Genomic DNA, 66,676 nt, shown 5'->3' with positions numbered 1-66,676 from the left:
GAATTCGAGTTTTACGTATCTGTTTGGGCGGAAGTTTTCGCCGGAGTGCTTGTCGCCGTTGATGGATATGGCGGATAAAGTCATTTTCCGTGGGTGAGGCGGTGGCGGACAACAAGGTATGGCTAGTTCATTCTAATCCAAAAAGCAGTAGATAATAATATTTTATTTATTATCTTAACATAAAATATGCATTTAAAAAAAATAAGCATGCTTTTACGTTTGTTTTTGAAATGCTTTAAAATCACTCCCGTGATCATTTACTATTCATTTTTATTTTTCCTTTTAAAACAACTTTGATTTAATTTTTAAAAATATTACAGGGTCAGGGATTGTTTTGATCAGGGTGTTTTTGTTGCTAGCAATCTTTTTTGTTAATATTTTCTGATCGTTAAAAAAAAATCTCTTTATAAATGTTCTCTTTTTCATGTTTATGATATCTTAAATACAAGAGTAAATTGCGGTATTCGTCAATGTGGTTTGTCCAAATATGTGGTTCTAGTCAAATAGTTTCAAATTTGTGATTTTCGTCTATGTGGTTTTATTTCGCTTGCAATTAAACTCAAATTCATTAACCGTTAAGTCTGGCGTTAAATCCCTTTTCACCTCAAATAAATCTTAGTCTTAATTCACAAACTGCCACTCACGTGAGAGGCTGGGGTGTATTTTAGGGAAAAAAGGATAAAACTGCCACTCACGTGAGGGCACGTTGATGGGTCTAACGACCAGACTTAAGGGGTTTAATTGCAAGTGAAATGAAACCACATAAATAAAAATCACAAATTTAAAACTATTGAACTAAATCCGTAGATTTTGACAAACCACATGGCCGAAAACGGCTGTTCATTATAAATATAAAGCTAAAATAAATTATATTATTTTTGAATTAAAAGTAGATAATTACTTTTATAATTTTTGTTCTCTTTTCATGTTTATGATATCTTAAATTAAATACAAAGCTAAAGTTATATTTGTAATTTGTAATATATGTTAAATTAAAAGTAGATAATTACTTTTATAATTTTCACACGGAATGGACGGGGAGAATAAAAATAATAAGAAACAAAATGGTAGTCGGTAGAGATGATGTAGCGGTCACATGATCATATCCAAAGTCAAAATTGTTGGTCCACAGTCAAACATAATCTGAAAAGACAAATTAACATCAACATCAAGAAAGGTACTACTAATGTCGACATAATCTTTTAGATACATTCCCCTAATATCATCGTCATCATATTTTATCTGGATCAAACAAGTGGTCTTGTTTTGATTTTATATTTTTATTGGGTGTAACATAATTTAATCTAGTAAATATTGTAGGGGTGTGGCTTACAGCGGAGTGTACTGGTGGAAGAAAATGATATCAAAAAGCCTAAAGGGGTGTGATGCCTTTCTTCATTTCCGACTTCTCCCGTTTGCTTTTGTGTTTGTAAATATTCTGTTCATGGTGGGTCGCTTTTAATTATATCTTGTTAATGAGTATCAAGGTGATATAATATAATATGATATGATGTAACAAAAGAGTTGCATCTTGCATATTGTCAACGACATAAAGCCTAAAGGGGTGTTATGCGTTTCTTTTGTTTTTGTTTCTCCTGTTTGCTTTTGCTTTTGTAAATACTCCTTTCGATGTTTGTTTTTATTTTATTAAGTGCGTTAATGTGATGTTATATGATGTAATAAATTCATTACATCTTGCATAATATTTTGAGACAGTAATTACGCATGTTGGTAACGAGTAAATTCAAGGTTATAGACTATGCAACAAAATGTGTTGCAATTTCATTTTACCGAAGAATATGTTATATGTTACTATAATTCTGTTAGGAGGTATACAAAAGGTTTCGCATAAACTACCTAAAGGCTAAAGCAATACCAATCACTTAATCTTTGGTTCAAAAGTAGGTGATGTGGATAGCAAGGAAATATTCTTTGCCAAAATTAATTTGAATGTATATGGGCTTGTTTTATGCCGAATGGGTTTCAACTTTGAAGTCAAGATTTGTTATGAAGCTTATACATTATGCTTCAAATGTGTTTTACTAATTAAACGAAAAGGTAAAACAGAAAAGTGTTGCTTCTCCACTTCTCTTTTCTCTTTGATTTTCCTTTTGAAAAAATGTAACATGCGCACATACATATGTGAACATAGATAAAAGACACTGCAAAAATGTGAATGTATATAGAAGACTAATTACAAAAGGTAAATATCATATTCAAATGTATGCACATGTGAATGTTGATAAAAGAGCAATTGAAATAAATCCTAACTAATTGATATGCATATATAAATGTAGAAAAAATAATAACAAAAAATCTCAAATATATCGATGGTATTGCTTATTCAAATGTACATGTCGTGTACATTTAGTTTATTAGCATGCAAATTCTAAGATAAGAAAGTTATATACATAAATATGCATGTGTATATAAAACACTTGCAAGTACACCGTATTAAAAGTAAATACATATTCATATGCATGGAAACTAAAACTATTTTGTCTATATTGGACTATTGATAAGTTTTCATAGAATTGCACATAGAGAATTGCTCGTTGGGACCGGCAAAATGGACAATGAATGTTAGGGTCTGTTTAGTATGACGTAATGGAATGAACAAGAGAATGGAATGGACAATGGAATGGAATGGATAAAGAAATAAAATGAATCATTACCATTTCATTATCTTGTTTGGTTACCACGTAATAATGAAATGAAGAATCACTTTATTATTATTTTTTTATTAACTAGTAAACTATACACACATATATTTTGTCGGTTAATGGAACGATAATAACATAATATGATATAATAATAAAATATAATAATGATTATAAATAAATAATAGTTATACTACAACAAAATAATAATAATAATTGTTAATTTTTCATTCAATTCCTTGAAGGAATAAAAGAAAAACAACCTTTTACTAAGAAATGAAAAATGTTATATATGGAAGGGATTCTATTACTTAGAAATGATTCATTCCATTGATTAATGCCAACCAAACATGATTTATTTCATTCTTTTGGAATAATCCATTTCATTCCATCTATCATTACTTCATACCAAATACTACCTTAAACAATGAGGAGGGTGGATTGGAGAGTGAAAGGGTGACACGTCTAGTAAGTGGTAATAAATAGTAACTACAGAGATCAATCGTGTTCAAGGTTTGGTTAGGCAATACCCCACTAACAAGAAACTTCGATCAGGCTTTATATCGAATTAGATGTTTAACATTTCTTCAATGTAATTCAGAAAGATCTGTTGGTTATTTTTGAGTTATTGGATTAACTTGTCGATCGAGGAATAACTTCATTTAAACGAGTTAGGTGGCGTGAGAATGTATGCTCGATTTAAACCTAAAGGTTATTTGGGATTTATAATTACAATGGGTTTATTATTTATTCATTTTGACTTAAGTGGTATGTGAAGTGAGCTTAATTAATGTTTGGGCTCATGTAATAATTGATCAAATAAATTGATTGATATTTTCCTTGTGAAGAAATCTTGATCGGACACATAAAGAAGAGAAACACGATTACTGGGTATGGATTGTATACCTACTTTGTTGAACTCCTACCTCCATAGGCTATCAGGAGTGGTGGTGTGGTTCATGGAGTGTGGAGCATACCATGCAGACACCACCTCATTTCCACACCACTTCCGTGTGGAGCCAAAAAATGGGGTGTGGTTTCACTTTCTGTATGTGTTACGTCATTTATTTTTTAATTAAATTTTAATACTTAAATTTAAAAATTACATAATACTAAATTAAAAATATTACATAATATTAATTTAGAACACACTTTAAAGGTAAGATTATAAAAACTACAATGTGAGCTTTCGGAGAATCTTTGCTTTCAATGTTATGGCTAATACTTTTAAATTCTCCCGGTCTTCGGTAACTTCTTTGAATTCGAGGTTTTTTTTGGATGCTCTTATATGTGTCGTGGAATTTTTCATTTCTCAAGCTTTATTGACACTCAAGCTAATCTTTATTCTTGTGACGAAGATTCTTCAGCTCATTTTCCTTTTGTCTTTTCTCTTGCGATTGGCCGTTGTAGTTTGTTTGGTGCTTTGTCGGCTTTTTCATTGAGATCCACAAACGACATGCATCCAACCGCCAGTCGTGCGTCCATGTGTCTCAAACGATCTTCTTTTTGAACCACTGTTTTCTTAAAGTATTTCAGACGCCAACACTCTCAATGGTGGAAGTGATGGTCGGTGGTGATGGCCACATCAATAGCAGTGGGGGTGGATAGTGAGGGTGGTGGCTGATGTTAGGTTACATACCTACATATCCTTTTGTTAAATTCTTTCATAATTTGGAAGGAATGTTGGATTTCCTTACGTTTGGTACGCAAGAATTACAGACGAAATGGAATGGACTATTTGTGAGGGTACATATAAATAGGGTGTTTAATTGGTTAATGAAATGGAATAATCAATTAACTCAATAAATCTCATTAGATCTAAACATTTCAGAATCATTTTTATTTTAGTAAATTTCCTTTATTTTGAGGCATGGATATTTTTGTCATTTGTATTATGATTCATTTATTTCCAACAAATTAACCAGCCTAGACAATTTAATGATAGTGATTTATTTTATTCTCTTGTCCCTTCACTCTTTGTCCATTCCATTATCTCATACCATACAAACCCTAAATGAAATAAGTATTCTAATTCTATCCGATACTAAAATCTAAACACATTAAGAAACTTATTGCATATTCTAATTCCATATTGTTTTCAAACGGAACACATCCTATCTCTCTTTGGAACACTCAACACTTTAGCATAGAATATAAAGCCCAAATTTCATGCTTTTAACATAACACGAGGTTCAATTTATGCTCAAATTCAAGCTCAAACACTTTTAAACTGAAAAAATTCTTTAAATAGACCGTTTGAAAAGAGAGAAAATGAAAAATTGCCCATTAATCTTCAATATTTTCAAAATGGACCAAGAAATTTGGACGGAGGCGACGGGATTCAAAAAGATTTGAATCTCGTCTGCTTCATCCAAATTTAAAGTGAATCCCGTCTTTCCCGTTCAAATTTTAAGTGAATTGCGTCTTTCCAGTTTAAAATTTTGAGAAAAAAATTTTGTCCTATTCTCTAACACTTTCTCTCTCATTCAGCCTCTTTTTTTTTCTTCCTCGTTTTCATCATCATCATCATCTCATTCGAACCGGAATACCTCCAGCCACAAGTAGGCGCATTAGGAGCGTTACCCACCTCCACCGGTTTGCCGGCTGTCACCGGTGGCTCAACCATATTTTGCAACAAAACATCCAATGATAACTCACCATGTTTTCACCCAAAAATTGCTCTGGTTCGAAGAAGAAGAAGACGACAACGATGATGAAAAAGAAGAGAGTGGTTGAATGAGAGCGAAAAAGTGTTAGAGAAGAGGACATAATTTTTTTCTCAAAATTTAAACTGAAAAGACGAAATTCACTTAAAATTTAGATGGAAAAGATGAGATTCACTTTAAATTTGAACGGAGCAGACGGGATTCAAAATGTGACCCCAGTCTAAATTTCTTGGTGAATTTTAGGAATATTGAATATTAAAGGCCTATTTCCAATTTTCTATATCTTCAATTGGTCCATTTGATTTTTCCTTTTAAACTTGACTCAAATAAAACTTTTAACAAAACAATCTCTAATAGTCCAAAGCACACTTACACTTCCAAAAATAGTTTTATCAGCTTTAAAATCTTAACCAAACTCATAGATTTGTAATAGTAACGGTTTAAAAGAAGGGTACCAGTAACCATTTTTGGCCAATCTCAATAGACCCACACAAATTAATATACAAACACACCCTGTCAACCAATAATTGTCAACTAACCTTCAATTCAACAACGATTCCCTTGTAAAACCTCATCATCATCATCATCATCATCATCAATCAATTACTTGTTCACAAGCAAAAGCATGGGGGTTCAAGTTCAAATTCGCACAGCAGCAGCAACGGATACTCTGAGCGAGAAAGCCGCGAAGATGCGAGAGTCACTGCAGCAGAGTCAATCCATCACCGATAACATGGTCTCCATTTTAGGTTCCTTTGACCACCGTCTCTCTGCACTTGAAACCGCCATGCGTCCCACTCAGGTTGAAGATCTATCTCACCTTCTTATTGTTAATTAATCAATTCAAGTTATTTTTCTTCCAATTTAATTAGGGCACCGATCTAATTGATTGTTAATTGAGTTATAGTAGATCAATCTATGCTTAATTTCATAGATATATGTTTAGAACGGTGGATTTTGTATTGCAGTAATTTAGGGCTTTTTTGATTTTTTTTTTGGTAATTTTCTATTTTTAGATATGCCTCTAAATGTAGCACTAATCATTTGGTCCTTAAGGTTCCTTGATTTGTTATAGTGAAGGGTATTTTTGTCATTTTACTCACGATTCGATGCTTCAATTGTATGAGTTTTGGGCCAAAAAATGCAATTATAATGTCATTTGAGTGTATTATAGGCATGGATTAGGTTGCACCTGCGATAATTACATAGTGAAGGGTATTTTAGTCATTTTACTAACGATTCCATGCTTCAGTTGTACGAATTTGGGACAAATAATGCAAGTATAATGTTGTTTGAGTATATTATAGGCATAGATTAAGATGCGTGTGATAATTACGTAGTGAAGGGTATTTTAGTCATTTTACTAACGAATCGATGTTTCAATTGTACGAGTTTTGGGCCAAAAAATGCAATTATAATGTCGTTTGAGTATATTATAGGCATGGATTAGGACGCATGCATAATTACATAGTGAAGGGTACATTATTGTTTGGCTAATGATTTGGTTCTCAAGGTTACTTGATTTTTCACGGTGAAGGGTATTTAGTCATTCGACTAATGATTCGATGCTTTGATTGTACAAATTTTGGACCAGAAAATGCAATTATAATGTAATTTGACTATGTTATGTTGTCTTTTAGATTAGGACACATGCGATACGTAGAGCTCACGAGAACATCGATAGGACGTTGAAGGCTGCTGATGTCATATTGGACCGGTTTGATCTTTCTCGTGAGGTTGGTTCTTATTTCTGTTTGTTCTTAATGTTATGTGTTGTATTATTGTTAGTTGATTGAGTATTTATGTTTTGAAATATTTAGGCGGAGGCTAAATTCTCAAAGGGCCACATGAGGATCTTGAGAGTTATCTTGAAGCTATTGAACAATTAAGAAGCAATATTGTGTTTTTTACAAATAATAAAAGCTTTAGAAGTAGTGATGGAGTTATCAGTCATGCAAGTAACTTACTTTCTAAGGCTATATCAAAGCTTGAACAAGAATTTAAACAACTCCTATCATCATACAGGTTCTTTAAATCAATTTAACCCTTTCTAATATTTGTTTCAACTAACTCATTTACTTATATATGGCCTTTCACATTCAGCAAAGCGGTTGAACCTGATCGGTTATATGAATGCTTACCGAGTTCGCTGAGACCGTCTTCTGGATCACCTGATTCAAAGAATCCTTCTAATAATCACGCGGGCCATATTACTGCTGAAAATGCTGTTTTTGCTCCATTAATTCTGATACCACCGCGGGTCCTACCGTTGCTTCATGATCTAGCCCAGCATATGGTCCAAGCTGGTCATATACAGCAGTGCCTTGTGATTTACAGGTAAATAACTACTTTTTTTCTCTATAGTTTGTGAAAAGTTACTACTAGAGTTTACTTATGATTGGGTCTGTTTGGGCTGTGTTTGTATCTCAGATACTAGTAAACCTAAATAACTGGCCCAAACCACTAATCGATGGTAACCGGAAATTATGTTTTAGTTTCGGTTATACCTTGTTCCAAACTGAACCGCACCGAAACTAACCACAGCCCGGTTTATTATATGAAGTCAAAAGAGGAGACGGGTGTGGGCGGTCGGGCCCAAGCCCGGCCCGGTTTAGATTTCTTGCATAATAATTTACTAACCCTAGTTCAGTCTCTATATAAACAACATTATGTACTTGTAATATTGGTCACTCAATAAAGACATACCTAGCTGCCACCCGTGGACGTAGGTCAGTTTAGACCGAACCACGTTAAATTCTCGTGTTCGTTTATTGCTTTCGTGTCGTGTTCGGTTTCGTGTGTGCGTTTAATCCTAACAAGTGGTATCTAGAGCTTAGGTTCGGATCACACGAAGAACACGGTGAACCAGTTCCGCGTGTCGCCGCCGCACCAGTGATCGGGGCTAGGGTTCCGCCGCGTTACCGCTAACTGCTGCTAGGGTTTCGCTGCCACCAGTTGCCACAGGTCAGATTCAGGTTGTCGATCTAGGTTTTCGGTGTTGGCAGCTAGCCGACGTATCCAGCGATCGACCGGAAGGTTGAAAAGAAGGCAGAAGTTTTGCGAGTCGAGATCCTACTTTGCAAAGTACGAGTCAATAACAGCGAATCAAGATCCTATTTTCGTTGAAGAACAGTTTCAAGTCAGAAGAAATTTAAAGAAACTTAGAACCAGTGCCATTGCGTGTTTGTCAGGTTTTATCGTTTCAGTTTAAAGTTTCAGTTTCTGATTTTCAGTTCGATATTCCGCTGCGTATAAATAGGTTGATTTTTTAACAGAGTTCAGTAGAACAATCGTTAAGTTCAGGCTCGTGTTGCTGTGTTTGTCTCTGTTTTATCCAGTTTTTCGTTTTAGTCATTGTTATGGCAGAAGACGGAAAGTTTTCGATACAGAAGTTTGACGGACAGAAGTTCGGTTGGTGGAAGATGCAGATTGAGGCACTACTTTGTCAGAAAGACTTGGATGTAGTGTTTGAGGATGAAAAACCAGAAAAGTTGTCAGAAGCAGATTGGAAGAAGTTACACAAGAAAGCTAGGGCTTGTATTACATTGTCGTTGTCGGAAGATGTGGCGTTTAACGTCATGAAAGAAACCACAGCCCGTGGTATGATGGACGCACTATCCAACATGTATGAGAAGCCTTCGGCAGCGAATAAGGTCTATCTTATCCGAGAGCTAGTGACAACAAGAATGAAAGAGGGTGGGTCAGTTACAACTCATATCAATAATCTTAATTCGATCTTGTCCCGCTTAGTGTCAGTTGACATTAAGTTTGATGATGAAGTTCAAGGCCTCTTGTTATTATCCTCTTTGCCCGACAGTTGGTCGCAAACAGTGACTGCAGTTTGTAGTTCGTCTACAAATATTACTTTCGATGGGATTCGAGATCTGATTCTGGGAGAAGATTCAAGACGCAGAAGTTCAGGTGAATCATCAGGCAATATGCTAGTCACGGAAGGTAGAGGCAGGAGAAAACAGCGAGGCAGTGGGAGCAGGAAGAGGAGGCAGTCTAAGACTCGTAAGGATATTGAATGTTGGGGTTGTAAAGAGAAAGGACACTTCAGGAATCAGTGTCCGAATGGTAAGAAAGAGGTGAACGTTACAGAAGACGACACAGATGACGGGGTCAGTAGTGATGAGGCTTTGGTTTGTAGTGTTGAGAGTAGCGTTGATGCTTGGGTGATGGATTCTGGTGCATCGTTTCATGCCACTCACTGTAGTGAAACGATGAAGAATCTTAAATTTGGGGATTTTGGAAAGGTTCGACTAGCGAATGATGATATTTTAGAGGTTACGGGTATGGGAGACGTTGATTTGATAACTTCAGCCGGTACTTCTTGGACTTTGAAAGACGTGAGGGTTATTCCAAGTTTGAAGAAACGTTTGATATCAGTTGGGCAGTTGGATGACCAAGGGCACGATGTTAAGTTCGGGAATGGGCAGTGGAAGGTAGTCAAAGGGAATCTCGTGGTTGCTCGTGGCAAGAAAATGGGTTCGTTGTATATGGTCGATATGTCACCGAAAGGAGTGGATCCAGTTTTGGTGAAAGACAAAGTCCGGTTCACAGAATCTCGTGGGCAGAAGAAGGTTCGTTTTGCAAGTAACAAACCCAGAGCCAAAGTGAAGATTCAGGATGAACGAGCTAGGAAGGTTAAATCAGTTGGGGGACATCGTGACAGTGGGAGCACAGATCGTGTTTCAGTTACAGTTCCAGGTCGACAGTGGATTAAGAAAACCAGTATTCCAGCTGTAAAAGTCTCTCCAATGAATTACTTGCTGAATATGGAGAGTGTTTGTTCTCAGGTTATCTCAGGATCCGGTAGTTCGTTACAGTGGGAGCCGGTAGGGACAGAGAATGGGTCAGGGGCAGTTTCAGCCGTGACTGACGTGTTGGAGCTCCGGGGAGCTTCAACGGGCCTTCAGGTTAATTGATGAGAAGGCGGTGGCAACTAGAAGAAGTTTAATGTTCAGATTACAGAAGTACAATCAGGAGTGCAGACGAGAGTACTCAAGGCCTCCGAGTGGGAGATTGTTGGGTTCGTAGGCCTTGTTGGCCCGGTTTATTATATGAAGTCAAAAGAGGAGACGGGTGTGGGCGGTCGGGCCCAAGCCCGGCCCGGTTTAGATTTCTTGCATAATAATTTACTAACCCTAGTTCAGTCTCTATATAAACAACATTATGTACTTGTAATATTGGTCACTCAATAAAGATATACCTAGTTGCCACCCGTGGACGTAGGTCAGTTTAGACCGAACCACGTTAAATCCTCGTGTTCGTTTATTGCTTTCGTGTCGTGTTCGGTTTCGTGTGTGCGTTTAATCCTAACAGTTACTACTAGAGTTTACTTATGATTGGGTCTGTTTGGGCTGTGTTTGTATCTCAGATACTAGTAAACCTAAATAACTGGCCCAAACCACTAATCGATGGTAACCGGAAATTATGTTTTAGTTTCGGTTATACCTTGTTCCAAACTGAACCGCACCGAAACTAACCACACCAAACCCGCACTGAGCATGGGAACTGAACCACACCAAAACCAAACAGAACAAAAATGAACCGAACCTGGGAAGCGCGAACCACACTAAACTTGTTTGAATGGTTATTGGATTTATGGTCCAAATTCATTATATTGGGCCAAAATCTTTAGACCCAAATTCATGAATAAGTGTGAAACAAATTTTTAGGCCAATAGTTTAAGGCACAAATTCATTATTTTGGACCAACTTTTTTCAGGTCGACAGATTTCAAGCACAAATGTAAAACCAAAAACTGACCCATGACCGAACCCGTACATAAAACCGGAAACCAAAAAACCAAACTTTTGATTTTGGTTCGGTTTGAACCCTAAATTGACCCAAACGGCCAAACAGAACATAGGTTTTGAGTATTAGAATTGCAGTAGATAGATCGTTTCAACCTGCAAAGTGTGCAAGGGTACATGTTTATTATTAAGTACATGTAACTGATTCAAATAATTAAGCAAACGTATATAAACAAATGAAGTATAAGTGGTCTTTTCATTTTTGATTAGGGATACGCGTTCTGTAGTCTTAGAAGAAACCCTTCAGAAACTGGGAGTTGAAAAACTTAGCAAAGATGATGTCCAAAAGATGCAGTGGGAGGTTTTGGAACTCAAAACCGGGACGTGGATTCATTTCATGCGTATTGCTGCAAGTTTATTAATTAGAAAGTTACAAAATATAAATAAATAAATATTGCAACATGCACTTGGTTATATCTAATCTTATGTTAAAAACAGGTGAAATTAATATTTACCGCAGAAAGAAAAGTTTGTGATCAAATGTTTGATGGCACTGAATCACTTAAAGATCAGTGTTTTGCTGAAGTGACAGCTGGCAGTGTCGCCATGCTTCTTAGTTTAGGGATGCAATTGCCAAAAGCAAGAGATCACCAGAGAAATTATTTGTGCTTTTGGACATGTATGAGATCATGCGTGAGCTTCACACCGAGGTATGATTATATTCTTACCATCGTTTAGTTAAATGGGTTCGGCCAGTTTTGGGTCGGATCCGTTTAGCTAAATGGGTCATGTACGTATCAACCCAAATTTATCTTTGTTTTATTTTTTTTAAATGTGTTTTATGTCGTAAGTTATATTAATTGGGTAATATACGCCAAAATTTTAAACTTAAAAGAGAAATATGATGCAAGATTTATAATTATAATATTATTGGTTATATACATTTGTACTTTTTGTTATATAATTGTAATTGTAATTTTAAAGTATTAGTATGCGGAAAAATGAAAATTCAAACATATTCGGGTTAAACGTGACATTTTGGTGTCAACGCACAAATATTCATGTTGTGTTGGGGTACAAATGTCTGAGTGTCTGACTTATGTCGGGTTGGACCTGCAAACACGCCCCGTTTGGCACACAAGCTGTGATTGACCTGATTCCATTAGTTGGTAGGGTATATCAGTGGGGTCCCATGAGTTTACGAAGTAAGAGGCTCTCACGGTTGCAAAGATAACTGTATAATTAATGGTCTGGTTAGTGCTTACACGTTGAATGGTTGCAGATTGAATCACTTTTTAGAGGCAAAGCATGCAAAGAAATTAGAGAATCAGCTCTAGGTTTGACCAAAAGACTTGCTCAAACAGCTCAAGACACATTTGGGGACTTTGAGGAAGCTGTTGAAAAAGATGCAACAAAAACAGCCGTCTCAGATGGAACCGTTCATCCTCTCACAAGCTATGTCATCAACTATGTCAAATTTCTGTTCGAGTACGTGTCATCAAACTATGTATTGAATATTAATGTATTATGAGTTTGTAATGTCACTTATTGTTTTGACATAATCTATTTGTTGACTCAGTTACCAGACAACTCTAAAACAACTATTTCAAGAGTTTGAAAACGGGGAAGACTCGAATTCACAGCTAGCATCCGTAACAATGCGGATTATGCAGGCGCTTCAAATCAATTTAGAAGGAAAGTCAAAACAGTATAAAGGTCCCGCTTTGACCAACTTGTTTCTCATGAATAATATTCACTATATGGTCAGATCCGTATGCAGGTTCGATATTTTCAATATAATGGTTATTTTACTTTTTATTTATTTCTATTTATTTATTATTATTTTTTTAAAAAAATTGGTGTAGGTCGGAAGCAAAGGATTTGTTGGGGGACGACTGGGTGCAATGACACCGAAGGGTTGTTCAACAACATGCTAATCAATACAAGAGGATAGCTTGGGCAAAGGTAGATTATTTCAAACAATAAAATTAGGCCTGTAAACATACCTCACATTTAGTGAACAATTTGTGAACCGTTTGGTGGGAAGTTTGTTTATGTTCGTTTATTTAATAAACGAACGATCACAAACAAAAACTTTTGTTCATTTAGTTAAACGAACGGACATGAACACATGCCCCATTTGTTCATTTATGTTTGTTAGTTTACATATGTTTAAGTTCGTTCATTTACATTCGTTTCTAATTAAAATTTTTGGCCCATTACAACTTAGTATAGTTTTAATAACTTTTTAGGCCCAATACATTGTTTTTCACATTACTTTTACTAGTTTTAGCAAAGTTATATATGTTCGTTCGTTCATGTTCAGTTATGTTAGTTTGTGAACCATCCGTTTATACTGTTAACGAATGAACATCTTCTTTTTCTTAACGAATGAACACGAACCAGAAAACCCTGTTCGCTTAATTGTTCATGCCATCATGTTTGATCGTGTGTTTCATTAAAGTTAAACAAACAAACACGAACATGCTCCGTTCGTGTCCATTCGGTTTATTTACAAGCCTAAATAAAATACTTTTTAATAACTATGTTATAAAGTTATATTAAAATTTTGTGTTGACTTTTCAACAGATCCTGCAATGTCTCACAATTCAAGGGTTGACTTCATCCGGAGGCAGTGGTTCGGTTGGAGGCGGTGATGGAGGAAACAGTAGCAGAGCCTCACGAGCACTTGTAAAAGATCGTGTGTAATTTCAAATAAATTATTTGTTTGAAAATGTTTAAATAACGTTTTCATGAATTTATGTTAATTAAAATATATTGAAATGTGGCGGTTTTAGGTTGAAAATCTTCAATAGTCAGTTTGAGGAGCTTCATCAAAGACAATCTCAGTGGACCGTTCCTGACACCGAGCTAAGAGAGTCTTTAAGGCTTGCGGTTGCTGAAGTCTTGTTGCCTGCTTACAGATCCTTTATCAAACGTTTTGGGTAATACTATATAAAAAAATTTATAACCATATTTCATAGGGCTGCTATACGAGTCTGTGTTTGCAGGTTGTCAGGTCAAACCCAAACACAATTCCCCACATATGAACCCAAACACAACATATTTGCTAGGGTTTACACGAATACAACCTGTTTAACCCAAAAAAGAATTTAATTATTTTTCTTTTTCTTTTTGCAAACTAATACTTTAAAATTCTAAATATACATATTATTTTTTGTTTTCTAAATCAATTGTGTTTGAGATATGCCAATTTATTTTTAAAATTTTGGCATAAGAACGCCAAACAGTTTAACACAAACGCATTTTGGAGAAAATAAAATATAAATGAATGGGCTAATAGGCCAACCCGTGATCCTATTGGGTTCGACACGAACACAACCTGTTTAGCTAAACATGTTCGCGGGTTCAACGTGAAACTGACCCTACCCTGTTTAGACTAAATCCATTCCTGTGAATTTCATGTCGTGTTAGAAATTCACACCCTTAATATTTCACGCATTTGCTAATTTTATAAAATTATATACATTTTTTTTTACTTTTGCAGGGCACTTGTTGAGAATGGGAAGAATCCTCATAAATACATCAGGTATACAGCGGAGGATCTTGACCGCATGCTTGGTGAGTTTTTTGAGGGTAAAATTTCGAATGAAGCGAGACGGTGAAGTTGAATTACTCTTTTGCCCTTTGTGGTAGTGAATGATAGGCCTGTAAACGAACCAAACGTTCGGTGAACTATCGTGAACCGTTCGGCGGGAAGTTCGTTTATGTTCGTTTATTTAATAAACGAACGAACATGAACAAAAAATTTGTGTTCGTTTAATTAAACGAACGAACATGAACACATGTTCCGTTCGTTCATTTATGTTCATGAACGTTCGTTTATGTTCGTTTATTTATGTCCGTTTATGTATGTTTATTTATGTTCGTTTATGTATTAATAGAAAATAATTAAATATTATCAAGATATGTCATCTGCTTAAATTTTTTATATTTGTTAATTTGTGTTCATTTAAGTTTTTTCATTTAAGTTCGTTTGTGTTCCTTTACATTTGTTCATGTATGTTCGTTTATCTTTGTTCAGTTATGTTCGTTTATATTTTAAACAAACACAAATGACCCTTTATAAATAAACGAACATGAACATAAATATTTGTTCGATTAAGTGTCCGTGTTCTTTTAAAGTTAAATGAACGAACACGAACATTCCCTTGTTCGTGTTCATTCGATTCGTTTACAGCCATTCATTATTCACATGATGAATACATCGGTCTCAATCTCTAGGCTCTGCCAATTTTATTTGTGTTCGTTTGTGTTCGTGAACCGTTCGTGATTACATTAATTTCCTTGATGAACGAACACGAACATAAAATCTTGTTCGGTAAGTGTTCGTGAACCGTTCGTGAACACATTATTTTCTTAACGAACAAACATGAACAAGGCCTTGTTCGTGTTCGTTCGGTTCGTTTACAGCCCTAGTGAATGATACGAGAGCATATATTTGGGTATGGATTAATTTTTTTTAGTTGATGTTATTACTGTTGTTGAACTATTCTTTTGTAATTGTGTCTAGATTTAAGGGGACAAGTTACATTCCTAGTGTTTTAATATTTTTCATTGTAATATTTAGATCTGTTTTGTTTTGTTTTTTCCTTCTTCCTTGGTTCAATTTTAGCTTCATCAATTTTTAATCGTCACTCGCTGGTGCACTAAATTAGGTTTGATAGCTTCCATTTGGTTTTTTCACTAATCATGCTTAATTAACTTACAAAATTAACATTTTAGGTCAGCCAAAATCGTCATTTCGGGTTAAAATCTGATTTAATAACTATGTATAATTAATCATTTTTCAAAACAGGGGTTGCAAAATGCAAAGTGCAATCGTCCGTTTATCATAAGGGCGCAAAAAGTAATTAATTTTTTTTGTCTTGATGAATTAAATCAAAATTCATGTTTATGTGGTTCCTTTATTACAATTTCTTTTTTCTAAGGTGACGTCTAAGGGTTCCAATCTTACTATGAACAAATGATATACTATCTTGGTATGTCGTTAAAAAAGAAAAGAAGAAAAAAAAGAAAGAAACAAATTAGCTAAGCATTGTATCTCATAAATAGCAAACTAAAAATGTATATATATGACTATGCATATGAAGTGAAAGTGAAGTATATTTATTTAATTTTATTCTATTAAGAAAAAGGAAAACATGTAATTATACTAATTAATTTTCTCGAACCTAAGACCTCATGTTTCAAATTAAAGATATATTGTGTTGAATGATTTTTAACACAACATGTAAAATGACTGGAAGCTTATTAACTTCACTTAAATGGTAATTGTGTTGAATTTCTTGACTTATAAATGATATATTGTTAATTCACTTATAATCAATACCAGCAAATCATTAAATATTTAAGTCAATATCCAATGTTGTATTCAAAGAAGTTATTATAGATTTATGAATTGTAAAATTTTGTTTATCATTATTTATATCTTATGAATCCATAATATATGTTATCATGTATGTTATTAAATTTAATTTTTTTTGTTGTTTTTAACCACCCGTATATCATACGTGCTCTATCCTAGTACATAGTATATCATAACAAGTGTGAGTTATATACAATATATTATGCTCGTTTTACATGCATTTTATGTATATAAAAGTAAAAGACAAAATGGCAAAAGACGTCCTTTACGTTTGATCCGATTTTCATTATACGTCATTTAATGAAAGAAATAGCAAAAGGCATACATTATGTTTCAAATTCCTTTCACGTTACGTCCTTTGGCACTAACCCAGTTAATTTTTTTCGTTAAATATAGTCATGTGCAAGGCACACGAGGGTAAATTTGTCTTTCTACCCCTTAAGAGACTGTTTGTGTAGATTCCTTAAAGTTTGAGCCAAAAAAAAATAAAAATATTTAATATATATATATATATATATATCATACACACACGCACACACTCTGTCTCTCTCACCAACAACCGATCGGTCGTCCTTCACCGCCACGGTTCTCCACCCATCTCTCTCTCACGCACACCTCTACCCCACATCTGCCATCCACCATCACCATCCCCTCCCAACTATCTTCATCATCACTATCCAACCAATCACTATCAAAACCGGTTTTCTAGCGAGCATCGCACCGACGACAACCACCGCACCGACAACGGAAGTTCCCAAACCGGTAACACAGATCCCAAACGGTTTTCAGCGGTTGATGAAGAGGTTGAGGGGTAGTGGCGTGCTGGCGGCGGGGTCGACGCCGACGGAGATGGAAACGACGAGATCCACATATCAGCGGCGTGGTTGAGGAGATTGGTGGGTGTGGCGTTTAACGGCGACGGAGATTGCCAGATTTGATTTTGTGACATTCGTCAATTTCGGGTTTTGTTTGTATTCGTTTTTGTATATGTTTATTATGTAAACCGACCCGATTTATAAACCGAAGCTTATGTTATAATCAAAATGATGGATTTATGTTACAATATTGTTTCACACTTGTTTGTTGGGTCTTGAAAACATCCTACCTTTATTTTTATTTTTATTTATTTATTTATTTTATTATTATTTTTGTTGTTTTGTGTTTTTGTCTTAATCCATTTTGCATGAAAACTCTTGTGTCTCACACCCATATTTGACCACCAACATTACCCTATATATACACCACCTTTCCTCTTCATTTTCCCTTGCTACAACTCCAAAAAAAAAAAAAATACTCTCTCAAACATCAAAGATTCAAGGTTATCTTCTTAAGTGTTCTTGAAGGATTTTGGTCTTTCATCTTAATTAGTTTATGTAGCCTTATTAATACTTGTTTATGGTTGTGCAACATATATATAATATACACTCCTTGTTTACCTTTGGTAGTTACTTTTCCGATTCCGGTCGGTGAGGTTTCGGACCCCATAAGGCAAGGCTTCATGGAGGACTTCGTGTCCTTGATATATATACATATATATAACTTGTTCATACATATTAATCTTGCTTATTTTAGTTTGTTGGTCATGTTTACAAGTTCCATGGTTATGGGTTTTTAAGAGTCTATGCTTCGGTTTAACCGTAAATAGCTCTAAACCGTAAACCGAATTTTGTTACTAGTTTTGTTTGTTTAAACATACTTAGTGTTAGATCTAAGTTTCTAAAATCATTTTTACAAATTCTATGGTTATGGGTTTGTAGAATCTTACCTCAGTCTTAACCCGAAACACGATCCGAACCGAAAACCGAACTTTTGTTTAAAGACTTTATTGTTAACTTTTGGTATTTTTTTATTTGTACATTATTATACAAGTTATTTAGTGTTTGGACATGTGGAAACCATCTATGAACTTGTTGTAAGATGGAAACCGAACCAAACCGATTCTTGCTCGCTTAAGACACACAAGTGTGTTTTTTTTAGCCATCAAGACTTGTATATTTCTTTAAAAATAGTTACAAATTGATTTTTAAATATTTTCTTAAGTACTTGGAAATGTTGGATCCAACTTGATCTCATAACAAAGTTTGGACCGACAAAACCGAACACTCGCTTAACGTGCGTTGTTAGTTCTAAAACAATGGAACTACATACTTGGTTAAGTCTTATTAAATTTTATTGAGTTATCTCATAACATTCAATATTTTGGAAAGTTGACTTTGGGTTTGACCAATTATCAAGACCCGAACCGACAACCCGAACACTCGATAAAAAAAAACCCGTTTTAGTATCTTTATTCCAAAGGGATTTGCATTCTTGCATTTTACCCACCTTATTACTTAACATAGGTTGAGTAAATATTAAGGTTAGATACTTTAACCCGGTTTCGAGCAAACTTACATTTTTAAAGGGTTATTATTATAAATTCTTAAATAGTCACATTTTAAACCTTGAACTTTAATTATTTACATTTCTCAACATTTATTTTGTTTAAAGACCTTCAAGACAACCTTTCTAAATTCAAGACTTCTTTTCTTTTTAGGCATTGTGCGTTAAACTCGTCGTTCCGACAAATCTCCAAATTATCATCTTTCAAGTTTACCACTTGAAAGAGGGTAAGGTTGTCTACATCTTACCCTCCTCAGACCCTACCATAGCATTGCTATTGGTGGGATATACTGAGTACGATGATGATGATGATGATGATGAAGTTTACCACTTGAAGGTGAGTACTTCATACCCCATTTTCCATCTTTTATTTTGGGGGTGACATTTCATACTTATTCAACAAAATGCTTTATATTTGAATCTTAAACCACAAACGTAGTTGTATACTTTACCTAAATAATTGCTCGATTTGGTGTTCTATGCTTATATGCCTATGTGTCTATCGCTTTTGGTTGGTGGAACTATAAAATCCTAGACTATTTGGCATCCCCTTATAGCAAGGTGTCGTTAACGTAATGCAATTAACGATAACTATAAAATCCTAGACTATTTGGCATCCCCTTATAGCTAGGTGTCGCTAATGTGTTTAGCGATATCTATTTATCCAAATTACCACTTTTATTTATCGTTTCGTATTTGTGGCTATCTTTATTATATACTAATATGATTAAACTTATGAATTGCTCACCGACCTTTGTGTTGACAAACTTTATTTTATGAAATGTTGTAGGTTTGCATCTTGGTTGATTTATGATTGTGAAGAAAACGACATCAAAGACCTTAGGATATTAGTAAAAAAATGAACAATATCAATTTGCCATATTTTGTGATATCTTGTTTATGGTTATTTTATGGATAATTGTTATGTGATATTTTCGATGTTGTGAAATGAAATGAGTTTATTAAATACTGTCACTTTAATTAGTGTCATGTGCTTATGGACAATCGTTACACCTCGGCATGTTCCGCCGCCTTTGGTCGGGGTGTGACAGATTTCTCCAAGGTGCCCTTCCGACGGTCGGCAATAGGTGGTGGCGACGGCGACAGCGTTTAACGGCGGTCGGCAACAGGTGGTGGCTGTGATGGTTTTGGATTTTGGAGAGACAAAGAAGATAGGCATAGGTGGTGATCTGATGGCTTTTTTTTAATTTCTAAACGATTTATGAGTTGAAAATCAAATCGGGTGAGGGGGTAAGTAAAATTGAGCCACGGCACCATTGGAGGTGAAGGATTGGGAGTGTTGTGAGGAATGCATTGTGGTTTGATTGAGGAAAGTTTGGGTTTGTGTTGCAAAAGAGGGATGAAATCTGGAGGTGTTACAGAGATGGTGGTGATAGGCGAGGCGGTGGTGATTACCGGAGACAGTGCTGGTTGTTGGTGGTGGTGGGTGAAAGAAAGTTGGGGAGAGAAAAAAGTGAGAGAGAGAGAGTTTTGTCCTTTGTGGATTTTATTAATTTATTTGTTAGTTTTAATTATAAAATAAATTATATATAAAATTACAAATTTACCTTCATGTGCAAGGCATATGATCATATTTAACAAAAAAATTTAACTGGGTTAGTGACAAAGGACGTAACGTGAAACAAATTTGAAACATGATATATGCCTTTTGCTATTTCTTTCATTAAAGGACGTCTAATAAAAATCAGGTCAAACGTAAAGGACGTCTTTTGTCATTTTGTCAAAGTAAAATGAGTTGCTGTGAGTTAGAAGTATGCAATGGAAATTTATGCTAGTCTTCTTCATCTTTATATTTGTAAACATTCATGTGGTTGATTTGAATTTGTTTTCCAAAAGTCGAATTCTTCTTTTAATTATAGATTTAATTTTGGTTCGCGTAACCCACGTTTTCATCAATGTAAAGCATAAAGATTTCATTTTTATCTATTTGTCGCAGTTTGACTAACTTAGTTAGAGTTTTCAGTTAAGTATCAGAATATTACAGTCATTTTATTATCTAAAGACTCAAATGGTTAAATAAAATTAGTATAACTATTAATTAATAAATATTATTATTGTTATATATCATTAATATTTATTAATATTTAATTGACTTAAAACTAAAAAATAATAAAATAGAACCACCTAAAACTCGCACTTCCCCGTCTTTCTCCCCCTTCCCTCGATTTTTAAACATTAACAACATCGATTTTTAGATCTGATATTTTGTACTCAACCCCACTCTTTCTCTTTCGTTGCGGTCCATGCAACATTGATTTCCATACTTGAACGATTAATTTCAAATATGGTGAGAGAGATCAGGTAGGAAATGGCTGGGTTCAATGGTGGTTGTGTATGCTGGTGACGACGATGGTCTTTGATGGTGATTGTGGTTGTGGGCGACTTTGGGAGGTGATGCTGGTGGTTTTAGGTGGGTTTCACGTAAAAGAAATGGGGGGGGGGGGGAGGGGTGTTAAATAAATAATAATAGTAACAATGATTTATTTATTATTTTATTTGCGATAAATTACACAAATACTCCCTATTATATTTACTAATCAACATATGTAGCCCATCATATGTGAAATGACTGAAACACCTTTCTACTTAACTGAAAAAAAATCTAGTTTAGTTGGTTAAGATGATGCAAATAGATAAAATATGAATACCTTAAAGCATTCACATTGAAATCTCTAAAACTCACTCTTTATAAATATAGAAGAAAAAATAGAGAACTACAAAAACATCACTTTATTATAATCTTTTTAATAAATAAAAATTTGATAAAACAATAGTGCCCCTCTATATTAAAAGGGCTACTATTTATCAACCTATATAATTTTGTGAGTTTATAAAATTAAGATAAAACAATAAAATAATTGTTTGTGAATAAGTTAGATATAGAGAGGAGAATCGGATGCGAGAAGTTTTTAAAATACACAAAGTTTAAAGTACTCACATTTCATTCTTCATCTTTATCTATATAATTTAACTAAAACATCATTTTCTCTAAATTTTGTTTCTCCACATCTCATATTCTCTCTCTCTCTTTCTCTCTCTTTATGTGTTACTCATAAAAACATATTTTTTTTTTCTTTCATACACACTCGTGTAATTATACAAAAATTGTATAATGAATAGTGATCATATATATATAGAGGGTTACTATTGTTCTTTACTATACATTTTTTAGTATAACGAATAAGATGTAGAAGCTAAATAAGTAGAAACAATATTTTTCTTCATATTTTAAACATAAGAGTAATATAGAGTGTGGAATGTTAATGCTCTTAGAGCATTCATATGCCTTCCCTTCCCCCATATATTGTAAGTGAGATTTTATAATACAGAGAGTGGTTGTGAGTAAAGAATATAGAAAATGTTACTACTCATTTGTATATTTGGAAAAACATTGTTTACCTCCATTAACTTTTATTATTTTTTAAAGTAGTTGTGAGTGAAGCAGAGGGAAAAATATAACGATAAAGGTATAACAAATATTATTTAATTGAAAAAGAAAAACAAAATATAGTGAGTTTTAGCGTAATTGTAGGAATGACGATATGGGATGGGATGTTAATCCTTGGAGCATTCACATCCTATCCACCATTTTCTTGTGAGTGAAAGAAGTTTAAAAATGTAGGGAGTGGTTATTGTATTTTGAGTGAATGAGAGATAAAATGTTATTGTTCATATATATATATTTGAAAAGGTTATGTCAATGTTTTAAAAGCTGGTAGGTATCGACCGGTTAAATTGGTTATACCGAGTTTCGATAAGGCAGCCGGCATTTAGAGCCCAGTATATTTAAACGATTTGCTAGAACATTGTACCGTCGCTTTTTTTTAAATACCGGTTTAAACCGGCAAGCTGGTTTTAAACCCAAGAGATTTTTGACATTTTTTGCAGCCCATAATTTTTTATAAATGACTTTTAACACAACAGATAAAATTGAAGAGACGACATATTAAACGCCGAATCTTTAATCAACCAATTTTGTATCATGTAAATACAATGTTGGTTTCTTTACATCATTTGCAATTGATTAATTTCGTATGCAAAGTACAAGCTTCCTATCTGACTCGATCATTGTTCATGTGTGATATTCGGTTCAAGTGTGATGTTTATTAATGCACTTTTGGGTTTTTTTTTAAGTTGAGGTTGTATTATATGAAATTACAAGGTAAACTGTTCAACCTTGTTTAACCTCCCTGTGCATCCCAGTTCAACCGATTATATCATTTTAAAACCAAATTCGGTAGGGGCAAAAAATCGATTTATAATACATTGGTTCATGTTCCGCCCTGTAAGTTTTTTAATATTTTTTGAAAGTGGTTGTGAGTGAAGGAGAAAAAAAAAGGTAATGATAAAGGTCTAAAATTATTATTTAACTGAAACGATGAGAGCAGATGTAGTGTTTTTAATGTAATTTTAGATTTTGAGATAAGGGATATGAATGCTCTTAGGCCTTATATTCATGAAAAAAACGTTTTTGGTACTTAACTAGTAATTCTTGTTAAATCTTGTTAAATCTCATGAAAGCAAACCGAAATTAACTCTTTCAGATATTCTGTATTAAATAAACATTAAATAGATATTAAATACTACTATAATTGTAATTAATTTGTTGTTTTTATAAACTAGCATTTACGCACTTGGTAATATCATAAAACTTTTATCAATACAGGCGGCATAATAAATAAATATTTAATCAATGGAGTAAACGCTAAAGGAACTTAACCCTGGTTAAAATCTGACAAGCAAACCGAAATTAACTCTATTAGATATTCTATATTAAATATACATTAAATAGATATCAAATAATGCTAAACTTTTAATTAATTGTTGATTTTTATATATTAGCATTAACGTGCCTGGTAACATTTTAATATTTTTCTCAATATGAGAGGCATAACAAAATAAATATTTAATCTGAACAGTAAACGCTAAGCGACAACGTAAATTATATCTCTTAATTAATCAATTAAATGCTTATGTACGGCTATAAATATGAGGCAAAGTGGCCATTGATTATTTATATACACATTTAATCATTTCTAGGCGAGATAAGAGTCTGCAACACAAGACGAGACGACCTGCAAGTAAGTTTATGAAGCGTTTATAATATATTATATATGTTTTTATTTGGTTGCTCTAGAATTCTTTGAAGAAATATTTACTTGGTGTTGGATTGAAATTCCCGCCCGTATTCATCATTCACAAATTTGAATGAATTTATTTTCGGAAATTATGTTTTGCAATACAAAACAAGCATAGATTTATGTGTTTTGCAATGCAAAATGAGCATAAATTTACACGAGTCATACACAACTTTTTTTTTTGTTTTCAATTTTTCATATATTAATTAACAAAATTTAAAAAACATTGAACTTTTAATGGATTTTTCATGTATACTTATTTAATATTTTATATATAATAGTTATCAGTGCACTTTTTTTAAATTATTTTAAATGTATATGAAGCATTAAAATAAGGCATGCTTGTGAATGGGGAAATATGAATAGAACAAGGCTAGCAATCTTGCATGATATTGATCAATGGAGGTGGGCAAAAGAACCGGTTAACTGAGTTGATCTTAAAATTGAACCGAAATCGAATTGGTTTGAAACCGATTTTGTAAAAATTGGTTTCGAAACCGATGAAAACCGTAGTTTCGGAATCGATTTGTAACTTTCTCTATCGAAACCAGTTAACCAAACCAAAACCAGCCAAAAACCAGTCAAAACCCGAATCGAAACCGATAATAAACCAATTATGACTTTTGTTGGCCAAACCAAACGGGTTTCAACTCAAACCGGTTTTGGATTTTAAACCGGTTTATGGCTTATGCACCTCTAATCAATTGTTAATGCCCATTTGCGTTTCATATGAAAAACACCCAAAAAATAAATAAATAAATAATGGCATTTATTTATTCGATTTAATATTGTTTTTGCCATTGTTCTCTTCATACTATTATAAAAAATCAAAATTCTGTTTTCTCGTGAGATATTAAAGAGATTCAAAAACTTAAGTTCCCTTTTCTCATTTTGTTTTGCTAACATTTATAAGAGAGTCAAAGTCGTCATTGAGAATCGTTAAAAAATTTTAGATCGAATGCGAAAAAAAAAATTAGGCTTTAGTAAAAAGAGTCTTTTTGTTGGACTTAGACAATTAAGTTTTTAAATTGGCTTATTGGTTATGATATTATGAGTGTACGATTTTTTTTATTTTTATTTTTTTTATAAAATTGGTTTAAATTGCTTAAATGAATTGAATAATTGGGTTTAAATATTAAAAATACATATTTTTAAATTTTAAAAATTGAGCCTTCCGAGATGATCAAGCCAGGGCCGGTCACCCCCCCCCCCCTTTCTCAAAGTCGGCCTTGATCTTCAATGGCGATCGCCATTTAAAAAAAGAGAAAAAAAGGTATTCATTAAATTGTCATTATTATTATTACTACCACTATATCACTAATAATAATAATAATAACAACAACAACAACAACTATTAAGGTTATTAAGTTTTTTTAGTTATTGTGATTTATTTATTTATTAGGGTTGTAACTTGTGTATTACACGAGTTGTAAAATGATATAATATCAAATAAAAAATGTTTACATATTCGATACAAGTCATATGTGAAATCAAACATGAAGTATATGTCATAGCATATGAAACAATTATAATTATAATATTATATTTAAAGCAAAACATGTTTTTCACATTGCATTCAAATATGTCATCACATTGAAGTAATAAGAAATTGTTAATAATATAATTTTCAAAAACTCATAATTGAGCTAATTAATAAATATTAAATACTAATAAATGCATTAATTGTTATATCATTTAACATAAAAATTTATTAAATTGAAGGAATGGTAATTAAAAAATTCTTTAATTAGGTGAAATATGTATAAATGGAAATTGATTAGTTGGCTTTGTGAAAAACATGTCTTGCTTTAATATATTAGTTAGATTTTGAACGACTACATATTTTTTTGTATTTTGTTATTGTAATTTATAATTGCTTCAAATACATTTTAAACAAAATCTTTTGTAATGATTTTGTTCGCCACAACCACACTTTATTTACCTGTCATGATTGTATTTTTTTCTTCACCTGGTTGTATTTTTTAACAATTTATGGTTGAAAAAATTATTTATAGAGAAATGGTTAAATCTGATGACCATCCTCTGAAAGATATAACCTTGAAGAAGTCCAATGAAAACTTGAGCACTGGCCAGAGTTCAAAGGCTACCAGTGAAGATGATATGTGCAATTTAGATTTGAATCTTCACGGGAATAATTCAGTATCCCATGACAAGAAAGATATAGCAAAAAGGGGCAACTTCACTAAGGTATGTATTTAATAATAAGTTTCTATACAGGATCGACTCAACTTTTTAGTATATAAAGCGGATTTTAAAATCAAGGTAAGTATCATAAAAATAATAAAATCTTTTGTTAGTATACAACGATACGATAACACGTCTTTATACGATTGCTAAAAGACATACAATCAAATTTTAAAAATATTAATACCAACTTACTAAGCTTCTATATGGGCAAGTTCACCAAGGTACAATATATGAATTTCAATACAAGGTTGATTCAACTTTTTCAGGACATAAATCAAATTTTAAAATGGGGCCATTTTTATATACTTTTTTTTAGTTTCTTAGCATAAACAATAAAATAGCACATATCTTTTATACAATTTATAAAAGACATATAATCAAGTATTTTAGAATTTCATTGGCTTTTAACTTCTGATTGTTTCCTCGTACTGTCAAAACTTGAAAATTAAGCGAAACCAAGCACAAACAACTCGAGGTTTCAAGAAACCTCGAGTTGACTCTGCTTCTTTGTGAATAAACTTGGCTCTTATACTCATCTTTTTGTAGATTGAACCGGTCACAGTGACCGCGTTCAAGAACACCCGTCGTGCCAAACTTGAACCAGGTTTCAAGAAACCCTTTTGGAGTCATGAGCCGGCTTCGAGACTGTTTCTGGGTGGCAGCAAGATAAAGATTGAAACAGGCAGATCATCAGGCTTACGATTTCGCCAACTACCTGCAGCCCGTAGTTCTGCTCCTGAATCTTCAAGTTCAAGTAGCTGTGGCTCGGAACTGATTGTGATGGGTTGCCTCAACTGCTACATGCATGTGATGGTGTGTGATAATAACCCGCAGTGTCCCAATTGTCGCAGGGGAGATGGTTTGCTCGATCTTTTCCGTGCATGAGACTTCGATCAGTCTCTGAAGAAAGCCAGGATTAGTAATCGCCCTTTCATGTTTAAATGTTTCTTTTAAGTTGTTTCTGTTTCCTTATGGGTAGGCAGGTAGCCTTATCCGAATCTTCATTGGGATAAGCTGTTGTTTCTTGACTGCAGTAGCATTGCTGTTTGTTTTATGGTATTGACTGAACCCGTGCTGTGTTTTAATTTAATGTTGGTGTTGTTTCTCTTTTTCATATCAACTATTCTGAATGATGGTTAATTAGTAGCCACGAACCGTTCCAGGTAAGGGGTCGCACCCAGGCCAATCAGTGTGCAGATGCAGTACACACACTCAAGGCGCAAGGTGCTTAAAAATGATGCCCTTAGGGATATCATTTCTGCACTAAACATCAAATACATAGACAAAAATTTCCCACCTGTAAAATGAATGAACATGCTTGCTTTAACTCTTCCATGTTTCTTACCTGCAGCGGCGAAGCTTGGACGAGTTTGTCGGGGGGGGGGGGGGGGGGCTCAAAATGTATAAAAAATTCATAAACGCAGGGGGGCGAGCTCAAATTTTAAGTCGAAACGGGTAAATTTACACAACGTAAAAAATTTTCGGGCGGAAACAGGTCAATTTACACCACTGCCAAAAAAAGGGGTGGCCCGGGCCACCCCGGGCCCTCACTAACATTCGCCCCTGCTTACCCGTAACATTAATCATGAATTTCTAAAATGACAAAAGCAATTTGTATAAGTTATATTCGTTACCAAAACTCTCCACACGAACATAAACCGTCCCTAAAATGATGAAACCGATTTGTATCCCTTACAACAATCTCCCTCCCAGTAATCTTGGAAGCCAACTTCATAAACGCATGACAATCGCCACATATTCTAAGGTTCTTCATGATCCTTATTGGAGCAGAACAAGGTAAACACATTAATCCAAACACGAAAGCAAGTTTCTCACTATGATGCCTTAAAAGCTCCTCTTTTTTATCATCTTCAACATTATGCAGATCATGTTGTGTCTCACATCTATAACCAAATTTCCTCATTTCTTCAATTAAACCCTCCAATTTTTCATAAATCTCGCCAATTCTATCATGGTTTCTTTCACCAACCATAAAGGCATGAACTTTATCCTTAATTTCAATCCAACTTTTGCCCCTTTCTTTCTTTACTTCAGTTTCTTTTAACAGCTTTCTTGTTTGTATAACTTCATCCCACTGTCTATTTGCAGCGTAAATATTTGAAAGCAATACATGGTTACCAGCATTATCAGGTTCGATTTCAAACAGATGTTTAGCAGCAATCTCAGCCAATTCAACATTGTTATAAACTCGACATGAACTCAAAAGTGACCCCCAAATTGAAGCAGTGGCTTCAAATGGCATTTGGTCAATCAAGGTCTTAGCTTCTTCAATCAGACCCGTTCGACCGAGAATATCAACCATACAAGAATAATGGAAAACGTTCGGTGACAAATTGTGTTCTTTCACCATCAAGTCAAAGTATTTCTTACCCTCTTTGACCAATCCCATATGAGCACACGCAGACAGCACAGAAACGTATGTAACCTCGTTTGGTTGCAATCCAATTTGCTGCATTTTCTCAAACAATATCATCGCCTCCATGGACCGACCGTGTCTTGAAAATCCAGAAATCATTGCGTTTAGTAACACAACGTTTCTATCGTCTACATGTGAGAACACCGAATAGGCTTCATTTATGCTTCCACATTTCGAATACATATCCACTAACGAAGAACACACAAAGAAGTTAACAATAAAACCCGTTTTAAACAACACCGCGTGTGCTTGAACCCCTTCGATTTTAGCAGCTATAGCAGCACACGCCGCAAGAACCGAAGAAATAATAAACTGATTAAACTCAACTCCTGTAACTTGAACCTTCCTAAACATCACCAAAGCCTCCTCAAAAAGCTCATTTTTCACATACCCCGCCACCATTGAACTCCACGTAACCGCACTCCTTTCGGGCATATACTCAAACACCCGAATCGCATCTTCCAGCAGATCACACTTCGCATACACATCAAGCAAAGCAGTGCCCACAAAAATGTTTGTCAGCATTGATGCTTTAAGGGCAAAAGCATGTAACTGCCTACATTCAAACACCTTAAACTCGGAAGCACACGCGCACAACACACCCGAAACCGTGAACTCGCTAAACTCGGTCCCGAATCTTTGCATCTGAACAAAGAGATCAAGAGCCTCCTTTTCATTTCCGTTTTGAGTGTATGACCCAATCATGGTGTTCCAAGAAACTAAGCTTCTTTCAGGCATTTCATCGAACACCTTGCGTGCATAGTTCAAAAGCCCACATTTTGAGTACATGTTTATCAATATATTTGAGGTTAATGTGTTCTCCCATAATCTGTACTGGATTATGTAGCTGTGGCAAGCCATACCTTCCATTGAAAGCCTTTCTTTTGCGCATTTTTGCAGTGTTTTGTGCAAATTGGGTAAACGGGTCGGGTATGATGAATGGGTTTCTGTGTGTGTCCAGATGGGGTCATGTTCGTCTATGGGTATGGCTGTAGCTATCGATGACTGGTTTCTTGTGTACGAGATTTGAATGGGTCTGGTGAATCTTTGGCTTATTGCTTTCATGTCATTGTTTTTTATGTAATCACTATTCGGGTTCTATTTGAAGGTATCATGATACACATTTGATTTTCGATTTTCGGTTCGGTTTTGAACTGTATTATGTAACTAAGTTTTCGGTTCTAGAAAACTTAATTAAGCCAAACCGAGAATTAGAATTATATGTATCAGGTTGTAAATTTTTCTATTTATATTGTCGATTAAACATGTAACCCAATAAAAACATTATGTTAAGGTAGTTGCTAAAATAGCACTACCCTTCTTGTTAGGGATAAATTAACAAAGAGAATTTATTTTTACGTAAATCATATGATTTATTATTCTTATTATATATAGGAAGCTTCTCATATTGGTGAAATTAAGTTTTTTAATTATCACTATGGTATCAACCATATCCCTAACTTTTCCACTCCCTGCTAAACCATCCATCATCTACTGTGATATCCTTGCTCTCTAAGCACACCCTAGATGTTCGATCATGGCCTCCTCTTCATTGATTAATGATTCTAAGCCGAACCTTCACCACCCCGTCCGCTCCCCTTGGATTGTTCTCCATCAACAATAGCCCATCGGTAGATGGTTTTAGAAAACACAACTTTGACATGTAACATGTTTTCTTGACTAGTTTTGTGCAACTGAGAATATTTGGTTTAAAAAAACAGAAGATGGCATTCAGTAAGGCGTTGAAAGAGTTAATGATCCAAGAGTTTTGCTACAACAACATAGGCGAATCAAATTTCCATGGTGAAGATGGTTTGAAGACAAGTGTCACGTGGACGAGAAAGTTGATAATCTAACTACCATATTAAAGCAAAACATGTTTTCATAAGGCCTTTAACAATGTCATCCACATGGAACGTCAACTAATCAATTTTCATTTATACATATTTCAACTAAGGGCAAATGCTATGAAAAACCAACCTACTTTTTGTATTTAATCATAAAAGTCCTTGTACTTGGTAATTTTGTACAAAAATGTGAAATAACCTGTAATAGCCTGTTAATTAATTATTAAATTAAAAAAATATCATGTTTTTAATTATATCTTCTCTATCTCCTGTAAACACACCACCATACACTCTGATTGTAATGGAGTGAATGCAAAACGTTTTGGAGATCACTAATCACTATATCCTAAATTCCTAATATGTTTAAAGGTGAGACAATGTCCTTTTACAAAGAGAATTAAAAGGGATCCAGTAATATATTTGAATAGCAGAGGGGTTGGAACTTGGAAGAGAAAACTAAAAGATGGCATATAGACAATATAATTAAATGAATCTCTCGTCGTCAATAGACATCAGACAGATTTCTTCTCCATGACTTCTTCATCGATTGAACACCTTCGTCTTCAGCCGCCGCCGCTGCCGGTTTTCCGGTGAAACCTGTTTAGGTTTCGTTCTATCACAACTAAGCATATCATTGTCAACGTTCGGCTCTTGCATCAGTTCCAACGATTGACGATTGCAATCCAGTTTTTTCCTATTTAAATCTTACTTTCTTCAAATAGCCCCAATTTTTCACCATCAAATTAAACCCTAGCTAAAATGTATATGCAATTTGGCTATTTTTGCATTCAATTTCTAGATATATGTATATATCTTTGAATTATTTTGCCAGCTTTCGTAGCATCAACCAAACAGAAACATCAAAATGGAAATGAAAGGAATCTACAGTTTATTCTAAAAAAAGTGACAATTTGAAAATGAAAAAGAAGGCAGAAACACTTAGATTGAAGAAACGGACATGGTAGGCGAGGTAGAGATGGTGATGCAGATGCCAGATGACCAGAGATAGAGATGATAAAATGAAATGATTATTTTCTAATTTAATAATTAGTTAACACTTAACAGGCTATTACATGTTAATTTCACATTCTTGTTTAAAAATACCAAGTACATGGACTTTTACGTGCAAATTAAAGTGGAGGGACTTTTGTAATTCAAAAAAAAAAAAGTAGGTTGGCTTTTTATGGTATTTTCTTTTCAACTAATTAACTAATTATTTAATTACCATTCCTTCAATTTAATAATTTTATGTTAAATGATAACAATTAATGCATATATAACTATCAATAAAGCAATTATGACTTTTTTAAAATCTAACCGATACTATTTAAAGTAAAACTATTATTTCACATGCCATTTAACTAAAGTGTCCAACTAGAATGCATACTAATACTATTACCGTTTTTAGAACTGCTAACAAAATTACAAAAGTTTTAGATATTTATGAATTATAAAATTTTATTTAGCATTATTTATATGAATCCATAAGGTAATATAAGGTAAATTATTTCGTACATCATTAAATTTAACTTTTTTGATGTGTTCTTTTTAACCACCTAATACACGGGCTACATTCTAGTACTCATAACACTACAGAGGTTAGAAATATTTTAAATAGCCTTTTAATGATTTGATGGCTATTGACTCCTAAACTCTAGTTGTAAGTAACTTGAACGTTATTATGTTAAAAATGCATGTGGGCAGTTAATAATTTATGAGTTTGTTGCTGCATCAAATTATTAAACCATCAAAATTAAAGACCAACAAGACCCCTAATCGAGATCATCATAACTTTCTCTTCATCTCGTAACGTTGAGAAGATTGGAACATTTTTTTCGAAGTTTTCTAGCCCGTATTTAACCTACTGCATTTGACTAACCGGGAGCTCATATAATTTCCACCCTAACACTGATTCATGGAAAGCCGCTAAAACAGTTTCGATGAAAGAAAAAAAGAAACCAACAACCCAGACAGAACAAGGCACACAACTAATGTAATGGTAAAACCATTTAGAAGAGAACCACCAGCAAACAACTGTCACAGTTGAAACATCCAGAAGTATCATCCCACTCTATACACAAGAGGCAAAGTCCCAAGAAAACATTTTGAAAATCACAAACATTTATTTCTCATAACAATTTGTACAACAGCAGATTTAGCAGCAGCATAAACAACACCAAACCGTGTCAGCCGTACGTGAGCATCTCCTTGGTCATTATGGCTTCTGAAACAAAAAGAGTCGCCAACAGAATAATTTGATCAGGGATAAAGAAGCATACACAAACAAGAGCCCAAATTAAGCACATTTGAAATATGCATATCCCTATTGATTTAAAAAATGTTTACATCGTTAACGCCGTTAAGGCGATAACCATTTAACTAAATATAATAAGTCTAAAAAGGTGTTTGGATATGTGTCTTTTAACAGTTATTATTGCTGATAACCCAAATGCTAAAAAAGAGTTTATATGCGCAGTCATTCCCTTCGGCAAGCACCTTACTTGCTTAATATTTTGTTCTTAATTAATTATAAATTCATAATCCTAATTAACTTTTCATCATCTGTTAAACTGACTACTGCAACTTCAAGTCAGATCAATTAGCTTAAACACAATCCATGCATCAGTTCATCAAGCTACCTCTAGTTAACAAATTGCATCTACAACATGACAAATCCTATCCCTATTATAACAATTGACAAAAATAAGATGATATGAAACAATACATAATGAAGATCTAAGATAAAGCTTGAATCATCATCTAACCTTTTCAGCAGCCTTCTCTTTCTCAGCTTTCTCCTTTGCCTCCTTCAACTTTTGCTTCTCCAATCTCTCTCTCTCCATTTTCTTCAGAACACATCAATAACAGTATAATACATAAGTACAATCAATCATCATCAAACTCAATATAACTTCAATCAATAGGCAACAAATACATACATACATATGTAATTAAATCTCTCTTGGTCCATTCTCTTCAAAACGCAACAATAACAGTATAATGCTCAAAAGTCAATCAATCACCATCCAACTCTAAATAACTTCAATCGATACGCAACAAATACAAACATGCATATTCAAATCTCTCTTAAACTGGTTTATTCAACCACAGCGATAACATTATAATGGTCAAAAGTCAATAAATCATCATCAACTCAATATAACTTCAATCGAAAAGCAACAAATATAGACATGTACTCAAATCTCTTTCTCCATTTACTTCAAACACAGCACTAACAGTATAATACTCAAAAGTGAATCAATCATCATCGAACTCTACATAGCTTCAATCAATACATAGCAAATACAAACATATGTATTCAAATCTCTCTTAATCCAGATTGTTCACACTTAAAACACAGCAATAACAGTATAATACTCAAAAGACACTCGATCATCATCCAACTCAATACAACTTCAATCGATAAGCAACAAATATAGACATAGGTATTCAAATCTCTCCTTAACCAGTTTCTTCAAAACACAACAACAGCAGTATAACACTCAAAACTCAATAAATCGTCATCTAACACAGCATAACTTCAATCGATAAGCAACAAATACAGACATGCATATTCCAATCTCTGTTAATCCGGTTTATTCAAACACAGAAAGAACAGTATAATACTCAAAAGTCAAATCAATCGTCATCGAACTCTAAACAACTTCAATCGATAAGCAACGAACACAGACATACCTATTCAAATCTCTTCTTAATCCAGTTGGTTCAAACTTCAAACACAGCAATAACACAATAACAGCACAACACTCAAAGTCAGTCAATCATCATCCAACTCAATATAACTTCAATCGATAAGCAACAAATACATACTTATGTATACAAATCTCTCTTAATCCAGTTCGTTTAAACACGGTAATAATAGTATAATACTCAAAAGTCAATCAATCGTCATCAAACTCAGTATAACTTCAATCAATAAGCAACAAATACATGCGTATGTATTCAAATCTCTTTTACTCCATTTTCTTCAGAACGCAACAATAACAGTGCAATACACAAAAGTCAATCAATCCTCATCAAACTCAATATAACTTAAATCGGTAAACAACAAATGCATACATATGTATTTAAATCTCTCTTGATCCAGTTGGTTCAAAACACATCAATAACAGCACAGTACTCAAAAGTCAATCAATCATCATCGAATTCAATATAACTTCAATCAATAAGCAACAAATACAAGCATGCATACTCAAATCTCTCTTAATCCAGTTTGTTGAAACACAACAATAACAGTATAATACTCAAAAGTCAATCATATAAATTCATTCGATAAGCAGCAAATTCAAATCTCTCTCTCTCCATTTTCTTCAAAACAGAGCAATAACAGTATAATACTCAAAAGTCAATCAATAATCATCTAACTCTATATTGATTCAATAGACACGTGTATTCAAATCTCTCATAATCCGGTTTATTCAACCACAGCGATAACAGTATAATACTCAAAAGTCAATTAATCGTCATCAAACTCTAAACAACTACAATCGTAAGCAACAAGCAGAGACATATGTATTCAAATCTCTATTAAGTAACACAGCAATAACACTATACAGTACAATACTCAAAAGTCAATCAATCACCATCCAAGTCAATATAACTTCAATCGATACGCAACAAACACATACATACGTATTCAAATCTCTCTTAATCCAGTTTGTTTAAACACAGCAATAACAGTATAATACTCAAAACTCAATCAATATAGCTTCAATCGATAAGCAACATATACACACATATATATTCAGTTCTCTCTTAATCCAGTTCAACAGTATAATACTCAGAAGTCAATCAATCATCATCCAAGTCAATATAACTTCAATCGATACGCAACAAACACAGACATACGTATTCAAATCTCTCTTAATCCAGTTTGTTTAAACACAGCAATAACAGCAAAACACTCAAAAGTCAATCAATATAACTTCAATCGATAAGCAACAAATACATAAATATATATTCAGTTCTCTCCTAATCCAGTTCAACAGTATAATACTCAAAAGTCAATCAATCATCATCCAACACTAAACAACTTCAATTTACAATCAAACTCTATAATAACTAATTTATAAACACACGTATACCTTGATGTAAACGTTCTCAGCAGCTCGTTCTTCCTCGCTTAGCACACGGCCTTGATCGCTGAAAAACCGATACGAATAACGAGAACTCGAGGAATCCATGGATCGACGGAGTAAAGCTGCTCGAGAGGTGATGGCGGATCTCATTGCCGTGGTTGGTTTTGAAAGCTAGGGTTTGGGTCGTTGCTGAGTCAAACCTGAAAACAGTTTGCGTGGCAGTGTGTATATAAAAGACGATGGAAGACTGGACCCGGTTGAACCGCTTTTGATATCCGGATCCTGCCACGTGTTCATGTGTTTATACAAGTTTGAAGACTGAAATTTTTTAATTTTGGAAATTAAATCCTTCGTGGATAAGGAAGAAATACACGTTGGAATTTGGATAGTGGATAGGGACACTCAAGATTAATGTTTGAAAATTAGTTTTTTTAAACGATAGACTTTCTTATATTTAGGTTTGCGTACTCTTTAAATTTAGAGAGTTTCGTTGTTTCACTCTAGCCAGATTATGTTGATTTAACCGGGCCCACGCTGGCTATCAGAGTTTGGCTTGGGTGTTCCTCCGGGAAATCATACCGTCGGCTACCACTTAGCAGTCGTTGTGCCACCACAAGAGCATGCGTAACACACGGTGGGACAAAAACCCAGGTGTGCTCGGGTTTCAAACTGACAACATTTACACAAGGTCTAGCTCAAATCCTTCATTGTCAATATCCACCCAAAGTGACACAAACGGGAATCGAACTTGATCTCCATTGGAAAACCCAAGCTTCCTACCACTAGACCACAAGTGGGGGATTGGACAATGATTTTGGATATAAATCTTAAATAACTTGAGTATTTTCGCGTTAGTTATACTATGTGAGAGTTTTGCAAGGAATCAAATTACAGCAAAAACATATTTAAGATGAGTAATATATTAACGTTTGAAGTCGAGTTGTGTTGTAAATAGCCAATGATAAGAAAATTTAGAATAAACTGATTTAAGGGTTGTCTCAACTTATATCACATAGGTGGTAGAACCAAACTTGATATATATAGCTTTTCACATTCAAAACGGGAATTAAGATAAATACTATGTGAATGTTTGAAGTTGTATTTGTTGTAATGACTTAAGATAAGAAACTTATCTAATATGTATAATTGACAAGTTTGGCGTCACAGATCCTTTTTGTACAACTCATGTTGCAATATGTCCATCCATTTGGTTCTGATATCTTCTGTGTGGTGCTTTATGACGTGTTTGCATTCAGTTTGCCCATCCTGACGGTGCATCACGTGCTTTATGCAAGGGGATATACCTTTGATTCTCTCAAGTCTTTATTTTTTATCGGTGTTGTTTGCATGCTGATTTATAGGTTTTGTTGGATTTCCCTGGTAATTTTCTATCAATTGATTTCTGATTTAGGGTTAATCGAAACCGTTATCCACTGATTGTTGCCGGGTTCCCTTTTGGAACCCTAGGTGGCGGTTGTGTGATGGCGGTCAGCTGAAGCAAAGGCTGTTAGCTGTGGTGGCGTGAGCCATTAACGATGTTGTTTTCCAAGACGCAAGGTAACATGTATCTCTTCTCCTGTTAGTCGTCATCATCAACCGTCGCTGTCGGGTTCTTCTGTGGAATCCTATGTGGCGAGGATGTCGTGGTGGTGGTTTTGTGGCCGGGAGTGGTTACAGCCTGAGATTGGAAGCTTTCTATGTCTATACTTCTCTGCAACGTAACATTTTGTTATTGATTTTGATTTTGTTCAGGGGTTAGTGACTGAGATTTCAAGTTCTTGACACTTAGTTTGTGTGTAAGACCCCGAATCCCGGAAATCCTACAGCTGGTATTCATACAAGAAACTTACAAAATACTTAAACTTAAAACCATTCATTTCATTTCAAAAACCAGTTCAGAGTATAAATAAGCGGAAATCAAAATTATTAAAACAAGTTCCCAAAACCCGGGAATTATGCTAAAAACCAAATTTCAATGTATTTAGTAAAAATTTAAAAGAACAATGTTCATTAATAAAACTTCCGACTAAATATGCCCTCCACCGCCCAAGTAGCCTCGTGCACGTCCAAGCGGTAATGCATCCTCCTCCTAACCTGAAACTCACACTAACATGCACACAAAGTCAGCTTGAGCTGAGTGAGTTCAAGTTTTAATAATTGACATTTATAATAATCATTCCAAGAATTTTATAATAAAACGGGATACAAACAGTTAAGCCATCATCACAATAAGTATTCATACTTATATGTATACATCTATATAATTATATCCCTATAATTATCATCCAAGTAATAACATCAGGGTTGAACAAACGTTCAACCCAAACACGTAACATATCATCCAACGTATGCAAACACAAAGTAGGCATACGTAAACATCCTTAGTCGATAAGGACTAATTAACATCGCCAATTATTGGCCATACAATAATACATGTATAAACATACATACAGACATACAATAATATCATCCCAAAGCTTACCCTATACAAGTAAGCTCATACAAAATAATTTAAACGGTTCATCAAGCAAAATCACTTAGGTGTGCATGCTAGCCCAAAAACTTAAAAAGAGTAAAAAGGGGCATCATGAACTCACCTGACACAAGACACGATTTCACCACGAGCTAGAGAACTCCTAAGTATCCCCACAACTCAAACGCCTGTCGGTTTACATACAATCATTACTAACGACATCGAAAGGACTCGTTTATCCTACGAGACGTTCTAACATGGTTCGAGTTACCTAAAGCCTCGACCTCATCAAACTCAATCATAACAGCCCCCGGGGCCTTACATTTACCAACACGACCCTTAGATACTCCCAGAAATAAAGAATTCCCAAATTACCCATGGAAGCACTAGGTGACACTAACACGCGCGTTTAAGAGTTATTTAGGCAATTAACATCCAACTCAGCCCCGTGTGGGACCCATGTAACGTTCGTAAATTTTCGATAAAAAGGTTTAACCTTGTAGTGTTATGTTCACCTTCCGGGCTTGACCCGGCATTCTTCCGAGGGCTCCTTGACCACCCTCGAAAACGTTTCTCACTTAACTTTTCTTCCAAGTTCAACCATTAGTAAAGTGGAGGGGCTAGAGTGTATTATTGTTGTTATATCATAAAAAAAAAAATTTAATCCTAACCCTAACCCCAATTTCCGATCGGCGCCCCCCCTCCCCCCTCTCTTCTCGATTTTCGTGCAAGACCAGCTCGTTCCGGCCATCCAAACTTCAATTCCAGGTCGGTATTATATGTATACAACTCTTTTTCACCTTAATTCATCCTTATGGCGCGTTTATTCGTCGAAATTCCGTTGTTTTTAGGCTTGTCGGGTGGCTGTCCAATTGGGAAGTTTCGGGGCTGTTTCGGCTAAGGATCTTGCACCACAAACTTACTAGGTATGTCACTTACAACATACTAAAATTTCATGGTCATTGGAATTGGTTAGGTCGGCCAATTGTTAATAGTTTGAAAACTAGGATTCGGTTGACTAGTTTGTGAGTTGTTGTGTTTAACGCGTTGTTTGAGGGAATTGACAACCAATTCGAATATTGTAGACTTGGCATGATATGTTGGCTGTGAAAAACTAATTTTTTTGAGTATTTGGGGTGAATTGGTTGTTGGTTACTTGAACGGGTCGGTACGGCGCAAATTCGCGTTTATTGGTAATTTGTGCATCGTGCTTGCAAATTACCGACCCATTCAACTCGTGTAGCGTCGTGTGGACTTGTTGGCTGTAATTTTACTAAATTTGGTCCACACGGGGCTGAGTCAGTATCTAAGTGCATAAACAACCCGTTAGCGCGCGTATTCATTAAAGTCAACAACTTTCGAGGGTAAATTGGGAACCCTTTGTCCCCGGGATTAAGGAAGGGTGGTTTTGGTAAATACATGACCTCGGGGGCAGATGTAATTGAATTTGGTAATGTCAAGGCTTTAGGTCAATCAAATCATGTTAGAACGTCTCGTAGGATAAGCGAGTCGGTACGTTTAGTTAGTAATCTTTGTGGGCTATCCGACAGGCTTGTAAACTGTGGATTGGCTTTGAGGTTCTCAAACCCTTTGGTATTTGTGCGGCTCATTTCAGGTGAGTTCATGATGCCCTTTTTACTCTTTTTACGTTTTGGGCTAGCATACACACCGAAATCCAATTTTATACGATTTTACTCGTTACAACTATTTGAATGGTATTACATGGTCTCACTCGTGATTGTGCATTTCGAAAGCTATATTTGAATTATTTTACATGCTTTAGGACATTTTAGACTCGTTTATGGTCTTATATCCTTTAAGGTTACATACATTATTGATGGTCTAGACTCGAGGATGTTAATAGACTTGGTAGTAATTGAATATGAGTAGACCTATTTACTTAGTTCACGTATGGGATGATATGTATGTATGTATGTATGTATGTATGTATGGAGGTATGTATGTATGTATGTATGAGTATGTGTTACCTTATAGCCTACGGTTGTGTGATGATATTTAGTTCCTCGTGACTAAGAATGATGTGAGTAGGCTTATTGATGTGTGTGTGCATGGTGATCACGGCCGGGTCAAATATATTACTCGGGTTTTCAAATCCCATGGTGGAGAGGCCCGTGTGGCGTGATCATCATTTTGGCGGGTCAAATATATTACTCTGGGTTTTAAAATCCCGTGGTGAAGAGGCCCGTTGTATGTTGAGCCGTGATCGGGTCAAATATATTACTCGGGTTGTACCCGTGGTGGAGAGACCCGTATCACGTGCTTGGATGTGTAAGCTGTGACCGAGTCAAATATATTAGTCGGGTTTGACTCGTGGTGGAGAGGCTCGTGTCACATGCTTAGGTCTTACCGCGTCCGGGTCAAATATATTACTCGAGTCTTGACTCGTGGTGGAGAGGCCCATGTAGTGTGTTCGACGATGAATGTATTACTTGGCGAATTATATTATTTATTTTATTATTATCCTCTCTATTGTTTAAAACTATAACTTTGAAATAAAGTATGAATTATTGTTTATGAAAACTTGAACTCACTCAGCTCAAGCTGATTTTGTGTGTATGTTAGATTGACTTTCAGGTTAAGAAGTGGATGCTACCGCTTGGACGTGCTGGATGCTACTCGGGAGGTTGAAGGCATTTCTGGTCGAGGAATTCAAATAAAACAAATATTTTATTTACATTTGATTTTGGACACATGTACCCGTGTTTTGGGATTTTTAAATACTTACACATTTTCCGCTGTTATTTACTTTGAACTTGTTTTAAATAAAACGAATTGTTTAGTTTTAAATTTTTGTGAATTTGTGGACGTGATCACCAACTGTAGGATTCCCGGGATTCGAGGTCTTACAACCCAATATGATAAATTCATAGCCAACAAGTCCACACGACGTTACACGAGTCAAATGGGTCGGTAACTCGCAAGCACAACGCACCAACTATTCAATAAACGCGAATGCGCGTTGTACTGACCCGTTTGAGTAACTGACAACAAATTCAGCCCCGATACTTATAAAAATCATTTTCCAACAGCCCGTACATTAAACCGAAGCTATCCGAACTGAATTGGTCATCACTTACTTCATCCCTTGCGTTAAACGCAACAAATCACTATTCTAGACAACCGATAACTAGTTTTCAATCTACAACTAGTTGACCAATCGAACGAACACCAATGGACATGATTTTAAAGTATGTTATACTAGACATACCTAGGAAGATGTTGGTGCAAAAACCTCCACCAAAACAGTCCCGAAATTGCTCAATTGGACAGCCACCGGGTTAGCCTAGAACAAGCCGTTTATCGATTAATACGCAAGATATAATGACCAATTAAGGTGTAAAAGACTTGGGGGAACATAGAACTAACCTTCAATTGAAGTTTTAGACCTTGGGAGAGGCTAGATAAAAGAAAAACGAAGCTCTAGAGGCTGAGGAGGGGGCTTATTGGACTGGTGAGGGGGGGGGGGGGTCAGGGTTTTCATTATTATATAAAAATTTTACACTCTAGCCCCACCAATTAGAAGGATGTAGCAACTTGATTGAAAAGTTTAATGAACTTAACGTACTGGAGAGATGATAAGGTCATCGAGGAATGCCGGATAACTTCCGAGAAATATACATACTTTACAAGCTTTAAACCATGGAATCGAAAATTAACGGGTGTTACATTGTGTTTTTGAACACTCGAGGGTATTTCATTGGGGTTCCTTCGATTTGTACAAAGATGATCTATGGCGCCAAACTTTTCAATTATACTAATTACGTAATTTAGGGTTCTTGACTTCTTGACACCTAATTTGTGCTTTTGGTGGGTATCTGTAATAGAAAAAACAATTTTTTCTGATATCATGATCCAAAAAGGGGCATTGTTGCTATGTTATTTTATATATTTTATGACTTTACATGCAAGCTATGATGATTGCTTTAATTTAATGAGATTTCGATGATCTGGGTTGTGGCTTGGCATGGCAATTTTTGGATGGCACTGTTAAGGTCTATGCAACTGTGATTTTGCAGCCATCACATATCCCAAAATCTTCATTCTCTCTATCCATGAGATACAGATCTGAGCCTATTCATTTTGTTGTGTTCGGTTTAATCTAGGAAAAGTCATCAAAATAAGTCGGTGCGTGAAAACCTTTCGTACCCACTTAGAATCCAAAGGTATTTAGTTGTTGATTTGTTTCAAAAACTAAAGCGATTGTAGAGTTTAGGTCTAATCTTCATTGGACTATATTAATCTATTGATGTTAATATAGGCTATATAAATCAAATAAAAGGCAAAGGCTGTGAAAGTTTGTATAGCTGGAAGTGTTGTTTTGTTTTTGTAGGCAGCGTGGTTTTTTTAAAAGGTAATTCATTTTTGTTCTCATGATTCGGTTTTCTCGGGTCGGATTGCCTCGGGTTTTGGGTATTGTTTAATTAAGTTTTGGATTGCTGCGGGTCAGGTTCTGTAATCAAGTTCGGGCAAGTCGATTGTTGTTAACTCACGCTTCATGTCGTGTCCAATTCAATTTTATTACAAAAATTATGTCTAGGGGATTTGTAGTTTACAGTTGCAGTCAACTTCATATTTAAACAAACCGATATGTGTATATATGTGTTGGGTGTATTTATGTCTCTGTTTTACTGTGTTTACTATTTAACTTTTTCCGTCTGCACTATGGCTATGGCTAATGGGTAATGTGTTTTTGCTTGTTGGTGTATTATAGTGTTTGGTTTGGGTGTATTCCTAATCTAGGCTGCTGCTGTTGCTATCAAATTTAAAGGTATGCGCTTTTTAAAGTTATTGCTACATTTAATATTTTACGTATTATTTAGGTGTCAACTAGAAACTGATGATAAACTATTAAATCATACAAATATTATCTTTACACTTAAAATCATTAATATGAAATATGTATTAAGATAAACTCGCCATAAAAATATTATCTTTACAGTTTAAGTTTTTAATATGAAATATGTATAAAAAGTATGCATATGTCATATGTGTAATCTAAGTTGATTAATAACTGACCGAAACCATTCAAAATCTAAAAAACCAGTCGAACAAGCTAACCACCAAACCTGAACTTTCCAAAAAGTTTTGAGTGCATAAAATTGAGAGTAAAGTAGTTTACTTTGGTCCCATAAAGTGGTCGACTCTATGTGTGCTGGGCTTACGTTCAACTACACGTTTAATGTAAGCCCCGTTCCCGGTAACACTACTTTGGTATTGGATTTACTCATAAACACAGTTCTAAAATCAAAGTTAATTTAAACTTTCGCGGAATAATTTAAAACTTCAAACATCACATTACAAACATTCATGTTTGTCTTAACATACAAATTGTCTTTTCATAACATAACATAAAATAGTCATAACACTTCTTCATAGATGCCAGTCTCTTTAGCTCGTACCATGTGTCCCTCCTCAAGCCAGCTGCCTCAACTTATCTGCCTGCGTGCATACTAAAAGTCAGCTACGCTGAGTGAGTTCTAGTTAATCAATTAACATACAATACATTCTTATCTTTACTCATACGCGTCTAAAGATACGTATTCATACCTTACTTTGCTATTACTTCTTTCACACATACTTTATATACATGCATACGTACTTACATACTTTCTTTTATAAAACCATATGGTATACCAAAAGCTATTCTATCTAAAACGTCACAGATATTGTTAGGGTCTGGTCCCTAACATCACAGATATTATGAGGGTCTGGTCCCTAACATCTCAGATATTATGAGGGTCTGGTCCCTAACATCTCAGATATTATAAGGGTCTGGTCCCTTACATCTCAGATATTATAAGGGTCTGGCCCCTAACATCTCAGATATTATAAAGGTCTGGTCCCTTCTGTCTCGAATAACCATACAACCATACAACTATACCTGTCTTGTCAATCATCCATATATTTTATCATACGTGCATACTTTACATATCTTCTAGTTATAAAATGTATATACATACTCATTCATATAAACATTCTATACTACTAACATTCAATACACAGTCATACACGTATCATACACTTGCCATTCAAGTAAGTATGTTATCTATCACATAGGAGTATGCACACAACCCTGAAAACATAACAGATAAAGGGACTAGAACTCACCTAGAGTCGGTTTCTCTCGCCGTTAATGGTAATGCCCTTCCTTAGTTGTGCACGGCTAACTGTACAATACATTACGCGTGTCAATTATCCATTACTACTACTTCCTACATCTAAGTCAATGAAACTCTCAACTAACGGGGGTCTGGGGGCAGCGCCCCTGGTAGCGGGGTCTAGGGGCGGCAGCCCCTACCTGGGGTTTAACAAAAACGCATCAGAAAATGAATCATATCACATTTTTAATAACAACTTAAACAATTTCGCATGGGAGGAATTTCGCATAGAATTTCGCTTCGCATAACTTTTTCGCTTCTCACGGCTGAGCGAAGCGAAATACTTGTTTCGCTTCTCATGGATGAGCGAAGCGAAATACCTGTTTCGCTTCTCACGGCTGAGCGAAGCGAAATACCTGTTTCGCTTCTCACGGCTGAGCGAAGCGAAATACCTGTTTCGCTTCTCATGGCTGAGCGAAGCGAAATTCCTTCCTTTTTTCGTTTTTACCATTTTAAAGCCATTTTACTTCGTGACTCTTCCTCAGGACCTAATTTTTACTCTTTTTCAACCTTTGACACATTCTGACCCCATGCACCTGATCTTGAACCCATATCTCTCATAGTCCAAACGCCACCTTTTTATCTTAAAGTGCACCCAAGAGGTTATAACTTACCAAGTTTATATTTTTTCTTACATTTCACAACCCGATCTATCATTATATCTGTTTGCATGCCGATTCTAACCATAAAACTTAACCATTTAAACCGAAACCTACCTTTTGCTTCGGGTTTAAGTTCAGATCCGGACAATACGTAGATCTGGACGTGATTCTTGTTATTTGATGATGTCTACACACGAGATTCTTTCTTCTTTTTACACGGATTTGGATCCGGAATGTAGAGAGAAAGTGTGTGTGTGTGTGTGTGTGTTCTTGAGTTTGTGTGTGGTGAAAGGTAACAAAATGGTGAAAGGTTGGAGAGGTTAGGCTTATATAGGGGGCCATGGGCCCCACAACCCACTCACAATTCCAAGTCCAAATATTATCCAAACACTTAACACATGACTAACTTAACGACATACAGTTAATAACAAAACTTTCCGTCATTTATTATTTAACAAAAAGTTGGATGTTACATTTAACGTGTTTAAAAGCGCAAAAACGGGTTTCCACTACAACCATAAAAGTATTATCTTTACAGCTGCTTAAAGTTATTAATATAATATTTGTAAAAAAAAATATGTTTATGTGTAACCTAGGTCGACTAATAACTGAACCAAAGCGTTAAAATCCTAAAACCCAACCAACAACCTAACCAATGAACTCAACATTCTAAAGTTTTAGCACATAAAAATGAGTCTAAAAGACTAAAATAGTGTACTTTGGTCAAATAATGTGGCCGACTTAATATCTACATAAGCTTACGTTTGACCAAGTGTTTAAAAGTGCAAAAACAGGTTCAGGTTTCCACTATCCAAACGAGTCTGCGGACAGTTGAACAATAAAAGTATTTTGTGTACATCTACTTAAACTTATTAATATGAAAATATGTATAAAAAATGTTTATGTTATGTGTAACCTAGGTTGACTAATAACCGAACCGATGATATTTTTTTGTAGATTGCTATGTGTAACATTTCAAGAAAATAAGTAGCCTGACCCGGCGTTGAATCTAGTTTTGAATAAACGGATTGAGGGTTGTCAACTTGTCACACTTAGGTGGTAGAACAAAACTTGATATGTAGTGTTTTTCATTAAAAGGAGATGGAAGTTGGGACCCTAAAGGGTGCGAAGCATGCACTTTGAACACTCACGTCGCCTGAGAGCCTTTTTTGTTTTTAACTGGTGTTCTTCCCGGCGCGTTGTAACGGGCAATAGGGCTGCTCACGAGTCGAGCCAGGGTGGTTTCGAGCTTGGGCTAAGAATTAAACGAGGCAACTTAGTCTGGCTCTAGCTTGATTTTGAAGTTAAACAAGTTTAAGATCGAGCCAACGAGCCGATCCATGACTCGAGCCGAACCTAAGTCGATTTTGGCTCGGTTACAAAATGATCCAAATCAGCTCAGGATGTTTCAAATTAACTTTTTATAGCTAGTTTTATTCGAGCTTTTATCGAGCGAGCCACGAGCCCGAACTTCCAGACTCGAGCTTTTGAACAGCCCTAACGGGCAGGTTGGTTAAAAATCCGGACGATAAGAAAACCCATATATTGATGCGGTAAGTCAAAGCGAATTCGGTTGGTTTCAGTTATGTGCGTTATTATACTAGATTCAAGACAAAAACTAAAACAAAACAAATATAAAAATTAGAGTGGACCAATGGAGTGACATCGGTAAGTATCCTAATTGGCACTTCGCGACAGCAAAGTTTGAAAATGTTATATATAATAATAATGGAGCACGTTAAGGTTATAGTAAAGAAGTAGAAAATAATAGAACAAAAATGGAAATTGAATGCCAGGTGGCATCAAACCATTAGTGGATGATATTATATGAACCAATCAAATTCCTTAAAAGTTGAATATAGTAAATATATGGGACACCATCTTGTTGCTAATTAATACATAGAATTATATATTGAATTGTAAAATACAAAAAGTTATAATCAGGGGCGGATCTATAGAGGAAGTGGGTGGATCCCCGGAACCACCCGAGTTTCGAAATAATAGTGTAGTTTTATATAGAAAATATTATAGAAACCACCTTATAATTTAGGAAGGAACCACCCTAATATCAACTATATATAAGCGCTAGTCTGCTAGTAGATACTTGGTTTTGAAAATGGAGGTCACGAGTTCGATCCCGGCCTGAAGCTTATCTTTGAACTTTTTTTTTAATTAAGCCTTATGTTATCAATTTAGGGTTTAAGTTTTAACATATTACAACATCAGCGCTCTGCCTCTCAAGAGTCACGCATACACAGCCCCACTGCCACCATACCTTCTCCGATCTCCGACCACCGCCCATCGCCGCTCACGGCTGGCCCTCTCTTTTTCTGGCCAACCACACATCCACGGTCCACTCCACACAGCTCCTTGCATCCTTCCTTCAACCTTCTACTCTTCCTCAAAGCTTGAATCCTCCCACTTTGAAGGTATGTTCAGATTCATTTGTTAAATGTTAATTACTTGTTCTTGTTAATTGTTTTTTATATTGTTAGTTGTTAAATTTATTTTTTAATTTGTTAGGTTGTTAGGTTTTGTTAGTTTCTTAGTTTTTAATTTGTTAGTTTGTAATTGTTGATTTGTAGGTATTATGAACATCACGAGATATTTCCAAAGAGAACCATCGAACCTTGGATCATCATCTTCAAGTAGTAAACCGTCAAAAATAAATTTGGATGATCTTCCATGGATCCTTCCGAAAGGCAACCAATTTTATCTTATCATCCAAGTCAAAAAGATGAAATTAGACGAGCATATCTACTTAGAGGTCCGTGTCAACCAACCGGGCATGATTTTCCTCTAAAATATTTTAGTTGTAAATTAAGAAGTTTTAATGAGGAATGGTACACTAGTGAATATGGAAATTGGTTGGAATATAGTGTCAAAGCGGATAAAGTGTATTGTTTGCATTGTTACTTGTTTAAGGAAAGCGGACAAAATGATGCATTTCTAAATGAAGGATTGCGATGTTGGAATAGGTGTCGGGAGAAATTTAGCAATCATGTTGGTAAGTCAATAGTTTTCACAACAAAGCGCGTAAAAATGGGGAAGACTTGCTTAACCAAGCTCAATCTATACATGCGGTCATTGATAAAGGAACAAATTTACATAAAAAACAATATAGAATCTGGTTACATGCTTCGGCTAGACTTACCAAAGCATTGTTGAATGGTTCGTTAGCTTTTCATGGTCATGATGAGTCTGAAGAATCTCTCTACAGAGGAAATTTTATCGAGTTCTTAAAAGTGTTTTGAGAACTAAATGAAGAAATTGGTAAGGTTATATTAGGTAATGCTCCCGAAAATAACCAAATGACGTCTCCATCAATCCAAAAAGAACTTTGTAATTGTTTTGCCGAAGAAGTATTAAAGAAGATATGTGAAAACGGATTTGCGTAATAGGATGGGAGATGGATACATGAACGATTCTTGCATTTGTTACATTGAAAGGGAACTCCTCCAACAAGTGTCAGTTGAAGTAGTAATGCAACGATTTCAAAAGACGAAGACTCGTAGGGAACAACTATAAGTGTTTGTTTTTTTTAGTTCGTAAGACTATTGTATTTCTATTATGTGTTTTTTAATTTCTAATGACGGTGCCTCTTTTATTATTTTATCGTATTTTTATTGTGTAATGAACTTTGCCCGAACCATCGAACCGAACCGAACCTCAAACTGACCCGGAATTTTTTTATGTCCGACCCTATGAAATTGACGCATCTATAAGTAGTACACCACCAGAAAAAAATTCCTGAATCCGTCACTGGTTATAATCACATGTAAGCTTTATTAGGACATGGCTTCCAGCTTAACGATATCAAGTACATTGGTATATGTAGTGATATACATTTATATAAAGTTTAGTATTCGTGATCACAAGTTGCTATCTAGTTTAATGAAATCAAGTATGTTGATATAGAGCGATATAGATTTATGTAAAGTTTAGGATTCATGACGAGTTTTATTCGAGTCCAAATTACATGTAGTAAAAGACAGAAGAATCGATTTTGTAGTTGATACTGTTCGTTGAAATAATTACTATAAAATAACTAACAAAATTAATTAACACATTTGATTTATATGTTATTATGGTTATTTCTTGTTTGTTACAATGTATATTAGTTTGAAACTATTATAATCAGATTTTCAGTTAACAATCTATTATACTTTATAGATGTGTATTTAATTTTTAAATATATTATTACAAAAATGATGCATTTTTTTATTGATTAACAAATATTACATCAGGTCATGTAGACATGAACAAGTACTGTGGTGGTTATGATTATTAGAAGCCTGTCTTTTCGACACCTACTAGTTTTGGCAGTGTTATGATGATTATTGGATTTTGCAGTGGCTCCTGAAGCAGCATATACAGGTATGGCACCCCCGCCGCCTCCTCGTCGGGAGGAGCTAGACGCACCAACATTTCTGGTGTTGCTTTCTCCAATTGAATGTCCATCACCAACACCACGGGCATGGGCAAATTTGCTTTGGCTTACGACTTTATTGTTGCCGTTGCTTATAAAAGCACTAGATTCATATATCCACCATTTCCCTGTAAAGTTTCTTTAGGTATTTAGTGTTGTGTTATGAATAATCCAAACCATGAGCTCGAAACAAATTAAAATAAACAAAAACCTACTTATATTGTTATTAAATGCTAACTATATGTCTAAATAAAATTTTATTTTGCTATTTTATGTAGAAAATGAGATAATAAAAAAAATTTAGTGAGCTGAAGATTTGTGTGACATTCGTCAATTTCGGTTCTTGTTTGTATTCGTTTTTGTATTTGTTTATTATGTAAACCGACCCGATTTGTAAACTGAAGCTTATGTTATAATCAAAATGATGGATTTATGTTACAATATTGTTTCACACTTGTTGGGTCTTGAAAACATCATATTTTTATTTTTATTTTTATTTATTTATTATTTATTTATTTATTTTTTGTTGTTTTGTGTTTTTGTCTTGATCCATTTTGAATGAAAACTCTTGTGTCTCACACCCATATTTGACCACCAACATTACCCTATATATACACCACCTTTCCTCTTCATTTTCCCTTGCTACAACTCAAAAAAAAAAAAAAAAAAAAAAAAAAAAAAAAAAAAAAACTCTCTCAAACATCAAAGATTCAAGGTTATCTTCTTAAGTATTCTTGAAGGTTTTTAGTCTTTCATCTTAATTAGTTTATGTAGCCTTATTAATACTTGTTTATGGTTGTGCAACATATATATAATATACACCCCTTGTTTACCTTTGGTAGTTACTTCTCCGATTCCGGTCGGTGAGGTTTCGAACCTCATAAGGCAAGGCTTCATGGAGGACTTCGTGTCCTTTGATATATATACATCTATATAACTTGTTCATACATATTAATCTTGCTTATTTTAGTTTGTTGGTCATGTTTACAAGTTCCATGGTTATGAGTTTTTAAGAGTCTATGCTTCATTTTAACCGTAAATAGCTCTAAACCGTAAACCGAACTTTGTTACTAGTTTTGTTAAATAATTGTTTAAACAAACTTATTGTTAAATCTAAGTTTCTAAAATCATTTTTACAAATTATATGGTTATGGGTTTGTAGAATCTTACCTCGGCCTTAACCCGAAACACGATCCGAACCGAAAACCGAACTTTTGTTTAAAGACTTTATTGTTAACTTTTGGTTGTAAACTTAAAGTATTTTTATTTGTACATTATTATACAAGTTCCTTAGTGTTTGGACATGTGGAAACCATCTATGAACTTGTTGTGAGATGGAAACCGAACCAAACCGATTCTTACTCGCTTAAGACACACAAGTGTGTTTTTTTAGCCATCAAGACTTGTATATTTCTTTAAAAATAGTTACAAATTGATTTTTAAATATTTTCTTAAGTACTTGGAAATGTTGGATCCAACTTGATCTCATAACAAAGTTTGGACTGACAAAACCGAACACTCGCTTAACGTGCGTTGTTAGTTCTAAAACAATGGAACTACATACTTGGTTAAGTCTTATTAAATTTTATTGAGTTGTCTCATAACATTCAATATTTTGGAAAGTTGACTTTGGGTTTGACCAATTATCAAGACCCGAACCGACAACCCGAACACTCGATAAAAAAAACCCGTTTAGTATCTTTATTCCAAAGGGATTTGCATTCTTACATTTTACCCACCTTATTACTTAACATAGGTTGAGTAAATATTAATGTTAGATACTTTAACCCGGTTTTGAGCAAACTTACATTTTTAAAGGTTATTATTATAAATTCTTAAATAGTCACATTTTAAACCTTGAACTTTAATTATTTACATTTCTCAACATTTATTTTGTTTAAAGACCTTCAAGACAACCTTTCTAAATTTAAGACTTCTTTTCTTTTTAGGCATTGTGCGTTAAACTCGCCGTTCCGACAAATCTCCAAATTATCATCTTTCAAGTTTACTACTTGAAGGTGAGTACTTCATACCCCATTTTCCATCTTTTATTTTGGGGGTGACATTTCATACATATTCAACAAAATGTGAATCTTAACCCACAAGCGTAGTTGTATACTTTACCTAAATAATTTCTCGATTTAGTGTTCTATGCTTATATGCCTATGCGTTTATCGCTTTTGGTTGGTGGAACTATTAAATCCTAGACTATTTGGCATCCCCTTATAGCAAGGTGTCGTTAACGTAATGCAATTAACGATAACTATAAAATCCTAGACTATTTGGCATCCCCTTATAGCTAGGTGTCGCTAATGTGTTTAGCGATATCTATTTATCCAAATTACCACTTTTATTTATCGTTTCGTATGCAAGTTTTGTGGCTATCTTTATTATATACTAATATGATTAAACTTGTGAATTGCTCACCAACCTTTGTGTTGACAAACTTTATTTTATGAAATGTTGCAGGTTTGCATCTTGGTTGATTTATGATTGTGAAGAAAACGACATTAAAGATTTTAGGATATTAGTAAAAATGAACAATATCAAATTTGTCATTATTTTGTGATATCTTGTTTATGGTTATTTTATGGATAATTGTTATGTGACATTTTTGATGTTGTGAAATGAAATGAGTTTATTAAATACTATTACTTTAATTAGTGTCATATGCTTATGGATAATCATTACACCTCGACATGTTTCGCCGCCTTTGATCGGGGGGTGACAATTTGAAAACTTATAAAACAAATTTTGTGTTTTACAAATATGACACGATTGTTGAGCCTATTTAGGTTTGTTATCATACAATAAAAAATAAAATATAATATTATTCACATTTTAAAAGAGAGAAAATGCGATTATAATAGAAACTTTCATTTTTGCCTTTGATTTAATCTAACTATATTATTGAAGCGAGATGATTTTTCACATGACATCTTTCTATTTCCTTCATATAGGATGTCATATATATGTCATGTGAGCAGTTTTCTATTTTATCAGGCCAATCAATTACGTTATATTTAGAAATCTTATTAAATAATTGACAGAAATACAAATTTTGTCCTTTAAACATAGCTAATTTACGGATCAAGTCCTTTAAAAAGTTTATTTTCAGGCGATGTCCTTTACATGATATGTTTATTTGATTTTTGTCCTTTAGACTAACTGACATCCTAAAATTTTGTTAATGCCATAGCTATGAGGGCAGAATAGTAATTTCCAATATACCTTAAATTAAAATAAAAAACAAATATATTCAAAACTGGTTGGGGACTTAGAGCATTCTTATCTCACCCTTATCCCTAAACCAAAAATTACACTAAAACTTATTACATTTTCTCTCTCTAATTCAATTAAATAATATTTTTTATACATTTTATCATTATCTTTTATCTTTCCTTCACTCACAACCATTCTCAAAATATATTAAAAAATTATAGGGGATGAATTGTAATTTTTCAAATATACAGAAAAATCACTACTTTTTCTAAAATATAAAAATTCTTCACTCTCAACACACTGAATCTACTCTTTAAATTATAAAAACACCCCTCACATTAAATGAGGGGTTGGATGAGAATGCTCTTAGGGCCACAGCACTAGATCCATCCGTCTTCCTCTTCATAATCCATCACCACATTTCCATTTATTTCTTCATGATCCATGACCCTAACCTTTTAAGACAATCAATCCCTAAATTAGATGTTATTTGAAAAACCTAAATTACATTCAACCCCTAATTTTCTTGAAATTTTGGCTCCGGTGTGTTGTGGGGTATTTGTGTTAGGATGCGGGGCTGTGACGGTCAGACGGTGGAAGGGGTTTTGAATGACTGGAGTTTTGTGGGTTTTGAGTAGATTAAGGATGATGAATTTGTTGAAGAATGCCTATTAAGGAACAAGGGTTAATACTCAAGTAATAGGTTTTGTGGATTACAACTTCATGCCGGCTTCTTTTGCAGCGGCGGTGTCAGTATAAACCCAAGCAGAGACGGTGATTGTTAAATCTCACTTTTTCTGGCTAGATCTAGTATGGTAGCTCTGGGTGGTGGTCAGCAGCGGTTTTGACTGCATGTATCGTGGGGACCAGGGTTTAAAGGTGTGGTAGGTCTAGCGTTTAAAGGTGCGGTGGTGGTTGTCCGGTGGTTCTAGTATGGTGGTGGTGTATATAATACATAAAAGTTTTCTAATATTGTTTAATTTATATTTGTATTGGAAATAAGTATGAATAAAAAGACTTAAATACCCTCATGTGCATTGCACATGGGGTGAGTTAACAGAAAATTTTAACTTCCGTTATTGTAAAGGACGAAAACCAAAGAAAGTTATCGTATAAAGGACATCGAGTGAAGGTATACTTTTTAAAGGACTTGATTCGTAAATCAACTATGTTTAAAGGACAAAATTTGTAATTCTGTCTAAATAATTTATAAACATATTCTAAATAAATGAATATATATACAATTCCGTTAAAATATCATATTAGTATGTTATAAGTTAACATTTGAATATGTTTATATATAATGAAATTAACATTTCTCCTAATCACACGGGTCACTATCAAATGTTATATTTAAAGAGGATTTTAGAGATTTATGAATTGTAAAATTTGATTTATCAATATATATATCTTATTAATCCATAAGGTATGTTATTATGTATATTATTAAATTTAACTTTTTTTATTGTACTTTTTAACTACTCGTGTATCATACGGGCTCTATCCTAATACATGACACCAAGACAACATATTTATGGTTAGAAAAAGATAACAACGCTCTTCAAATTATGAAGTGTGGTTATCTAAACACAACAAAATCGATGTTTCAAAAAAAAGTATATAATACATGTTACTGGTTTTGATCCCTCAATGGCCCCATCTCACTTTATGGGTCTTTTTGTACCTAAAGTGGGCCAACTTTTTAGAAAACATTCTTTCATAATCAAATGGTCCAAAACTTTATTTGAAAAGTTCAAATCATCTTCATTCCCTGAGAAATTCGAATGACTACATCAGCTATAACAAACATTTCGGTTATGAAATGTAATAAAACAATAATTTGACCAAAGATAAGTGCAACTAAGGGGCCGTGGAGAAGGTGGTGGTGGCGAGGATGTGGTGCGTGAGTGACATACTGAGGGTTATAAACACATGTAAATTGTGAAGTGATAAAAGGGTAAAATTTTCACTATGCATCATTTTGAAACTTAATGGATGGGTGGTTTGTTGACTGATTAAGAGACTACCAAACCACCCATAAGCAAACCACATCATCGTCAAGTACGAAACTTCAATATACATGCAGGAGGCCATGACTGACAAAAATCAAAGAAAGATTTCTAGTAATTCCGATTATAATTCAGTTGAATCAAAGAGGATATTGGTAAAAACACACGCACACACACACACACACCCACCCACCCACCCACACACACATATATATATATAGAGAGAGAGAGAACCTGAGTAGTTGCTAGCAATATGGGCAAATGATGAAGGGGAAGTGAAGTTGAAAAGAACAATCAGAAGCAGCATCAGTTTCATGGCACCCATGTTTTATGATCTCTATTTGAAGGCTTCACCTTCTCTTATCCACTATTAGTATTAGCTACTTCCCTTTTCCTTTCTCTTTTCCACGCATATATATTTGATAGAATAATATATAAAGGAAGGGATAAACCAGACTTCAGAGCATTCTGAGTCCATGTACTATAGCTATTTTAGTGACTTTTGTAAATTATATGGTATGATTATGTGTGGTTGTAAGAGGAAAGAGAAAATGATATATCAGAAAGTTAAATGTGACGTTATACTGTTTACATCGTATAATTTTTAGATATTTTCTGAAAGTGCATGTGAATGAATGGGAGATAAAGAATATAATGATTAATGTATAAGAAAATGTTATTTAATTAAACAGGAAAGAAAAAATATAGACGGGAAATGATCTCTATGTAAAATATAAAGTAGCAGTAGTAGTAATAATAATATATTTATATTGATTATTCATTTATTTGTATAACTTAAGATGTGTATATGAACCATATAAATAAAATATATATAACTAATTAGTTTAATTATTCGTTATGTACATGTAAACGTTAAATGTTCATAAATATAGATAAGTTACACTATTATTTTGAAATATTTGTTTTTTTAAAATCTTGATTAAATACGATGAAAGTAATGTTGTTAAAGAAATATTGTAAAGTAATGATATTATTAGGCTCTTATTTTTAAAAATATTTGTTATTCAAAATTCTTTTTGTGAAAGGGTTATTTAATTTAAAAAAAAATTAAAAGTGTACATATCAATATTTCCGCATCTAGTTAAAATGTTTACAACCATTGGATTGGTTTAGTAACAGCGGTGAGTGGCTTACAACCAAATGATAACTTTTAAAAAAAATGTTAAAATGTTTAGTTTTTCAAGAGGTTTTGAAAGTAAAGTTGAAAATAATTTATTTAATTTAAAAATAATTTTTAATATAGAAATAAAGTTTACCAAAACATATGAGGAATCAGCATGCTGCCAAATGCCAATCATGATAAAGTGAAGAAAAGAAAGATGCCCACGAACTCTTTGGCAGCCACCATTGCATGCCGGTACTTGTTTGGACCACGATGAATAATGGATATAATAATTTATAATTTATTTGGATATTTCTGACTGAATAGGTCATGTTTTCTTATAGATTAAAGCATTGGAAAAATTATATTATTGTTATTTACATAATATATTCAAGAACTTATGAAATGAACAGTTAAATATGTTATTTGAGCAATAAACAGCTATGTTATTCCACTTTATGATAATGATTACTCAAGTCTCAAGATGTATATATGTTTGTAAGTGGTGTAGCTATAAAGTATGAAAGTGTTAGAAAAATACTATTATAAAGTAATGACGCTACTTAAGAATAAACAAGGTTTTGTACCGGCCCCGCGCATTGCGGCGGGCGGGTTTTTTGCGTTAACACACGGTGGATAACCTTTTTCACTATTTTGGTTATTAAGAAAACTTTACTAAGCGATGTATCAATCTATTGGCATGAATATACAGAAAAATGCGTTGCGAGCTACGCATATGTGACATGGAATACAATTATGATCTGCCAAAAAATTATAATTCTTTGATCTTTAGTCTCGGTTATTTGGATGTGTATTCCTATTCAATGTTTTTCCTTTGCCTGGGATCTGCTAAGTGCTAACTTCTCATTTTTCCTCTCAAGTTCTCATACTCATGCAGTCATCCTTAATTTCTTCCAATCGTTTTGATACCTTAAACATGACAAACATAGAATTTATGGTTTTCCTTCATCTCCATTCCCAATCTTTTACATTTTAAAAACCTTAAATGCTTATTCACAACACAAACTGAAAAAAAGGTTACCTTATACGAGTAGGCCATTGGAAGCAATTTATCTAGACTCTTATCGCATGATCTTTTTCTTAATTTTGAAAAATATGTAACTCACCTGACCAAAAGAACCGAAACTTAACCGCTACACGATATTTTCCTGGGTTTCATCTAAACCTGGGGGCTTACCAGTATGAAGCAAGCTTGACTCCACCGACCTATAGAAGAATTACCAAAATAAGATAATAATATAATAATGATGATTATAATAATAGTAATAAAATTACCCATAAACTATGTCCTTCACTCCATGCTACAATTTTCCGTGCTTCAATACTCCAAACTTGCACCAAGTCATCTTCGCCACCTGTTAATATATATTTTCCATCCATCATGTTATTTGTCAATTATTAGAGAAAATTTAGAATAAACGGATTAAGGGTTGCCAACTTATATCACATAGGTGGTAGAACCAAACTTGATATATAAAGTTTTTCACATTCAAAACGGAATTAAGATAAATACTATGTGAATATTTGAAGTTGTATTTGTTGTAATGACCAAAGATAAGAAAATTTTGAATAAATGGATTGAGGGTTGCCAACTTGTCACAGTGGTAGAACAAAACTTGATATGTAGTGTTTTTCATTAAAAGGAGATGGAAGTTGGGACCCTAAAGGGTGCGAAGCATGCACTTCGAACACTCACGTCGCTTGAGAGCCTTTGTTGTCTTTAATGTTCGTGAGACTGGTTCAGTTTGATTAGTGAGATGTACAAACAACAGGGCACATTAAGCTGGAGAAGTTATACTAAAGAAGTAAAAAATAATAGAAACAAAAATGGAAATTGAATGCTAGGTGGCATCGAACCATTAGTGGATGATATTATATGAACCAATCGAATTCCCTAAGTTGAATAGTAAATATATGGAACACCATCTTTTTGCTAATTAATACATCGGATAATCTTGAATTGTAAAATACGAAAAGTTATAATCAAAAGTAAGCTTTATTATGGCATGGCTTGTAGTTTAATGATATCAAGTACGTTAGTATATATAGTGATATACCTCTATGTAAAATTTAGGATTAATGACAAGTTGTCATCTGGTTTAATGATATCAAGTACGTTGGTATATAACGATATACATCTATGCAAGTTTAGGATTAATGACTGGTGAGTTTTATTCGAGTCCAAATTTCATGTAGTAAAAGACATAGAAGAATCAATTTTGTAGTTGATATTATTCATTTAAATAATTACTATAAAATACTTATAAAATTAATTAACACATTTGATTTATATGTTACTATGGTTTATTTCTTGCCTGTTACAACGTATAATAGTTTTAAACTATTATAATCAAATTTTCAGTTTACAATCTATTATACTTTATAGTTGTGTTATTGATCTTTAAATATATTATTACAAAAATAATGCATTTTTTTTATTTATAAACAAATATTACATCAGGTCATGTAGACATGAACAAGTACTGTGGTGGCTATGATTATTAGAAGCTTGTTTTTTCGACACCTACTAGTTTTGGCAGTGTTGTGGTGATTATTGAGCTTTGCAGTGGCTCCTGAAGCAGCATATACAGGTATGACGCCCCCGCCTCGTCGTCAGGATGAGATAGACGCACCAACATTTCCGGTGTTGCTTTCTCCAATTGAATGCCCACCACCAAGACCACGGGAATGGCAATTAAAAAACATTACAATTTTATTTTTACCATCCTTATATATAATTAAGCAATCACTTACTCTTTACCAATATCCTCTTTGATTCAACTGAATTGTAATCGGAATTACTAGAGATCTTGGTCGTGTGGATCTTTGGTTTTTGTCGGCGCATGTAAATTGAAGTTCGTACTTGATGATGATGTGGTTTGATAGCCTCTTAATCGGTCAATAAACCACTTATCCAGTAAGTTTCAAAATGATGTCGAATGAAAATTTCAACCTTTTGTCACTTTACAATTCAAATGTGTTTATAATGCCACTCACGCACCACGTCCACGACCCACCACCACCTTCTCAATAGTCCTTTAGTTGCACTTATATTTGGTCAAATTATTGTTTTATTCATTTCATAACCAGTGTTTGTTACAGCTGATGTAGTAATTAGAATTTTTCAGAGGATGAAGGTGATTTGAACTTTTGTAATAAAGTTTTGAACCATTTGATCATCTAACTCTATAGGTAGAAAAAGACCCATAAACTGAGATGGGGCCATTTGGGGGGGGGGGATCAAAACTAGGGGTGTAAACGAGCCGAGCCGAGCCCGAGCTCGACAAGGCTCGAGCTCGGCTCATTTCGAGCTCGGCTCATTTCGAGCTCTATTTTTAAAGCTCGAGCTCGGCTCGTGAGTAGATTCTCAAGCTCGAGCTTTCTATTTGTCAATTATTTTTTATATAACTATAATTATTTTTATATATTTTCTATTATAATTTTATGCATAAATATATATATATATATATATTATTTAGTTATTTTTATTTATTTTTCATAACATTATATATATTAATTAATAAGTAGCATATCCTAAAAAATTATATAAATGACAAGCTCGTTTAGGCTCGCGAGCTGGCTCGAACTCGATAAGTGAAGCTCGGGCTCGATTATTAAACGAGCTTACTTTTAGGCTCAGGCTTGATAAAGCTCAGCTCGATCGAGCTTTTTAACGAGCCAATCTCGAGTAGCGTGGCTCGTTTGCACCCCTGATCAAAACCAGTAACAACTAATAAGTGTTTTATATTTTTTGGAATATCAATCAAAACGGAGCCCTAACCCCTTTTCATTCATCTTTTGTATTTCTACTCGTCAACGAGTTACTCTGATCGGAAGGTACAATTTCTTTCTCTTCATCTTTCGTTAATCCTTCCTTGTAACCTCTATATGAATTATTATTATTAATATTGCCTAAAAATGATTAGATAAAAACAATTCTCCAATTTTCAGGTCCCTAGGGTTTCATTAGCAGCTTTAATTGCTTGTAATAATGGACGACATCGTAGATGCTATGAACAATGCTTATCAAGAATTCGTCGTTGCAATCGCCGCCACTCTCGAAGCCAAGGAGGCCTCCGCTGATGCCGCCTTGGAGAATCTCAAACAAACCCGCGAACTGTTTCGAGTCGCCTGTGATCAGGCCGAGGAGTTTGTAGAGTCTGTCAAACTCAGAATTGGCTCTGAGTGTCTGGTGGATGAGGCCACGGGGTCGGTGGCTGGGAAGCCTGGGCAGCCAGGTTTGCCACCGATTAGTGCTGTTCGGTTGGAGCAAATGAGTAAGGCGGTTCGGTGGCTGGTGATTGAGCTGCAACAGGGGTCGGGATCTGCGGGAAACTTGGGGATGCCGCAGCATTCGTTTGATGCTAGGTTTCATGAAGATTCAGCTCAATAGGTACTTTTGATTTTAGATTCGTGATGACTTTTAATGTATCGGTTGTAAACACACACATCTTCGGTTTGCTTTGGGTTTGTTTGATATTTAATAATTATCATCTGTTCGTTTGGTGTAGTTAACTTAAAACTGTTGCATTTTTGTGGTTGTTTCAACTTTAACGTAGACAGGTTGGCTAGAAGATACGAGTTTTACTAACAAGTTATTAACAAGTTTTTGTGACAGTACTGTTTCCATCTATTGGGTTTGTTAAGGATCAAATTTTTGATTTACACTCACTAAATTATTGTTATTTGTAAAAGCTAACCAAATCTCGGTGAGCTTAGGCTTACTTTCCGCTTAATATATAGGTTGATCATGATTGGTTAGTTATCTTTTACACTAAGTGAAGTATTGGCCAGCTATAAATATGTTTCGTTGGTCATTCAAAACCAAAAAAAGTATTGGCCAGCTTTTGTGAAACCTCGCCTTATGTTACTGAAGATGCACGATAAATAAATGTCATCGACTTTGGTGCAGCTTGAACCTATTGGTTATCTCTAGAGATATGCAATAACTAGATCCATGAACTATGCTCAATTAGAAGTTCAACTTTGATATTGTCTACTTGGGTGCTGATGAATTGCCAGTAACTATGAGTTCACTGGCTTCTTGGCAATATTATAAACCGTAATGAGTAGTTTGACTTACCGTTTATACCAAAAATCGTTCATATAAAACTGTACTCGACTATAAAATTTGAGTTTATTCTAACTTTATAAATGTCATTACTTTATAAAAGTATTTTTCTAAACACTTTCATACTTTATAACTACACCACTTACAAACATATATACATCTTGAGACTGAGTAAAGTGGAATAACATAGGTGTTTGATGCTCAAATAATAACATATTTAAATGCTCATTTCATAAGTTCTTGAATACATTATATAAATAATAATAACTTACTTATGAAATGAGCATTTAAATATGTTATTATTTGAGCATCAAACACCTATGTTTTTCCATTTTACTCAGTCTCAAGATGTATATATGTTTCATGTTTGTAAGTGGTGTAGTTATAAAGTATGAAAGTGATTAGAAAAATACTTTTATAAAGTAATGACGCTATTTAAGATTAAATGATATAGTGTTAATATATATATTAAGATTTTATTCAATGATTATATTTGGCCAGAACAGCGAAACTTTGACTAACACGTGGGGGCTCAAAGATTTCGGATGAAAACATGTAATTTTATACACTGTAGAAATTTTTTGGACGAAATCAAGTATATTTACACCGCTGAGTAAACAACCGGGGGAGGAGGGGGGAGGCCTAAAGGAATCATCGATTGGCCACAATCTCAAGTTTCGGCCATAAAAAAGTGTGGATGTAATTTCGGTTGCAAAACGATTGCTTTTATAGTAGTTTGTGTGTTTTTGTCTTTATAACATGGTTATTATAAACTATTTTTGCCAATTATCATTGTTAATTAAACTCTTGTAATTAGTAGGTTTTGTAGGTTTATATTTGCTTGTATACTCATATAGAATCAGTCTGGGCAATGATTGAGGACTACTTAATGACAAGTGTGACATTCGTCAATTTCAGGTCTTGTTTGTATTCGTTTTTGTATTTGTTTATTATGTAAACCGACCTGATTTGTAAACCGAAGCTTATGTTATAATCAAAATGATGGATTTATGTTACAATATTGTTTCACACTTGTTGGGTCTTGAAAACATACTATTTTTATTTTTATTTATTTATTTATTTATTATTTATTTATTTATTTATTTTTTTGTTGTTTTGTGTTTTTGTCTTGATCCATTTTGCATGAAAACTCTTGTGTCTCACACCCATATTTGACCACCAACATTACCCTATACACCACCTTTCCTCTTCATTTTCCCTTGCTACAACTCCAAAAAAAAAAAAACTCTCTCAAACATCAAAGATTCAAGGTTATCTTCTTAAGTGTTCTTGAAGGATTTTGGTCTTTCATCTTAATTAGTTTATGTAGCCTTATTAGTACTTGTTTATGGTTGTGCAACATATATATAATATACACCCCTTGTTTACCTTTGGTAGTTACTTCTCCGATTCCGGTCGGTGAGGTTTCGGACCCCATAAGGCAAGGCTTCATGGAGGACTTCGTGTCCTTGATATATATACATATATATAACTTTTCATACATATTAATCTTGCTTATTTTAGTTTGTTGGTCATGTTTACAAGTTCCATGGTTATGAGTTTTTAAAAGTCTATGCTCGGTTTAACCGTAAATAGCTCTAAACCGTAAACCGAACTTTGTTACTAGTTTTGTTTGTTTAAACATACTTAGTGTTAGATCTAAGTTTCTAAAATCATTTTTACAAATTCTATGGTTATGGGTTTGTAGAATCTTACCTCAGTCTTAACCCGAAAAACGATCCGAACCGAAAACCGAACTTTTGTTTAAAGACTTTATTGTTAACTTTTGGTATTTTTTTATTTGTACATTATTATACAAGTTCTTTAGTGTTTGGACATGTGGAAACCATCTGTGAACTTGTTGTGAGATGGAAACCGAACCAAACCGATTCTTGCTCGCTTAAGACACACAAGTGTGTTTTTTTAGCCATCAAGACTTGTATATTTCTTTAAAAATAGTTACAAATTGATTTTTAAATATTTTCTTAAGTACTTGGAAATGTTGGATCCAACTTGATCTCATAACAAAGTTTGAAACGACAAAACCGAACACTCGCTTAACGTGCGTTGTTAGTTCTAAAACAATGGAACTACATACTTGGTTAAGTCTTATTAAATTTTATTGAGTTGTCTCATAACATTCAATATTTTGGAAAGTTGACCTTTGGTTTGACCAATTATCAAGACCCGAACCGACAACCCGAACACTCGATAAAAAAAACCCGTTTAGTATCTTTATTCCAAAGGATTTGCATTCTTACATTTTACCCACCTTATTACTTAACATAGGTTGAGTAAATATTAAGGTTAGATACTTTAACCCGGTTTTGAGCAAACTTACATTTTTAATGGTTATTATTATAAATTCTTAAATAGTCACATTTTAAACCTTGAACTTTAATTATTTACATTTCTCAATATTTATTTTGTTTATAGACCTTCAAGACAACCTTTCTAAATTCAAGACTTCTTTTCTTTTTAGGCATTGTGCGTTAAACTCGTCGTTCCGACAAATCTCCAAATTATCATCTTTCAAGTTTACTACTTGAAGGTGAGTAATTCATACCCCATTTTCCATCTTTTATTTTGGGGGTGACATTTCATACTTATTCAACAAAATGCTTTATATTTGAATCTTAAACCACAAACGTAGTTGTATACTTTACCTAAATAATTGCTCGATTTGGTGTTCTATGCTTATATGCCTATGTGTTTATCGCTTTTGGTTGGTGGAACTATAAAATCCTAGACTATTTGGCATCCCCTTATAGCAAGGTGTCGTTAACGTAATGCAATTAACGATAACTATAAAATCCTAGACTATTTGGTATCCCCTTATAGCTAGGTGTCGCTAATGTGTTTAGCGATATCTATTTATCCAAATTACCACTTTTATTTATCGTTTCGTATGCAAGTTTTGTGGCTATCTTTATTATATACTAATATGATTAAACTTATGAATTGCTCACCGACCTTTGTGTTGACAAACTTTATTTTATGAAATGTTGCAGGTTTGCATCTTGGTTGATTTATGATTGTGAAGAAAACGACATCAAAGACCTTAGGATATTAGTAAAAATGAACAATATCAAATTTGCCATATTTTGTGATATCTTGTTTATGGTTATTTTATGGATAATTGTTATGTGACATTTTCGATGTTGTGAAATAAAATGAGTTTATTAAATACTGTCACTTTAATTAGTGTCATGTGCTTATGGACAATCGTTACACCTCGGAATGTTCCGCCACCTTTGGTCGGGGTGTGACAACAAGGCAGAATATGGACTTGCTTATACTTTAGTCTTTAAAGGAATGTTTGAAAATAATCATAATTTGGTATTAAAGTTTAATAACTGTAACCAACTTTTTATAACAAGACCACTCACTAATGATGATGTAAATAATATAAAAAATATGCATATAATATAAAATGATATAATGACGTTAAAATAAAATATAAAACAAAACTTTTTTTTATGTAGATTTGAGACGATAATGTAATATTATCTAAAAGATACCCGACATATGTTGGGCCAGATACTAGCATTTGGTAATAATTATAATCGGGTAAGGGATTGATACTACCAAACAAATTTGCAATAATAGCGCATCACACAAAAATAAAATTTAAATGTGTGTTCCAGTCGAAAATGTTTAAGTAAAAAGAAACCTTGCAAGGCTCATCAAAATTTGAGATTGCGTGCACGTCTTGTTTAGCTTGACTAACTGATTCTTAAGTTAAATAAACACGTTATACTATCTATAAAAAGTGTGTAAGTTTTATAAAAGGTATAAGTTTTTATAAAATAAACGAGTCTCGTTAATAGATTCAAAAGATAGTTAATATAGTTTAAGAAAATGTAAGCATTAGCATTTGTACTTTGTAGCTATATTAATGTATGTTAATTTTAAGATTAATTACGTTGTTATTTATTTAATTGGGTTTGGGGGTTGGTATTATTTAAAAACTTTAAAAAAGTTAAGAACTTTTAGCAACCAAACATTTTTTTATATTTATATTTTAACATTATTAAAGAGTAGTTTTATCATATTTTATATATAAATTTTTTATTACATATATTAATAACAAGTTTACATATGTGTAAAATTTATTTAATAACAAATTTATATGCAAAAAAAAAAACATAGATATGTATAAAACTAATTTTCTAAATTGTAATCATAAATATAGATATAAAAATGATAAAACTACACTCAAATAACATTAGCATACAAAAATTTTTATAAAAAAACGTTAGTTTTCAAGGGTTCCTTTAGGTTCTTAAATAATTTAAGAGTTCCGTAACGATACTCATCATTGGGTTGGGTTTAGTTGTGAGTTTTGTCATATGGGCCGACTTTATGGACTTGGGTTAATGTTATTGTGCTTGGTTAAATTTAGAGGTACCTAAACAAGGTTTTTATAAGATCATAATCGGATATGAACCGGTTTCAAGTTTGGTCAACAAAAGTCAATAACTGGATCGGGTTGGTTGTTTTTTTTTTCTTTTTTTTTTTCTGGTTTGGCTAGGTTTTGGACGGGTCAAGTATGGGTTTTGACAATGTAGACGTGGAACCGATTATGGTGAGTCCGATTTGGTTCCAGGCCTGGATACAGTTCCTCTAAGAAATTGGAACATGGTTTATACCTGTGGGTCGGTTTTGGAACCAGGTTTTATGCCCAAGTAGAGGTGAAAAAAAACCCGAACCTGGAACCGGACCCAGAAAAAAAAACCCGGAACCGGTTTTTTAATACTCTTTTAATAACCGAACATGTACCCTACCATATCCGTAGGGTACAGATAGGGTATGCATTTCGGTACCAAAACCCATACCCGAACCAGACCCGATTTGTATCCGGCATTACCCGAAAACCGAAATCAGTTCCATAACTCGGTTTTTTTGAAATTATTGTACATTTCAGCTTTATTTGTTTAGAGGCAATACCTGGACCCGACCTAGGTATTGACAATACACGATTTTTCAATACCCGGTCATACCCGAACCCAATTCCATACTCGGAATCGGGTATTTAAAAAACCCAATTTGTGCACCTCTATGCCCAAGTCTAGTTAAATTAGTTTGTGCTCGTATAATTGTTGTTGGGCCAATTGGGTTTTTATTGGGCCCATTTATATTCCCGCCAACACCTGACTTTCATTTCCGAGACGCTTAAAGCGGTGGCGATGAAGAGTCCGCTTTGGTTCTTCGAGGCGACATTATTTCTTTCACGTTTCTCTATAAATTAAAATTTAACCTAAACTGCCGTCACTAACAATATCATCAATATTATTATTTCTCTCTCGTTAGCAGCTAGTAACAAAGGTAAATTTGTTTCCTATTATTATAAGATCAGCTGTTTCTTTTTATTATTTTGCTATCAAGTTTATGTCTTTATGTTCAAAAGTTTTCACTGCTGTTTATGCTTGATTAAAGTTTTTGTCTTTTTGATATGTTCTTAGTTTATGTTCATTTCTTTAAAATCAGTTTGTCTGTTTGTGTTAACTGCTATGAAATTAGATCGATTATATGTTTACTGCTTGGACTTGCAAACGGGTCGGCGGGTTCGGATCATGGGTCAGAACTCGTTAGGGTTGAAACGGGTCGTTTCAAAAAAGGGTTATTTTGGTGCCGGTCGGGTTAGAACCAGTTTGTGTGTGAACGGGTTTAGGGTTTAATAACGTTTTCTTTCGTTTTTTTGAAATTACTGTACATTCCAGCTTTACTTGTTTTCGGCTCCGGTTACGCGTGTTATAGCTCTGGTTATGTGTGTATCGGGGCCGGGGAAGCGCGCGCCTAGCAGTTTTGTATCTCGTAAGTCGCATGACCCGGCCTTAGTACATGCTTAACCCAGCGATGTGCATGAGTAACCGGTGTCGATTACGCATGTTTAATACCGGTTACTGTAATCGTTGAAGAATGATGACACAGAAAGAAAA

General features: G+C 34.2%; 2 protein-coding genes, 2 long non-coding RNA genes and 1 pseudogene across 5 annotated transcripts; 2 read left to right on the top strand and 3 right to left on the bottom strand.

Annotated features, from left to right (window-relative positions):
• The first annotated feature begins 5,951 nt into the window (after window positions 1-5,951).
• LOC143602989 (exocyst complex component EXO70A1-like) lies at window positions 5,952-14,744 on the top strand (annotated as a pseudogene). Its single transcript, XR_013147965.1, has 12 exons — window positions 5,952-6,128; window positions 6,967-7,078; window positions 7,153-7,351; window positions 7,430-7,663; window positions 11,355-11,493; window positions 11,583-11,794; window positions 12,367-12,572; window positions 12,664-12,864; window positions 12,950-13,049; window positions 13,674-13,789; window positions 13,883-14,029; window positions 14,593-14,744. The product of XR_013147965.1 is annotated as an exocyst complex component EXO70A1-like (transcript).
• Window positions 14,745-27,852: 13,108 nt separating this feature from the next.
• Window positions 27,853-29,772, bottom strand: LOC143602994 (pentatricopeptide repeat-containing protein At5g04780, mitochondrial-like). The gene has a single exon (XM_077079931.1). It carries the CDS (start codon window positions 29,722-29,724, stop codon window positions 27,853-27,855), a length of 1,872 nt encoding a protein of 623 aa, XP_076936046.1. The 5' UTR covers window positions 29,725-29,772.
• Window positions 29,773-32,630: 2,858 nt separating this feature from the next.
• LOC143602993 (uncharacterized) lies at window positions 32,631-35,820 on the bottom strand. Its single transcript, XR_013147968.1, has 3 exons — window positions 35,612-35,820; window positions 33,272-33,352; window positions 32,631-32,727 (listed from the first exon to the last, which is right to left on the bottom strand). It is a non-coding gene; the product is annotated as an uncharacterized LOC143602993 (long non-coding RNA).
• Window positions 35,821-49,215: 13,395 nt separating this feature from the next.
• Window positions 49,216-54,836, bottom strand: LOC143602992 (uncharacterized). Its single transcript, XR_013147967.1, has 2 exons — window positions 54,754-54,836; window positions 49,216-49,416 (listed from the first exon to the last, which is right to left on the bottom strand). It is a non-coding gene; the product is annotated as an uncharacterized LOC143602992 (long non-coding RNA).
• A 4,818-nt stretch (window positions 54,837-59,654) lies between these two features.
• LOC143602991 (mediator of RNA polymerase II transcription subunit 32-like) lies at window positions 59,655-60,056 on the top strand. Its single transcript, XM_077079929.1, has one exon. The coding sequence runs from the start codon at window positions 59,655-59,657 to the stop codon at window positions 60,054-60,056; it is 402 nt and encodes a 133-aa protein (XP_076936044.1).
• The last annotated feature ends 6,620 nt before the right edge of the window (window positions 60,057-66,676 follow it).

The sequence above is a fragment of the Bidens hawaiensis genome, unplaced genomic scaffold (assembly GCF_021521415.1).
Source record: "Bidens hawaiensis isolate Kalapana, Puna unplaced genomic scaffold, B.hawaiensis_p1.1 tig00060276_1, whole genome shotgun sequence".
NCBI classification, from domain to species: domain Eukaryota; kingdom Viridiplantae; phylum Streptophyta; class Magnoliopsida; order Asterales; family Asteraceae; genus Bidens; species Bidens hawaiensis.
Note: the sequence above shows the minus strand (reverse complement) of the source record. Positions and strands in the feature narration are given on the sequence as shown.

Bases quoted from the DNA above. Each gene is read 5' to 3' on its own strand.
- LOC143602994 (XM_077079931.1), bottom strand. From the start codon at position 29,724: ATGAAAGCAATAAGCCAAAGATTCACCAGACCCATTCAAATCTCGTAC.
- LOC143602991 (XM_077079929.1), top strand. From the start codon at position 59,655: ATGGACGACATCGTAGATGCTATGAACAATGCTTATCAAGAATTCGTC.